Source organism: Colossoma macropomum, unplaced genomic scaffold (genome assembly GCF_904425465.1).
Source record: "Colossoma macropomum unplaced genomic scaffold, Colossoma_macropomum, whole genome shotgun sequence".
Classification (NCBI taxonomy): Eukaryota; Metazoa; Chordata; class Actinopteri; order Characiformes; family Serrasalmidae; genus Colossoma; species Colossoma macropomum.
The window spans coordinates 938,113-995,000 of record NW_023494784.1 but is presented as its reverse complement, the minus strand read 5'-3'; the positions used below and the strand labels follow the sequence as shown (position 1 = coordinate 995,000).

General features: G+C 42.0%; 3 protein-coding genes across 12 annotated transcripts in view; 1 reads left to right on the top strand and 2 right to left on the bottom strand.

Annotated features, from left to right (window-relative positions):
- The window catches only part of si:dkey-230p4.1 (trichohyalin), a 31,243-nt gene extending 15,160 nt beyond the window's left edge, over positions 1–16,083 (top strand). For 2 of the 3 annotated variants that reach the window (XM_036575352.1, XM_036575365.1), the window contains 11 exons: positions 600–746; positions 1,141–1,250; positions 1,970–2,111; positions 2,779–2,972; positions 4,794–4,921; positions 5,512–9,673; positions 10,881–11,586; positions 11,808–11,969; positions 13,229–13,288; positions 14,902–14,973; positions 15,554–16,083. In XM_036575352.1, the coding sequence (XP_036431245.1) occupies positions 600–746; positions 1,141–1,250; positions 1,970–2,111; positions 2,779–2,972; positions 4,794–4,921; positions 5,512–9,673; positions 10,881–11,586; positions 11,808–11,969; positions 13,229–13,288; positions 14,902–14,973; positions 15,554–15,781 (6,111 nt within the window). In that variant the 3' untranslated portion in view covers positions 15,782–16,083. The remainder of the gene's footprint in view (positions 1–599; positions 747–1,140; positions 1,251–1,969; positions 2,112–2,778; positions 2,973–4,793; positions 4,922–5,511; positions 9,674–10,880; positions 11,587–11,807; positions 11,970–13,228; positions 13,289–14,901; positions 14,974–15,553) is intronic. The other variant, XM_036575360.1, reaches the window with a different exon arrangement.
- Positions 16,084–21,634: 5,551 nt separating this feature from the next.
- LOC118811130 (zinc finger protein 239-like) lies at positions 21,635–25,254 on the bottom strand. 2 transcript variants are annotated; one of them, XM_036575331.1, is made up of 3 exons: positions 25,165–25,243; positions 23,066–23,201; positions 21,635–22,934 (listed from the first exon to the last, which is right to left on the bottom strand). In XM_036575331.1, exon 3 carries the CDS (start codon positions 22,804–22,806, stop codon positions 21,727–21,729), a length of 1,080 nt encoding a protein of 359 aa, XP_036431224.1. In that variant the 5' UTR covers positions 22,807–22,934; positions 23,066–23,201; positions 25,165–25,243; the 3' UTR covers positions 21,635–21,726. The 2 variants fall into 2 exon arrangements, with proteins under 2 accessions (XP_036431224.1, XP_036431223.1); XM_036575330.1 differs by lacking the exon at positions 23,066–23,201 and having other exon boundaries at positions 25,165–25,254.
- A 2,600-nt stretch (positions 25,255–27,854) lies between these two features.
- Positions 27,855–55,493, bottom strand: LOC118811087 (gastrula zinc finger protein XlCGF26.1-like). 7 transcript variants are annotated; one of them, XR_005007462.1, is made up of 6 exons: positions 43,060–43,146; positions 39,649–41,150; positions 38,213–38,355; positions 33,889–33,925; positions 32,205–32,387; positions 27,855–28,108 (listed from the first exon to the last, which is right to left on the bottom strand). XR_005007462.1 is itself a non-coding variant. In XM_036575329.1 (5 exons), the coding sequence occupies exons 2-5, from the start codon at positions 53,256–53,258 to the stop codon at positions 39,290–39,292; spliced, it is 3,303 nt and encodes a 1,100-aa protein (XP_036431222.1). In that variant the 5' UTR covers positions 53,259–53,371; positions 55,414–55,493; the 3' UTR covers positions 38,757–39,289. The 7 variants fall into 7 exon arrangements, 4 of the variants coding, with proteins under 4 accessions (XP_036431215.1, XP_036431222.1, XP_036431192.1 ...); XR_005007461.1 differs by lacking the exon at positions 33,889–33,925 and having other exon boundaries at positions 32,205–32,392; XM_036575329.1 differs by lacking the exons at positions 27,855–28,108; positions 32,205–32,387; positions 33,889–33,925; positions 38,213–38,355; positions 43,060–43,146 and adding exons at positions 45,770–46,357; positions 51,994–53,371; positions 55,414–55,493 and having other exon boundaries at positions 38,757–40,521; positions 40,630–40,847.
- Positions 55,494–56,888: the final 1,395 nt, after the last annotated feature.

Below are 56,888 nucleotides of genomic sequence, written 5' to 3'. Positions count from 1 at the left end.
CTGCACCATTTAATGTGGAACGCGACAGTTCGAATGAGAAGCTGCCGAATGAGAAACTGACTTCAGTTCTCGGGCGTCTTGATGCTCCTCATGAACAGAGAGGATGAGTGTGTCTGACGTCTGATCTGCTGATCAGACTGTTTGATCGCGTCTGTGCTGACGGCGCAGAAACAGCGTCTATAATCGCTGTTCCTCATTTTCATCACCATTAAAACGACTAATACATGTTAGACTGTGACTCTTTATGCCTGAAGGTGCCATTTGTGGGTGAAAATGATCTGATCGAGTTTGTAGCTCCATCACCCCCAAAAGCTCCTGGTCTCTAGAACCGCTGTGGACTGCAGTTCTGCTTGAGCTTTTAAACATTTGGGAACCCTTTAGAACAGTCAGAACAGGTTCTGTGGTGTTTCTCCTCATCATAACTGCTGGGAATGAAAATTAAATGTTCACGATAAGCAGCTGTTCATTTTTCGTCCTTATGTTGTTTATTTGTTATTTGTTTGTCTCTCTCTCTCTCTCTCTCTCTCTCTCTCTCGCTCACTCACTCTCTCGCTCTCTCACTCTCTCTCTCTCTCTCTCTCTCTCTCTCTCTCTCTCAGGCTCGTCAGTCTCTGGTGTCTCTCTCCTCTGCTCACACTCTGCTGAAGAGAGAGGCTGCAGATGTTAGAGATGCTCTGGAGAAGATGTCCTCCTTAAATGAAGCTCTGGTTCTAGATAAGAGAGAGCTCAACACCCGCATACTGCAGGTTTGATCTTGCGATCTTCTGTCATCCATATAAAGATCCAGTAAAATCTCTTCAACAGAAAGTGTTGCGTTTCTATTTCTGTTCAGTACTGAAAACTATTTAAACTATAAAAACTAATACTGAAGGAGAAGCTGCTGAAAAGTCCTGCCATGGTAATAAAAAGGCCACGCCCCTTTTCTCTCCAAAGACACTGTGAAGAAGATGAGTGTTGAAGATAAATATACCCAGTTTATCAACTCAGAGCTGCTTTACGATACACTAAAGCTTTAAAGGGAGTTTAATCAGCACACTGTGAAGTAACAGTGAAGATCAGACGTCTGATGTGTCTGTCTGTCTGTGTTTGTGTCTGATGTGTCTGTATTTGTGTCTGTGTCTGTATTTGTCTGTGTTCCAGCTGGAGGAGGAGGCGTCTGAAGCTCAGATCCAGCTACAGACGTTGGGGTCGGAGGTGGCGGCACTGCAGAGGGAGCTGAAGGCCGTTACCACGGAAACGGCAGAGTTAAGGTCAGACACCTGTCTGCAGTCCAAAGCTGATCATGAACACCTGAAAAACAGTACAATACAGAGTTTCTTAGCCGTCAGTGGGCTGTGAAGCGCCCTCTGGTGGTCCGCAGGCCTGTGCTCAGGGGGGTCCAGTAGTTCGTAGTGGACCAGTAACGGCATATTAAGTCATAAAAATATGAGTGAAATTATTAACATAATAACAAGAAGTTCACAAATAATAAAAATACAGACATTAACAGAGACGTGCACATAAACATCGAATGAGGCTAATCATCAAAAATCAGACAATCACGTTACACACACAAGGAATCAGTGCTGCTGAGTCACACGTATGACAGACACACTGAACAGACCAGACAAACACAGACTGATAACAAGGATTAAACTCAAATAACAGACAGAATAATGCAGAGTCAGCGTGAAAGGAGCTGAAGAGACGTGTGGGTTTCTGAGCATGTGCAGAGCTGAATGTCTGTATGTATGCAAGTCTGATATAATCTAAAAATGATTATTTCTGAACTGTCGCTTAAACGTGTGTGTGTGTGTGTCTGTCTGTGTGTGTCTGTCTGTGTGTGTGTGTGTGTGTCTGTGTGTGTGTGTGTGTGTGTCTGTGTGTGTGTGTCTGTGTGTGTGTGTGTGTGTGTGTGTGTGTGTGTGTGTGTCTGTGTGTGTGTGTGTGTGTGTGTGTGTGTCTGTGTGTGTGTGTATGTGTGTTTCAGGGCTGGCAGGGAGGCGGAGCTGGACGTCCTTCAGCAGCTCCGAGACAGAGAGAGAGAACTGCAGAGAGACATTGAGACTCTGAGAGAGGAGAGAGAGAGAGAGACCTCCGCTCTGACTGAGGAGAGAGAGAGGAATGATCAGGTACAGAGGAGGCAGGGTGTTTGGGGGGCGGGGGGGGTGCTGTGTTTAGGGACTGACTGACATGAAAACCGTCACTAATACTAATTTTACATTCGGTCATAAAGTAACGAGATTTCAATTATTTCATTCTTTATGCTTTATGTGTGTCTGTATGTATGTATGTATGTCAGAATCAGAATCAGGCTTTATTGGCCAGGTATGCTTACGCATACAAGGAATTTGGTTCTGGTTAGAGGAGCTCACAGTGCACAGTATCAGACATTTACATGTAATGAATAAAATAAAATAAATATAAAATATAACAAAATAAAATAAATAAAACATGCATTCCTACCATCACTCACTCAAACACACACACACACGTGTGTATACATACACACACATATATATATATATATATATGCTGCTGTCGGAAGAAAACCTCGTATGGTTTTGTACTTTTTTACAGAATTTAAAAAAAAATTCTAGCCAGCTAACCTTTACAATGTGCCATTTCATGATGAACGACCACCAGAAATGCTCCATTTAAGCATAAAGAATATTGTGACTAATTGTGATGTAATGTTTCACGATAATGGTAAATATTGTCCTATTGCCCTGTATGTACGTGTATTTGTGTGTGTGTGTGTGTGTGTGTGTGTGTGTGTGTGTGTGTGTGTGGGGTCAGCTGAGTGGTCAGTACAGGGCGGTGTGTGATGAGCTGTGTAAAGCTGAGGCGGAGCTGGGGCGAGCGGTGGAGCGAGAGAGGAGAGCACAGAGAGAGAGAGAGGAGGTGGAGAGAGAGAGAGATCAGCTGGAGGAGAGGGTGAGCGCTGTGGAGAGAGAGAAGGAGGAGATACAGCAGCACACAGAGGAGCTCAGGTACACCTACCTGTCTGTCTCTCGGTTTGTCTGTCTGTCTGTCTGTGTTATTCATATCTGGGAGACTCTGTAATACCTGCAAGCTCTTAAAGGGGAATTCCACCACTTTTTCAAAATTCCCCCATAACTCAGTGTGTGAGATGTAAACAGAGAGATTCAGAGTGGTTTGGTGTGAAATGGTTCAGATGTCTTTACAGTGGTGGTGATAGGAACCAGGGGTCGCCATGACTACAACACAGATATAGACATTTTATTTACTATCCAGAACCACCAGTGAACCTACACGAGTCTTCTGAGTTTATATGGAATGTTGATGATGGAAAATAGTGGAAAATCTGAAATAATAAGTTTTCTTTGGGGACTATTTTGCCTCACAGCGCCCTGCATGTATCCCTCCACCATGAATGGAGTTTAAGTTCTCCAAACTATCATAAAACAGTGTCTCAGTCATCAGGCAGTGAATTCATAACCATTTCATGTAGGAACTTTCTGTGAGGGAGCTTTTAGAGGTGGACGTCTGGTTCCTATCACCACCACTGTGAACAGTTCTTTTTGTGCCTCAGATCATCCAGCATTAATGGTGCAATTCACCGTTAGAAAGCTTGAAATCTCAGGATTCGATTCCCTCAAACCATTTTATCATCTGTTACTCACAGCAGTGACGATCGTCTCATTTGCATCATAAGCACTGAAAGATCAAACGCTAGCAGATCTGTGTGTCGTCACCTTCAGAGCCTCTACGCCACCACAGAAACACCATCATCCAGAACATCTTCCACTGACAGTCAGACACTCTATGATCCCCTCTTTCAATTGGATTGTGATTGGTTCCTCGGCGCCTCACAGTTGGAAAAATATGGCGCTTTGAAATCTGATTAATCTTTTTGAATCACCCTGTATTATATCCTTTCAAATGAGACCAGGTCAGGACTGTAGCCCAGAGTATGTGGGAACAGCGCTGCTTTGCTTTGCGTATGCCATTTCAGGCAAAAATGGGGCCACAGTTAACAGGTTAAATAATTAGCTAAATTGGGTGGAGTTCCCCTTTAAACAGGGGTGTCTGAATGGGGTGATGGGACACACGTCAAAACAACTAACAAAGAACTAGTTACTAAAACTGCTTAATAAGTTTTAAATTAAATGAACCTGAAAACAAAAGAAACAGATGTAAGTAAAGCTACCATAACTTGCTACGTTAAGAAGAGGAGAACAGCTAACCAACACTAAAGTCCCTCATCAACAGCTTTCCCACGTTCACACACTTAACAATGGCAGTGAAGTGAAGCAGAGCGGAGTGGAGAGTACCGCATACATGCGCTCAATAATCCAATCTTAATCGGATTTCTGCAGTTATCTGATTATTCAAATAGTCATGTAAACACCATACTCCGATCTAGAAATCCGATTAAGAAATCTGATAAAGAGGTTTCTCAGTGCAGGTAAACTCTCACTCTGATTTCTATCGGATTTCTCAGTCTGCGCGAGATCAGACAGCGGATCTCGCGAGACGCAGCAAAACACTGTTGGAGTGGAGCTGAAACCAAACACGAAATAAATGATTTAAATATTCTTCATCTTCAGATGATTCCAGTTCATATTTTCAGGTGAAGCCGTGTGATGTTTAAAAATAGCTGCTTTGAGAAAGTTTGAGTTTTACATTACAGTTGTTGTCATTGTTGTTGCTAATGTTGTTAATAATGCTGTTGATGTTGAAGCTGATGTTAATATTGTTGTTAATGATGTTGATGGTATTGTTAATATTGTTTATTATATTGTTGATGATGATGCTGGCGATGATGATGATGATGATGATGTCTGTAGGGATGTGAGGGCGAGTCTGCAGCAGCAGCTGGGTGCTCTTCAGGATGGTGTCTCCGTTGTGGAGGTTCAGCGCTCACAGCTCCAGCTGCAGGTCCACACGCTGCTGCAGGCCAAAGACGTTCTTCAGGGTGAGAACCCACCCTTTAAAGCCAGAACATCCCCCCCAGGTTCCCTTCTTATTCCAGATGCAGTCAGTCAGCCAGGATGTGTTTGGAGTCTGAAGATTGCTTCTGTAGTTTTAGCACTGCAGCTACGAGGCTAACGTGGCTAACGAGTAATGGAAGCTTATACTTACCAATTAGCGGTTAGTCAACATTGTCTATTGTCCGGTACAACTGACCATAACATTTCACAGTTTGGCCCGAGGCGCCAGAATCTAACTGCTGCACCATTTAAGGTGGAGTGGAAATTTAGAGGAAGAATCAAAATCCACTGACACATTTGAGTCCAGTGTGAGATGATGTAGGCAGTGAGCACCATGCTAATTGGTGTATGTAAGCTTCCATTACTTATTAGCTACATTAGCCTTGTAGCTGCAGTGCTAAAGCTAAAGAAGCAAACTTCGGGACACCGAACACGTCTCGGCTGATGAACTGGGAAAACTGCAGGGAAAACTGGGAAAATGATGGGAAAACTTTGTTTGCTGATCTATTGCTTTAATTACTCCAGTGCTTCAGTGGGTGTGCCGTGATTAAGTGATGTTCTCTGATGTGTGTAGGTGAGGTTGAGTGCGTTCGGGCGGAGCTGGAGCGAGAGTCAGCGCTGAGGGAGGAGGAGAGAGAGCGAGCAAGGGAGGAGAGGAGGAGGAGTGAGACAGAGAGGGAGGAGAGCGAGGCGGAGGTGAAGAAGCTGCAGAGAGAAGCTGAACAGTTCAGGATGAAGGAGGCCGAGCAGGAGAGAGAGAGGGAGACGTGGCAGAGGGAGAGAGAGGAGCTGAGCGCCGAGCTGGGGCTGAAGGACGGAGAGATGGAGGCCCTGAAGAACAGGATGGAGGGATTGATGAAGGAAAACAAAGAGCTGTCTGAGCTGATGGACAAAAAGACGACAGAGACGGAGCAACTACAGATCAGACACGGCTCGGAGCAGAGAGCGGCCGAGACAAGGCAGCAGGAAGCGAGGGATGAGATGGAGAGATGGAGGGAGAGAGTGGAGGAGGTCCAGAGAGAGAACCAGAGGCTCCTAGAACGAGTGGAGCAAGAGAGCGAAAACCTGAAAACGAGTGAAATGGAGAAGGCTGAGATGGCTGATCTTCTCAGAGAGAGGGAAGGAGAGATAGAAAAGAAAGAGAAGGAGTTGGATGAGTACATGAACACTGTCGAACTGCAGAATGGAATGATAGAAAGAGTGAAAGCTCAGCTGAAAGAGAGAGAAAAAGAGAGAGAGATGCTAGAGAGACGAGTGGCCGCTCTGGAGGAGCTGAAGGTGGCAGAGAAAGAAGAAAGACGGAGTGAGATGGAAATAAACAAAAGAGAGCTGAGAGAGAAGGACACAGAGCTGGAGGAGCTGAAAGAACGAGTGGAAGAAGTGATGAAGGAGAAGAAACGCGTCTCCAGGCTTCTGGAGGAACGAGAGGAGCAGACGGAGAACCTGCAGAAGAACTGGACGAGACAAAAGGAAGATTTGGAACTCGCGGCCAGAGAAGCGAGGGATGAGAACCGGAGGCTCCTAGAACGAGTGGAGCAAGAGAGCGAAAACCTGAAAACGAGTGAAATGGAGAAGGCTGAGATGGCTGATCTCCTCAGAGAGAGGGAAGGAGAGATAGAAAAGAAAGAGAAGGAGATAGACGAGTACATAAACACAGTGAAACTGCAGAATGGAGTGATAGAAAGAGTGAGAGCTCAGCTGAAAGATAGAGAGAAAGAGAGAGAGATGCTGGAGAGAAGAGTGGCCACTCTGGAGGAGCTGAAGGAGGAAGAACGGTGGAAAGAAAGGGAGACGAAAGAGAGAGAGCTGAGAGAGAAGGACACAGAGCTGGAGGAGCTGAAAGAACGAGTGGAAGAAGTGATGAAGGAGAAAAAACGCGTCTCCAGGCTTCTGGAGGAGCGAGAGGAGCAGACGGAGAACCTGCAGAAGAACTGGACGAGAGAAAAGGAAGATCTGGAACTTGTGGCCAGAGAAGCGAGGGATGAGATGGAGAGATGGAAGCAGAGAGTGGAGGAGGTCCAGGGAGAGAACCGGAGGCTCCTAGAACGAGTGGAGCGAGAGAGTGAAAACCTGAAAACAAGCAAAATGGAGAAAGCAGAGATGGCTGATCTTCTCAAAGAGAAGGAAGAAGAGATAGAAAAGAAAGATAAAGAGTTAGATGAGTACATGAGCACAGTGAAACTGCAGAATGGAGTGATAGAAAGAGTGAGAGCTCAGGTGAAGGATGGAGAGAAAGAGAGAGAGATGCTGGAGAGACGATTGGCCGCTCTGGAGGAGCTGAAGGAGACAGAGGAAGAAGAAAGACGGAGAGAGAGGGAGACGAAAGAGAGAGAGCTGAGAGAGAAGGACACAGAGCTGGAGGAGCTGAAAGAACGAGTGGAAGTAGTGATGAAGGAGAAGAAACGCGTCTCCAGGCTTCTGGAGGAACGAGAGGAGCAGACGGAGAACCTGCAGAAGAACTGGACGAGAGAAAAGGAAGATCTGGAACTCGCAGCCAGAGAAGCGAGGGATGAGAACCGGAGGCTCCTAGAACGAGTGGAGCAAGAGAGCGAAAACGTGAAAACGAGTGAAATGGAGAAGGCTGAGATGGCTGATCTCCTCAGAGAGAGGGAAGGAGAGATAGAAAAGAAAGAGAAGGAGATAGACGAGTACATGAGCACAGTGAAACTGCAGAATGGAGTGATAGAAAGAGTGAGAGCTCAGCTGAAAGATGGAGAGAAAGAGAGAGAGATGCTGGAGAGAAGAGTGGCCACTCTGGAGGAGCTGAAGGAGGAAGAACGGCGGAAAGAGAGGGAGACGAAAGAGAGAGAGCTGAGAGAGAAGGACACAGAGCTGGAGGAGCTGAAAGAACGAGTGGAAGAAGTGATGAAGGAGAAGAAACGCGTCTCCAGGCTGCTGGAGGAACGAGAGGAGCAGACGGAGAACCTGCAGAAGAACTGGACGAGAGAAAAGGAAGATCTGGAACTCACGGCCAGAGAAGCGAGGGATGAGATGGAGCGGTGGAAGAGGAGAGCAGGTGAGATGGAGAGAGAGAAGGAGGGAGCGAACCGAATGCTGCTGGAGAGAGTGGAGAGAGAGAGGGATGAGCTCAGAGCGGTGGAAGGAGAAAGGGATGAGCTGACGAAGCTTCTGGGCGAGAGAGAGGAGGAGGTAGAGAAGAAAGAGGAGAAGAATGAAGAGCTGCGGTCTACAGTCCGGTCATTAGAGGGAGAGATGGAGGGATTAGAGAGGGACGTGAAGGAGAAGGCGAGATTAGAAGAAAGAGTGATGGTGTTGGAGGAGGAAAACACACGGTTGAAGGAGAGAGAGAAAGAGAGGATTACAGAGTGGAGCAGGATGGAGGAAGACCAGAAAGAAGGAGACAACAGAATGAAAAGAGAGGTAAAGAGGAGGGATGGAGAGATAGAGGAGCTCAGGAGCAGGATGGATGGAATAATGGAGGAGAAGAACAAGGCAGTGGATAGACTGCGCGCTGAATTAGAGGAATTTAGGATGAGGATCAAGGAGAAAGAGGAGAAATGGAAGAAGCTGGTGGAGAAGATGGATGAGGAGACGATGAGAGTGGAGGAGAGGAGGAAAAGAGGGGATGTGGAGAGGAAGGAGAGAGAGGAAAAGCTGAAAGGAGAGATTAAACTGAAGGAGGAGAAGCTGAAGGAGATGAAGGTGAGGATTTTGGAGCTGGAGCGAGAGAACGAAGAAACAAAAAGAAAAGTGAAAGAAGGAGAAGAAGAGCTCCACAAACAGAGCAGAGCTGTGAGAGAGAGGGATAAGGAGACACTCCGACTGAAAGAAACGATGGAGAGAAAAGAGAAGGAAGAGAAGGAGAAGATGCAGAAGAAGCAGGACGAGGCGAAGAATCTGATGGAGAAACTTCAGGAGAACCTGAGGAATGCAGAGTCTGAGCTGGAGAACGAGAGAACTCTGCGCAGAGAGAAGGAAAAAGAGCTCTCAGGCTGTAAACACAGACTCCACCTCGAGAAGACCAGAGGAGATGGAGGAGAAGATAAAGTGCGAGAGGTGGAGGAGAAGAGCGAGAGGCTGATGGAGGAAGTGGAAGCGCTGAGAGAAGAACTGGACCAACGTTCTAGAGAGTTAGCGAGACAGTCGCGCCTGCTGAGGGAGAGCGACGGAGAACTCAGGAGGCTGAAAATGAGAGTGGAGGACGGAGAAGAAGAGAAGGAACGAGTGAAGACGTCTCTGAGCCAGATGGACGGAGAGGTGAAGCAGCTGGAGGTTCAGCTGAGAGAACGGAGAGCGCAAGAAAAGAATGTGAGGTCTAGACTAGAGGAACTTCAGCGAGAACATGACCACCTGGAGGAGGAAGTAAAGAGGAAAGAGCGAGAGATCGGCGCTCTGAGGGAGGAGAACCTGAGAGAGAAGGAGAGGATGGGTTCGTGTCTGAAACAGAAAGAGGAGGAGGTGAAGGAGGCTAGGGAGAAGAAGGAGGAGATGGCCAAAAAGGTGGAAACCCTGAGGCAGGAGGTGACGTCGCTGTCTGAGAACCAGCAGGTGGAGAAAGTGAGGGTGAAGGAGCGAGAAGAGGAGAATAAGAAGATAAGAGAAGGTCTGAAGGCTGGACTGCAGGAGATGGTCATTCTGAAGGAGCTCCTGGAGGAGAGCCACCGCGAAGGAGAACGTCTGAGGAACGTTCTGAAGGAGAAGAAGGAAGAACTGATGAGAGGAAGAGAGGAGGACTCAAGGGCAGCTCGTCAGGAGGCAGAAGATCTAAAGCTCAGGTGAGACGAGGAAGAGAATCTCATAATTCACATATTTTCAGCCTCTGGGTGATTTTTGATGTTATCTAAATGTTCTTGGTTCTATAGAGCTACACAAGTTGGTTTGGTTCAGATTGATAAAGGTTCCCTAGTAGAACCTTTTCAGTTCCTGTCACGCCACCCTCTAACAAAATAAACCCTAAACCATCAAATTTATTTCTAATGTACACATTTAAAAAAGGTGGTTCTTCAAAGGTCAATCAAAGAACCATCTGCATGCTTAAATGGTTCTTTGCCTGGTGAAATTGTTCTTCAGATTGATGGAGAACAAGCTGTATATAGTTCTATATTGCACCAAAAACGGTTCTGCTACTGTTAGCTTGACATTGATCATTTATAATAATAGCAGAACGCTTTTTGCGCCATATAGAACCATATACAACACGTTCTCCATCAATCTGAAGAACTATTTCACCATGCAGAGAACCCTTTAAGCAAGAAAAACAATATCTACCATGAACACTCAAAGAACCCTTTGCATGATTAAGTGGTTCTTTGCATCAAGAAAGTGTTCTTCAGATTGATGGAGGATGTGCTGTAGATGGAACCTTTTTGAAAAGAGTTCTATATAGCACCCAAAAGCGTTCTTCTATCATATACAATAATAGGCAATGTAACAATAGAAGAACCCTTTTGAGTGCTATATAGAACCCTTTTCAAAAAGGTTCTACATAGAACTGTCTTCAGCACATTCCTAAGAACCCTTTCATGATGCAAAGAACCACTTAATCATGCAAAGTGTTCTTTGATGATTCATGGTTCTTTATAGAACTATTTTCTTTACTGAAGAACCCTTGAAGAACCATCTTTAAGAGTGTAGGTTTAATCTGCAGTTTTCAAATATGACCAATTCTGGATATTTACTTTGCATCATAAAATTATTTTTCAGATTGATCAAAACTTTTTTTGAAGAGGGTTCTGTATAACACCAAAGAGGGTTCTGCTATTGTTGTAATTATGAAAGAACCATTTTTTAAGCTATAAAGAACCCTTTTCAAAAACACATTCTCCATCAATCTGAGAAACCATTTCACCATGCAAAGAAGCACTTAATCATACGAAGGGTTCTTTGAGTGTTCATGGTTCTATATGGAACCATTTTCTTTACTGAAGAACCCTTGAAGAACCATCTTTTTAAGTGTGCCTTACCCTCCTCCCTCACCCTCAGGGTTCACAGCCTGGAGAAGGAGAATCAGGACCTTCGGGAGAAGCTGCAGCTGCGAGAGTCTGAACTGAAGGAGGAGAAGAAGAACAGTGGAGAACAACAGAGGAGGAACTTTGAAGAACATCTGAACTATTTAGAGTCAATATTAAAGCAGAAAGATGGCGAGTCAGTCAGAGAACGAGGCAGAATAAACAAACTGGAGGAACGGAGGATCGATCTGAGCCAGGCGGTGGAGGAGAAGACCAGAGATGTGGAGGAGCTGAGGATCAGAGGGGAGGAGAGGAACCAGCAGCTGAGAGACCTGGAGGAGAAGATGGAGCTGCTGAAGAAGGAGGAGAAGGAAAGGCAGAGTGATCTGGAGGAGAAGGAGAGAGGAGTTAAACTCCTCAGTGAGGAGGTGAGAGAGAGGGAGAAGGAGGTAGAAGAGATGAAGGAGAAGAGAACAGAGGAGAACGAGGGGACGAGTGAAGCGCCGGAGGAACAGGGAGCAGAGGAACCGGCCCTGCAGGGTGAGGACTGGGAGCGGGTGGAGAACCGGCTGAGAGACAGAGAGTTAGAGGTGTTTTCTCTGAGAGAGAGAGTGGAGGAGCTCGGAAGAGACAGGGAGAGGATGAGGAGCGCTCTGGAGAACACGGAGGAGAAACTGATTGAGTATAAGGAGAGATTACAGCAGGTGGAGAAGGAGAAACACGGCAGGACGCAGAGCGAGGTGAGGACGCGTTAACATCAGGTCCCTTATTCTATTTTCTTTTTTTCAAATTAAGAAAATAATCAATCAGGATTATCTGCATCATTTTAGTAGATAATGTGGGTTAATTCTATTTGTTTTAAGTTAATTTTAATTTGTTTTGTACAATTTTATTATATATTTTATTATTTTTTGAAGTCGTGTATCAGTGAGGGGTAATCAGTGCTGTGTGTGTGTGTTAGGTCTGTGAGGAGGAGAGTGTGGAGAGAGTCACAGCCCTGCAGAGAGCCGTCGCTCAGCTGGAGCTCCAGCAGAGGGCGCTGCAGCAGAGAAACGGCCGTCAGGAGCAGCGCATAGAGAGGCTGAAGACTGAGAGACAGCAGCTCCGCCTCACTCTGCAGCAGGTACACCGCCTTCCTGCACACCTGACCTCACTGCAGTCCAGCTCAGATATCAGTACAATTACAGTCACAAAGCAGCTTTACAGAATAAACAGGTCCCCATGAGCATCGCCAAGAAAAACGTCCTCAGGTCCTCACCAGACAAACGATAACACAACAATCTCTAACAATGATGACTGTTAGAGCCGATCGGAGAAACACTGAGAAACAGATCAGTGAGAGTCAGTCAGTGTTCCAGTGAGAACCAGTCCCTGCTGTTAGAGAACCACAGAGAACCATGAAGGTCAGAGACTGTTAGAGCCTGTAATGATGATGTGTTAGTGTGGATAAGAGCAGAGCTCAGTGTGCAGTGAGGCAGGAGAAGCAGTGACTGTGGTTAAACCTGGCAGAGTGTTTTACTACTTTACTGTAGAGTAACAGCGAGAGTTCAGCTCTCAGAGGAGGACAGATGTGTTACATCAGTGCATGGTGAGTGTTTGATGGACAGTGTTTGATGGACAGTGTTTGATGGTGAGTGTTTGATGGACAGTGTTTGATGGTGAGTGTTTGATGTGTTTGATGATGTGTTTAATGAGTGATGGTGAGTGATTGTGAGTGTTGGTCAGTGTTTGATTGTGAGTGTTTAATGATGAGTGTATAAGTGTTTGATCAGTGTTTGATGACTGATGATGACCGAGTGTTTGATGGTCAGTGTTTAATAAGTGATGATGAGTGTTTGATGAAGAGTGTTTGATAGTGAGTGCTTGAATGCTTGAAGAGTGCTTGATGAGTGTGTAATTATCAGTGTTTGGTCAGTGTGTAATGATCAGTGTTTGATGGTCAGTGGTTCGTGGTCTGTCTGATGGTCAGTAATCAATGATGAGTGTTTGATGGTCAGTGTTTGATGAGTGTTTGATGGTCAGTGTGTGATGGTAAGTGTTTGATGGCTAGTATGTGATGGTCAGTGTTTGAGTGATGAGTGTTTGATGGTCAGTGTTTGATGAGTGTTTGATGGTCAGTGTTTGATGATGAGTGTTTGATGGTCAGTGTTTGATGAGTGATGATGAGTGTTTGATGGTCAGTGTTTGATGATGAGTGTTTGATGGTCAGTGTTTGATGATGAGTGTTTGATGGTCAGTGTTTGATGAGTGATGATGAGTGTTTGATGGTCAGTGTTTGATGATGAGTGTTTGATGGTCAGTGTGTGGTGATCATTGTTTGATGGTGAGTGTGTGGTGGTCAGTATTTAGTGATCAGTGTTCAGTGTGTTTGGTTTCCATCAGGTGGAGCTGGAGAGGAACAAACTGAAACGGCAGCTCTCTCAGTGCGACTCTGGAACCCAGGTATGAACTCGCTTCACTGCAGAACATGTTCTGTGTCCATGAAGCTTATTATAGTGCTAGAATCAACACAACCCGAGCTCCACTGAGTTTACTTTACAATCCAGCTGAGAAAGCTTTACATATTAAACAGGTTTTAACTAATTAGTCTGATGTTCCTTGTCCTGAATTCCAGCCACAATGTCATTGTGGTGTTTGAGGCACCTCATGATTCCAGCTCTGAGTGTTGAGACATGATTCTAAAACAGTTCTTCAGCCTATGTAACAGTTTTTTTCCTCGTATCTTCACATGGAGCGTTAGCTTATGGGTCTGAGTGTAGAACACAGCACTTCGCATGTATTTCTTTTGTTTCATAATAATCTTCTAAAAAAACTACAGCTTAAAAAAGGAAACTACATTTTTAAATCTGTATCTTCAGGTCAGATTGTTTACAGTCCAGCCTGTGTTTTCCTATTGTTACAATCTTGACATAACAATAGTAGAACCCTTTTTGGTGCTATATAGAACCATCCACAGCACATTCTCCATCAATCTGAAGAACCATTTCAACTTGCAGAGACCATTTAAGCATGCAAAGGGTTCTTTGAGTGTTCATGGTTCTATATAGAGCCACTGTCTTTACTAAAGAACCCTTGAAGTACCATCTTTAAGAGTTTAAGAGTGAAGCGTTTTAAATTCAGAGCTGTGTCTGTTGATTTGGAGACGATCACTGTTTTATTACTGAACTATGATAATGACACTATCAGTGTTTGATGATGTTAATAAAGACAATCATTTTATTTCATTCATTTTAATTTATTTCAATTATTTAGTTTTATTTTAAAAGTCAGATATACTAAGAACACCTGAGTGAATGTAGAACTCTGCTGAACTGGCCTTAATTAAACAATAAAACCGTAACTATTTGCTTATTAAAAACGTTGCTTTTGCTGATTTGTGAGGTGGCTTGTTGCTAATGGCCTGTTAAGACCTGTTTGAGGGGAAGGCCGTAACAGACAATGAGAGTGGGCTCTCTCCCCGGACCTGCTGCCAGACCAGACACTGGATACCACTTAAACAGAAAACTGCAGGTTTATTTACCTTAAAGGCTCAACAGCAAGTTGGGATTGTGAGTTCAGGGATGAGCCTGAGACACAATAACAAACAAAACAGCTAAAGGGTTTAAAATAGGAGAGAAGGTGTCTAAAACGAAAGTCACTCGTCTCCTAGTTTCCCAAATTCACAGTCCAGTAAAGCGTCACGAATTTAACATTCAAAGCAAAGTGAAGCAGAGTGGAGTGGAGAGTGCTGCACTGGACAGGTGTTCTTCCAGGTCAGGTCAGAGGTGAGAGAGCCCTGAACGTAGCTTGGTGACCTCTTGTGTGCAGCAGGGCGCCCTGCGTGGCCAATCACAGACCTACACATAAAGAAACACACAAGAGAGAAAACACACAAAATGGCCACAGACACACACACAGAGAAGTTACTCTGACCGAGGATTGTAACATGGCCACCTGCTCATGTTCTGACCTGTCCGAGTCAGACTGTGTTTACTCCTGTCGAGCGGAGACTCTGCTGTGGAGTTCGAGCGTCAGCTGATTTGCTGAGTCGATGTTTGTGGTGGTTCTCTCTGCAGGACGGGATCATCTTGACTGAAGCTGATGAGCTGAACAGGCTGAGAGAACAGGCCAGTGACCAGACACAGCAGGTGAGGAGATAACAGAGAAAACAGGCTATTAGTTAAAGGGGAATTCCACCAATTTTTTCCAAAATTCCCCCATGATAACTGATAATGATAATTATAACTGGTTAAGACTCTGTTTACGTCTTCACCAGTTAATTATGTAGAACTTTTGAAAAATTAGTGGAATTCCACTTTAACTTGTACTCATGGATCACACACTATTTAATTAGTATCTCAAGATAATGACATTGATTTAGAATCTCAATAATATTTTTAAAGATTTTTCAAAAATATTTAAATTTCATTACATTTAATGAAAATAAGTAATAGATAATTATTATTAGATAAAAAGTTATTATTTTTACATAGTCAACATTTTGAGAAAATAAGTAATGATTTGAAGATATTAAGTCAGGTTCTTGATTGAATTTCCCGTTCCACCTTGATTGGAGGTGAGTAGTAGTTTTTTGAGCTGCTACTTTTGTTCTTCTGCTGAAGTCTTTTGTACAGGTGCTCTAACGTTCTCTGTAGTCGTTATCTGACCGGGGTTTAGGATGTTCTGGACGGCCGTGAGGACAGTGATTCTGTCTCTGTGAACCTGCAGGTTGAACATCTGCGTCTGCTGCTGGCGCTGGATCATCAGGAGCGCGCAGAGTTTATTGACCGCTCGGTGAGGAACAGTGAGAGCCTGCAGTCTCTGAGAGAGGACCTGAGCCGGTCTCTCGCTGTCGTGTCTCAGCAGCTCGTTCCACCGGTTCTGCAGTCTGAAACTGAGAGACTGGACCGCAGTATCAAAGAGGAGGAGCACCGTCTTTCTCTCAGCCAGAACTAAAGAGAGAAAATGACCCTCAACATTTTGCACTGAGAGTGACGTAGCCATTGGTTCCTGATTGTAGCAGCTCCAGATGGAGTCTCAAAGCTTCAGTGTTCATTATATGTATATAAGACAGAAGAATGTTTCTCCATAACTTACATACTGTATTACCCAAAGACAAATCTGTGTATTTATTTTTTTATATTTATATTTATTTTTAATATGTGAAACTATGATGCTGCTCATTTATTTCTGTATTTACACCATTACTGAAAGGTAAAGTGACCACGGAATAAAAGTGTCAGCTGATTATATCTGTATTATATTGTACTGTACTATATTATATATATCTGTATTTATTCCGGTGCTGAATTGTGACTTAAACACCTAGGCCTTTATATAATACATATCAAAACTTGGTCAAAAATGAGGAAAAACAATTCTAATGATAATGCTAAATTGTGCTAGCACCCTTATAGGATTCTAGCATGTTAGCACTAAGGTAACAGCAGTGCACAAGAACATTTTTTTGGCCATTCTATGTTAAATACAGACGTTCTGTATGTTTTATTGTTCAGCTTGTAAAAGACATTAACATATCTAAGTTTGTATGTATGAGTTTTACAGTAAAGAGTTCTGACATAGAGCGGCCGCCACTGTTTTACATTCCTAACAACTACCCGGAACACTGCTTAGACTACAGCTAACATTGTCAGTGAAATATCTAGATCCTCCAGAAGGTCATAGTTTGTTTTTTTCTTCACAAAATTGGTCCCATTGTAAATCAGAGCATGATTGGTTGGTTCCTCTGTCACTTCCTAATTATTTTGGTAGTTAATCTAACATGTAAGGCCTTCAGTCCAGCTCCTGAAGTCCTAACCAATGGGGGAGCAGCTCAGCTGTATCTACATAGATACCACAGTGAGAACAATCCTGATTGGATCACTTTCTGTTGGGCATTTCAAGATTTTAACCCTCTTTGGTAGAGCCAAAACCTAATACAATAAGAGTACTACTACAATACTTTCAGCTTTCACAGAAATCATTAGACGTTCTCTGAAGTTCTGGGTCGATCAAATGATTCTCCACCGTTCCATTCTGAATACAATAATGGCCTTGTATGTTAAAGTATTTTCAAATACTTCCTGCAGTTCAGCAGTTTAATGTGTTTCTTCTTGACCTTTGAATTTGACCTAGAATGTCAGGTAACCATCTGCATGTTACTGAACTGCTAGTTTGTACACAGTTAAAGAAAGATCTTTAGGTTCCTTTGAAGCAGTGTTATGGAGCAATGGCCTTTTCAATTAATGTCCAATTAAAGTCTTTTCTAATGTTTTGACATTGTACAGACGTCTGTCATAACTACAACAAAGCACATTTTTATGGTAAATTACTTTTATTTGTGTTTTCTGAATGATGCTCTCATTTTAAATTTTTTAAAATAATACAGGAAAATATTGTTCCTACAGTCCCGATCTTACTGTAGGTGTCATCAGATAATCTTCAGTTGTGCACCTGTATTCGTGTATAGAAAGGAGGCTTTTACCAACTGGGGGACAAAACTGAGCTAATCGATGCCCTCAAAGCAGGCGAAGGCTATAAAAAGATTTCAAAGTGCTTCAAGCTCAGAATTTCCCTTCAGACAGGTGTGATTTATCGAGGAGGATCAGGTGAGCTCCTGCTTGTTTGGAATAAAAAGCTGCAGCCACAGGGACCCTTTGTCCCATTGACTCTTTGTGGATAAAATGTCACTAAGAAATGGCAGATATGGGGAACTGTGGAAGTCAAGATCTGGAAGACAAGAAAAACTCAGATAGAGCTGCTTGTATGCTGGACAGAAAGGCAAAGCGAAACTCCAATATATGAGTAAAGAACCCGCAGGAAGGTTCAGCTGATACAGGAGTGGTGGTGCACTGATCTGCTGTGCAGCACTGCTTACACAAACATGATCTACATGGAAGAGTCATCAGAAGGAACACTTGTGTGTCTGCTCATCACAAAATTTAGTGAGCTTCTATACAGGTTAAACCGTTTGTGTAAACCTATAAAATCATTATGTAAATCTAGTTTTGTCATGAGCTTTTGCCTCACTTTTAGCATATTTGTGTCTTCTTAAAATACCTGAAAACCTGAAGCTCCACCCACAGTCAGAGGTGTAATACAGTTTCTCTCCTTTATGAACACACTGGTGTTGTGCAAGATGAATCCGTCAGTTAAAACTCGTCCCGCACTCTGAGCAGTCATATATTTACACACTGGCGTGAAAGTACTGGTGTGCTTTGAGGGTGCCTTTATCACTGAAACGTCTTCCACAGTACAAACAAACGCAGTTCTAAAGGGGTGGCTGGCAGAAATCTCCCTATAATCTGACTGGCCACCCCAGATGCCACCTCAAAATTTCTGCCAGGTCATTGGCTTCCACCTCGCTGTGGGGCTGATGTTTGCACCTTTAAAAGAAGAGTTGTTTGCTGCCAACAGAACAACTCTCCACTCCCGCGCCAGCACGTTCATCGCATGCCCTCCTCCCCGCACATTCTCATTAGCGGGTTTTCCATCCACTGGTTGTTTTGCAAATTTTGAAAATGCACAAAAAAAACTTGAATGGAAAAAGCCTACAAAAAGAGTTCTATGCTAGGACAAGGTGGAAAAGCTAGAATAACGCCAAAAGCTAGAATAAAGCCAAAATTAAAAAAAGGTTTTTCGAATAAACCATGACGTATCAAGCCATAAGTGAGAAATAATTGGCCCTACAGATGGTCCGTTTGTGGTGCACAGCTTTTCAAAGGTTGCTTCGACATTATGAAATGCCTGATCCAAAACTGGTTTAAAAAATCGCTCTGCACAATATGCTCCAAGAACTGTCTGGTGTGTTTGTGTTCCCAGATGTGAGGTGGACATTGTCGGGGTGGCACAGAGATTTCAGCCCTCATTTGGTGGGCCATTTTGCTCGTCCTGCCTGTCATCTCTGAGCTGCAAACAATCATAAAAGATGGCGAATGGGTGTAAACATGATTCAACGTAAAGAAAAACCAAGTTAAATCTTCCCATGCTCTTTTCAATGCAGCCTACTGGTAGTCTACATCAACTAAAGTTCCTTGCATAACTGTAGTGGAGGGAAACACAAATTAATTCACTTTTTTTCCTGCCGAAATTTCATAAACGTGCATAACATTTATGAAACGTTTAAATGGAAACCCAGCTTGGCGTAACAACCAGATCATGCACATTGACAAAGTTTCAGTTTCTGTTTGATGGACACTAGAAGCAGGAGAACATTTGCAGCAGGATATCATTTCTGGTGGAGAGAAAGAAAGAGAAGACGTATTTATAGCCTTATAACTTAGTATCCTATTAATGGAAACAATGTTAGTTAAAAAAAATACATTGGCAGAAGTAATACAGAAACAAAAGCTCCAATTCAACATTTTCTGATACAATATAAAAGCTAAACTTACACAACTGAAAGATCTACAAAAAGCCAAACAGAACACAATGGCAGTCTTTCGGTCAACACAACATTTCTTTGTCTGTTTACTCTTGTTCTCTTTTCCATGCACACATGCAAACTATCCCATTCCATTCTTCTGGCCATCAGACAGTGGTAAGTAAGTGGTAAGTATGACTTTCAGCATCACTGTGTAGTTTCAGAGTGTATCCTGACCTTCAATGATCCTGACAGTGCATCACTGTCTGGAATCACTGAGAACATTCTGACCTGTAGCATCACTGTTTGGTATCAAATAGAACATCCTGACCTGGAGCATTACTGTCCGGAATCGCTGAGAACACCCTAACCTGTAGCATTACTGTTTTGAATATTAAATATCCTGACTTGTAGCATCTCAGTCTGGAATCACTGAGAACATCCTGACCTGTAGCATCACCACCCTGACCTGTAGCATCACTGTTTGCTATCAAATAGAACATCCTAACCTGTAGCATTACTGTTTCGAATCATATTAAATATCATGACATGTAGCATCACTGTCTAGAATCGTACAGAGCAGGAGTGGTCAACCTTGGACCTGGAGAGCTACCTTCCAGCAGAGTTTAGTTACAACCTGTATTCAATAAGCTGCCCTTCCTCTTAGTTAACTCTTAATAAATCTGATCCAGCTAATCAGGGACTTTATGAGGTTGATTAGCTGAAGCAGGTGTGGCAAATTGCAGTTGGAACTAGAGTCAGCTCAAAGGTAGCTCTCCATGACCAGTGTAAGAGACCACTGATGGAGAACATCTAAAGTATCAATGTTTGGAATCACCAGAAACATCTTGATCCATAGCATCACTGTCTAGAATCACAGAGAACATCCTGACCTGCAGCATCACTGTCAGGAATCATATAGGACATCCTGATTGTAGCATCACTGTATGACATCACAGAGAACATCCTGACCTGCAGTGTCACTGTATGAAATCACAGAGAACATCCTGACCTGCAGCGTCACAGTATGAAATCACAGAGAGCATCCTGACCTCCAGCGTCACTGTCTGGAATCATACAGGACATCCTGACCGGTAGCGTCACTGTATGAAATCACAAAGAACATCCTGACCTGCAGTGTCACTGTCTGAAATCACAAACATCCAGACCTGTAGCATCATTGTATGAAATCACACAGGACATCCTGACCTGTAGCGTCACAGTATGAAATCACAGAGAACATCCTGACCTGTAGCATCACTGTATGAAATCACAAACATCCTGACCTGTAGCGTCACAGTATGAAATCACAGAGAACATCCTGACCTGTAGCGTCACTGTATGAAATCACAAAGAACATCCAGACCTGTAGCGTCACTGTATGAAATCACAAACAACACCCAGACCTGTAGCATCACTGTATGAAATCATATAGGACATCCTGACCTGTAGCATTACTGTATGAAATCACACAGGACATCTTGACCTGTAGCATTACTGTATGAAATCACACAGGACATCTTGACCTGTAGCATCACTGTATGAAATCATATAGGACATCTTGACCTGTAGCATTACTGTATGAAATCACACAGGACATCCTGACCTGTAGCATTACTGTATGAAATCACAGAGAACATCCTGACCTGGAAAAATATTCTTGTAAATTTCTTTGAAAATATAAAAGTGAGTTTCCTGAAAAGAATGGAAGCTGTAATACAGACCGTTTGTAGACATGCTAAATATTGAAAAACATTTAGTTTTAGGGTATGGTTTCTGTGCAACTTCCTGTTAAATATTTATTCTGCTGTTTTTCCTGGGTCCTCCAGACTCTGATGATTTCTTCCTGCGGCCAGTCAGACTGCTGAACAAACCTGCCTGGGAATCATTTACATCCTTCATACTATCGTTCACTTTCAACTGTTTCCTCTTGTACCGTTTCCAATCAATTAACATGTGAGACATTGTATTTTACACAAGTTCAACTAGTTTAATCCTTTATGCAAATCAGCCAATGTATGCTTACAATTTTAAATGTGTTGCTACAGAGTAAAATCTATGATTATGACATGACGTGTAATGGTACTAATTTCTTCAAAGATATAGCTGAGAATGATTCCTTTAACTAGAAACAAAGTTCAGTACATTAAAGATGAGGTCCTCTCAGGTTTATGTCCATCTCAGTCATGCTCAATCAGAAGGCCTCAAACAGTCTCAAAAAATGTCACGAAAAGGAACCTTTTCTAGTTCCATAACTTGGGGCAGTGTAGTCATGTCTCCAAGGATAGTTTGGAGATGAGCATGAACAAGTCCTTATCTCAGTCAGAACAACCTTCTTAGCAAATCTGTGTTAAAAAAAAAAAGAAGGAAACACAGCACACATATATTGCACAGATAAAAATGTAGCATATTCTTGAACAAGCAATAGATGCATGTGTTTCAAGATACATGTAACAATTACAGTCTACCTTCCTTAGAAGTTATTTAAATCCCACACATATACAGGTTATATCACTTGTGTGAAGCAAACAGAAATACCTCAATGAAAATCATGTGTTCCGATACAAAAAACTTCCACATCTCCCAGAATGTCTTGAATTTTCACATCTTTCTGAAAACATTTGTGCGTCTTTAAGGTGTTTGAGTGCCTGAAGCTCCGCCCACACTCCGAGCAGTGATACGGTTTCTCTCCTGTGTGAATGCGCTGGTGTCTTCGGAGATGACATGGTTTAGTGAATTTTTTCCCACACTCTGAGCAGCGATACGGTTTTTCACCTGTGTGAATGCGCTGGTGTGTTTTAAGATGACACATTTTAGTAAATCTTTTCCCACAGTCTGAGCAGTGATATGGTTTCTCTCCTGTATGGATACGCTGGTGGATTTTAAGAGTACTCCACTGAGCAAAACTCTTTCCACAGCCTGAACAATAATACGGTTTTTCTCCTGTGTGAATGCGCTGGTGTTGTTGGAAACTAGTCAGTCGACTAAAACTCTTTCCACACTCTGAGCAGTGATGTGGCTTCTCTCCTGTGTGAATCTGCTGGTGTTTTCTGAAAGTAGATCTGTCGCGAAAATGTTTTCCACACTCTGGGCAGTAATACGGCTTTTCTCCTGTGTGAATCCGCATGTGTGATCTGAAAGTAGATCTGTCACGAAAACTTCTTCCACACGTTGAGCAGTTATACGGTTTCTCTCCTGTGTGAATGCGCTGATGGTTTCGGAGACAGTCTGTTTTTCTAAAACGTTGCCCACACTCTAAGCAGTGATACGGTTTTTCTTCTGTGTGGATGCGCTGGTGTCTTCTGAAAGTACCTCTGTCACCAAAACTCATTCCGCAGTCCAAACAGCAATATGGCCTCTCTCCTGTGTGGATGCGCTGGTGTGTTCTGAAAGTAGATCTGTCACGAAAACTGTTTCCACAAGTTGAGCAATAGTATGGTTTCTCTCCTGTGTGAATGCGCTGGTGTATTTTGAGATTAACCTTTTGAGTAAAACTCTTCCCACACTCTGAGCAGTGGTGAGTCTTCCCCTCACCAGTAGTTTTCTGAGTGTGGAGAATATTAGTGGATATTTGCTGAACACTGGAGCTTGGTTTGGATTCCACATTTTCACGCTTCATTTTTCCTGAATTCAGTCCGACATCTTACTGCTGGTTCAAAAAATTGTGTTTGTGGAGGTAAACTTAACGTGTAAAGGAAAGCGGACACCAGGAGCAGAAGAAGACTTGTAACAGGACATCATTCATTTCTGGAAAAGAAAAAGAAAAAATATTTAAAACAATTAATTCAGCCATGTTATGGGCATCAACTTCTGTGGATAAAACAATCAAACATAAAAACAGTGTTCTGCTTCCCAAATAAACTCTGTCTCTTTCTCACTCATCATCTAAGCCGCTTATCCTCCTGGGTCGCAGGGGTGCTGGAGCCTACCCCAGTGCTCACTGGGCGGAAGACAGGAAACACTCTGTCCAGTCCACATTGTTGCCTTTCCATCACAGGGCAGACAGACTCACACCTAGGGGCAATTTGATTCAAACACGTGCAGTCTGAGCTGAAGAGGAAACACCATAAGGGGAAAAGAAAGATGTAGTGGGAGAACAGGCTGCAGCAGAACAATGAGAAGGAGAACCAGGTAAGGAGAGAGGTGGGAAAAACTACACACAGGCAATGTGGTGGAGTCTGCCGGAATTCACCCAAGGGTGCTCAAGACCTGTGCTAGCTCTTTGGGGTTCTACAGAACCTGTTTTCTCTCTTCCTAAGACTGGAAAAAGTGCCTCTGAAAGAGTCCATTTATACCCCTTGTGTTGAATACAGGATGCCTAAGCACCCGGTAGGATTACAGACCTGTCCCACTGAAGTCGAGAATTTGAGAATCTGGTCAGTTCTTCACTTGTCTGTCTATCAGACACAAATAGTTGTGAATTGTGATCGAACTTACACTATATGGCCAAAGGTATGTGGACACCCCTCCAAATGACTGAGTTCAGGTGTTTCAGCCACACCCATTGCTAACAGGTGTATAAAATCAAGCTCACAGCCATGCAGTCTCCATAGACAAACACTGGCAGTAGAATGGGTTAAACTGAAGGATGCCAACTTAACCACATCAGTTTGTGAATTTTCTGCCCTGCTTGATCTGCCCCAGTCAACTGTAAGTGCTACTGCTGTGAAATCAAGCATCTAGGAACAACAACAGATCATAAAAAAATGATGTTCTTAATGAAATGGTTTAATTATATGTTTGCAATTTGAATGATAAACATACCTTCCACAGGTCAATAAATAACCACATTCTTAAAAAAGCCTGGAATATGCTGCCTCTGGTAAAACTAGTCTGGAAAAAGTCCAGAACATACCCCTCTTAAAAATATCCAGAATATGCTCCTCTGGTAAAACTAACACAACTCAAACAGGGCTTAAGAATGCTAATCAACTATTAAATACAAGAAACGCTGAACATTTACATTAACAATGGTTCCCAATCTAAATGCTGTTATCAGCCTTTCTTAAAACAGGACTGCTGTTCATGTATTTACATTAATCTATGAATAAATTAAATAATCACTTGTATCATTAGAACACAGGAGCTTTATGGGTACAGGTGGCTACGTTAAAGCCAGTTCTGATGTTTCAACTTTATTTTATTATTTTACAATAAATCATATCAAGCTTCATCACTTTAAAAGAGCGATCAATCCAAAAGGATCCAATGGACTTCAGTTCCTGTGCTGACAGATGCTGAATGTTCTAGACGTTCCAGTGCAGTTCTATGAGTTACTCAGAATTTAAGAAGTTTTTGAGTTGCTTGATCTGCTACTTTTGTCCCTATACTCTGGCTGTTCTTTTTTGGAAAGGTACTTTTTTCTACTTTCTGCTTCCACTGAAGTAACATTACATTACTGGAGTATGGATTTAAGGTAATCTACACACCTGGAGAAATATGTTTACTCGTATTTAGGCAGACTTACTGGAGATCTTTTATATTAAACAACAATCTTATTTCCCCAAACCAATTATTACAAACTACTTATGTATACTATCAGGCACTGCCTGCTGCTTACAACAGTGTTTTGCTGGAGAGTGGGAAATCAAGGACCACCAGGTGATCAGTTTCCTTAACAACTCCCACCCTCGACCCTGCCCCTCTCTAAAGCCCCCATTTCACTCACCACAGGCACCAAAGCTACTACTACGCTAGACAGAAACATTAATTAACAAAATAAAACTCAATTAACAGAGTTTTCCAATACAAAGCATAAACAGAATATTCTGCATCTGCCAATTTTCAACCAAGCTCTGCTAATGTATCTGTAAGATAATGTATCAGTAAGTCCTCCTGTTCAGTGAAGTCTGGATTAAAGCTGCTCCTGAGCTGGTCTCCATATTTTCACCCTGCTGTTCAGAAAGTGAACATCTCTCCCAGCGTTAGTGAGCTGGTGCAGTAAAAGCCAATGTAGAGCTGTTAAACTGAGTTGTACCTCGATGAGAGCAGCTCCTGTTCGGCTCCTCCAACAACACTGTAGCAGCGCGGAGGCGTGGACTGCTGACCAGAGCGGAGCTCCTGCTTCTCTGCTTTACTGGGGTTGGAGAAGCTCACTCAGACAATTAGCGCCCCCACCTGGCCTGCAGGGGAACCAAACTGGAAACACATGATCACAGAACCTGATGGTGCTGTTTATTTGTATTTTTGATTTATTTAAATTTTGCTTCACTTTAAAAATGGCAAAAGTGCTTTCCAAGGTACTGTTGCTAAAGAAAAACAGTGTGTTACGATTGGCTTCAAGTCACGTGTTCCTCAGCCAATTAACTGGTCAGGTATTACTTTTCTTTTTCATTTTTTGTGTAAATTTTACTTCATAGGTGAAGAGAAAATGTAAATAATGTGTAAATAAAGCTAATGCAAAAATGATTGGTATGTACACATTACCATAGCAACGGTAGAACACTTAAGTAGTTCGGTAGTTCCACAGTGGTTAAAACAGAAATTCTAACAGCCTAGATAGCAGCATACATTGATCTGCTGGCTTGATAAGGTGCCCCCGGCCCCTGACTGTGGCCACTGCTGGTCCACCTTTGGACCACCCAGATTACTGTCCTGCACACAAGCTCTAACTACTTTTTTGCGATCATCCCAAACAGATTTTAAATTCGCCTTTCAAAAAAATAATAAATTAGACAAATATTACAAACAACTGAGAGAAAACTAGAACTGATATAAAATGATTTTATAGATGTTATTGCTGACACTGAGCTAGATTAAAGTTATTTACTAAATTACACAGTATAACTAAAGAAAGGAAGGAAGGAAAATCAGTAAATTGGACTGTGAGTGGAAACTGTGATGATAGGTGGAATTTTGTCTATTACTCTGCTTAAACACTGGTGGGCCACCCAGAAAACGCTGAACAATACATTTTCTACCAATCTGAAGAATGACTGCACCATGCAAAGAGCAATTTAAGCATTTAATGGTTCTATTTAGATCATTAAAACAACTGACTTTGCTAAACAACCCATATTAGGAACACAAATGTTACTATTTTTTCACTATTTCTTTTTTAATAGAAATATAAAACATGCTTGTTAAAAGAAAGCATAACAATTAACTTTTTCATTTTAAGATTTATACATCAAATCTGAAAAATCTATGACTTATTAGGCTTATTAGGTACTTTTCTCAAAAAAAGAGGTTCTCTCTGGCTTCTGAAACCGCATACCTTAAACAGAAGGGGGTGCTGTTCACACAAGGACACCTTCATTATTTTGCTCTCATTTGAAGTTGTTTCCCGTCAGAACAATTGTATGAATTACTGACACAGAGTAACAGAGACTAGAATGGAGGAGTTTATTTCCATCTGAATCATAGATCACTAAACTGATCGCTGCCGATTCCTACTGGTTAGCTACCCTACTTCACTGTACAGACACAACTGAGCCTCATCACCGTATTGCTGGACGATATGATGCATAACAATAATGTATAAAAAAAGAAGCGAATGACAAACGTGGGGCAGCACCAGTACAGTGGTATAAAAAAGGTGAAAAAATGACAATGATAGAAATCATTAAGGTCAAAGAAAACCAGGACCTCTTTTTCTTAAGTCTGGTCTAAACTTCAACATTTCAAAGCAAAATTATGCAGTGGTTTGAATTTCTATGGAGTTGTGTGCACTGCTTGCTGAAGTCAACTCTACATCATTCATTACCCCTGACTGGTTGGTCCTGATCACCTCCTCGTTTGTTCTGAGACCTCCCACTGACCGTGATTAGTCCTAATTGCCTCCTTGTTTGTTCTGAGACCTCCCTCTGACTGTGGCTGATCCTAATCAGTGCCTTGTTCATTTTGGGACCTTCAAGTGCCACTGGTCCACTGCACAAAGGAGGCTTCGAGCAGTGGTGGGATTTATGGAGAGTTCTTTTTCGATATTCCATGGTAGTTTGCTTTTATTTAGTTCTTTTGTCATATGAAGTATATGTATAAACAACTATCTTCATTAGAAGCTATCTATACCACATATGTGCATGTTATACCACGGACAAAGATCCAATAAACAAAAACCTCCATCATAAACATGTGTTCTGGTTCAACAAACTTGCTTCATGAACTTCCACATCTCTCTGAGGACATTTATGCGTCTTTAAAGTGTTTGAATGCCTGAAGCTCCGTCCGCACTCTGAGCAGTAATACGGTTTCTCTCCAGTGTGAATGCGTTGGTGTATTTGCAGATGACATGGATTAGCGAATCTCTTTCCACAGTCTGAGCAGTGAAAAGGTTTCTCTCCTGTGTGAATGCGCCGGTGTATCTGGAGATGATTCTGTTTCACAAAGCCCTTCCCACACTCTGAGCAGTGATGTGGCTTCTCACCTGTGTGGATGCGCCGGTGAATTCTGAGAGTACTATGTCTAGCAAAACACTTCCCACACTCCGAACAATGATACGGCTTCTCTCCGGTGTGAATGCGCTGGTGTTGTAGAAAACTGTTCTGACGAGTAAATCTCTTCCCGCACTCTGAGCACTGATACGGCCTCTCTCCTGTGTGGATGCGCTGGTGTGTTCTGAAAGTAGACCTGTCACGAAAACGGCTTCCACAGGTTGAACAATAGTATGGTTTCTCTCCTGTGTGAATGCGCTGGTGCACTTTGAGATTAACTTTTTGAGTAAAACTCTTCCCACACTCTGAGCAGTGGTGAGTTTTCTCCTTGCCAGAAGTTTTACACCTTTGTCTGCAAGTGTGGAGAGTACTAGAGGATGTTTGCTGAACACTGAAACTTGGTTTGGATGCCATATTTTCACATTTCATTTTTCCTGTTTGATGTAAAACCGTTGGATGAATCTCCTGATGTGTGGAGGTAAATTTAAAGTGTGCAGGAAAGTGGACACCAGGAGCAGGAGAAGACTTTCAACAGAACGTCATTCATTTCTAAAAGAGAAAAAGAAATATTCAAAACTCAAAGTGAATGAAGATCATAGAGGATTACATGAGGCAGAAAATATTCAGCTCATTTCAATGAGAAAAAAAAGACAAGGATAAACAATTTTGGTAAAACAAACCAAAAACAAAACTTAAACTCAGGGACAGGCACTATCACTTCTCCCACCACAAAAACTGTGGTTGCTTCAAAATGTGAAAATCTCAGTAGTTGACCCAACAGTTTACCTGCATGAGACCTAGTACAGTAACCAGAAAATTACCAGGATGGCTCATGAGTGAACAAAAGCCAATACATTACTGGGAAATGCAGAACACCTAGATTACAACCATCAAAGTGGAACTTTTCTGTGACAATTTAGTTTAACAGTGGAGTTTTTTAGATTTGTTGTGAGTGAAAACTTTATAGGAATGTATTTCGAACATGATTCTAGAGAGACGTGGCAAAAATCTACCCTTTGTGCATGGCTTCTGCGCAAAAGTGATGCAACATGACCAGCAATCCTCCTGAAAAAAAAATTAGAATCTTTAGGATTAAAACCTGATGGTTTTGCTTTCTAATAAGAATTGGCTTAATGGTTACCATAAGAGACCACCAATTTCCTGTAGGACACCTTTTAGGAAAATATCAAATGCATCTGGAATCAGCTGCAGAACACCTGTTAAACCATTAGAGTCCTTTACACTGTGATATCAACCCATCAGGATAATACTAAATGCCATTAATGACTACTGGACACTTCCATGAACCAACAGCAGGGACAGCAAAACATATGAGCAACACGTTAGATTTTATGGTCCAGTTATCATTATTATTTCCACAGGAGAGCACCTGATTCAAAAATGTAAGAGCTGTTGGTCAATCATGCTGAAGATGTCATGTCATATTTAACAGGAATTTCAGGGAAGGTGTAAACAAGTGCATCCTGCTGAGATACTTTTTAAGGGCCACACATGTAAATGATCCAAAGTGGCCTGGCAATGTACTGGGTTTTAATGTGAAAAGAGCCTATGGCAGTGGTTCTAAACCCTGGTTCTGGAGTTCCCCCTGCCCTGTGTATTTTATTGTTTTCCCTGCTCCCAACACAACAATCTAACTCATCAACTAATTAACAAGCCCCTCCTGAGCTGAAATATGTGCAGGACAGGGGGTTCTCTGGGACCAGGGTTCGGAACCTGTGGCTAATGGCATCCATGGCTGCACACAAGCCTAAGATCCCCAGGCACAATGCTAAGCAGTGGCTAGAGAGTGTACAGCTATTAGACTCAGAGTAAACACAATCTCTAAAGAGATGAGTACTGGAGGAGATACCAGGACTTGCTTTGTGAATCAAACTGAACGACACAGAGGGACTCAGTCACTGTATTGTAGACATCAACTTTGGTGTGGACAATATCATCCCCACAAACACTGTTTCTCAAACAAACCGTGGATCACAAAGGATCAGAGGGTCCTGCTAGTTAAGAACGAGAGAGCCTTCAGGTCAGGAGATAAGGAAGAAACCATGCAAGTGAAGCCTGAGCCAAAAAAGAAACTCTGTGGGAATAGAGATTTACAGGGAGCTGGAGAGCATCCTGCAGCAGAAGGACATGAAAGAGGTGTGGAGTAGAATGAGGACTGTCTCTGGCTACAAACAGACAGGGGAACCAAAGGAAGATGGGATCATTTTCCCCACACTTTACTGTTTCAGGGGACCAGGTGAGGAAAGTACTGGAAAAACTTTAAACAGACAAGGCTGTGGCGTCTGAAAAAAACCCATTTTAAACTTTTACTTTTACCTGGGAACATATTAGTAACTGACACAGGAAGAAGTGTGAAGGCAAGCTGGAGTCAAAAACTTGGCAAAGTTGTCATGGCAATTTCCCTGCATGGTACCAAGTACAATATTAGTAGAAAATTTAATATTAGAGAAATTAGTAGGAGAGTTCATGTGTGACATTATTCAGAAGTGAAGGAGTTGTTGCCTACTGACTCCTGAGAACGTCACTTGTGTTTTCATAGCATGTATGAACAGGGATGGGATGTAACGGGAAGTATTGGGAACATGTATTCAGAATACAGAACTTAAATATCTGTATTCAGTCCAAGTTACATTTTGTAAACACAGTATTCAGAACACAAGTAATTTTCAAATTTTTAAATGTGATCAGTTATTAATCTCAGTGTTACTGAGCTCTGCTAAAGCCTGAGTAGACTGATAAATCAGTGTGATCGTTTATTAATCTCAGCGTTACTGAGCTCTGCTAAAGCCTGAGCAGACTGATAAATCAATGTGATCAGTTATTAATCTCAAAGTCACTGAGCTCCGCTAAAGCCTGAGTAGACTGATAAATCAATGTGATCAGTTATTAATCTCAGCGTTACTGAGCTCTGCTAAAGCCTGAGTAGACTGATAAATCAATGTGATCGGTTATTAATCTCAGTGTTACTGAGCTCTGCTAAAGCCTGAGTAGACTGATAAATCAATGTGATGATCAGTTATTAATCTCAGCGTTACTGAGCTCTGCTAAAGCCTGAGTAGACTGATAAATCAATGTGATCAGTTATTAATCTCAGTGTTACTGAGCTCTGCTAAAGCCTGAGTAGACTGATAAATCAGTGTGATCGTTTATTAATCTCAGCGTTACTGAGCTCTGCTAAAGCCTGAGCAGACTGATAAATCAATGTGATCAGTTATTAATCTCAAAGTCACTGAGCTCCGCTAAAGCCTGAGTAGACTGATAAATCAATGTGATCAGTTATTAATCTCAGCGTTACTGAGCTCTGCTAAAGCCTGAGTAGACTGATAAATCAATGTGATCGGTTATTAATCTCAGTGTTACTGAGCTCTGCTAAAGCCTGAGTAGACTGATAAATCAATGTGATGATCAGTTATTAATCTCAGCGTTACTGAGCTCTGCTAAAGCCTGAGTAGACTGATAAATCAATGTGATCAGTTATTAATCTCAGTGTTACTGAGCTCTGCTAAAGCCTGAGTAGACTGATAAATCAATGTGATCAGTTATTAATCTCAGCGTTACTGAGCTCTGCTAAAGCCTGAGTAGACTGATAAATCAATGTGATCAGTTATTAATCTCAGTGTTACTGAGCTCTGCTAAAGCCTGAGTGGACTGATAAATCAATGTGATCAGTTATTAATCTCAAAGTCACTGAGCTCCGCTAAAGCCTGAGTAGACTGATAAATCAATGTGATCAGTTATTAATTTCATTGTTACTTAGTTCTTTTGAGAAATGATCAAACAAATTATCCCCTCAATAGTGGACGTGTTCGAGTAATAAGTTTAGCAAACTGCATCCTGGTAAAATAACATTTAAGGGCTGCAAAGCCTAAACATTACTGTGTAGATCACAGATTCACTGAATATATCAGCAGAGCCGACCAGGATATGGACCCTCAGAGCTGCCAGATCAATCAAAAGCAAGGAAAGAACACAGCTTTTATATTGGTTTTATAACATCTGCTCATTGTAGAGTTGAGCAATATGAAGGTATTTTTATCGATATCATGAAACATTTTACTATAGTGATAAACAGTATGCTTTTCTGAGCACAGGGGGGATATCATCAGTTCTTGTAAAGCACTGGCCAAATACATGTTTCATTACAAACTGAGACTATTTATATGTGGCATTACTGGTGCATTGTGTCTCCAAGTCAAAACATACGTAATATGCACAGTGAAAATATTGTGATATGATATTTTTGCCATATTGCCAACCCCATGCTTCTCCATAATGGAACATAGAAGGATTTCTCTGTAGAATTAGACTGGCTAGCTAAGTTTCTCAGAAGCAAAGCAGGACTTCTTCACCTAATCTCCTCTGGGTAAAAGCACTGACAATCAAAATAAATGTCTACCGTAAAAATCGTGTATGAAGCATAAACAAAAATCTATGCATTTGCTAAATTTCAACCAAGCTCTGATAATGTATCAGTAAGTCCTCCTGTTCAGTGAAGTCTGGATTAAAGCTGCTCCTGAGCTGGTCTCCATATTTTCACCCTGCTGTTCAGAAAGTGAACCTCTCTCCCAGCGTTAGTGAGCTGGTGCAGTAAAAGCCAATGTAGAGCTGTTAAACTGAGTTGTACCTCGACGAGAGCAGCTCCTGTTCGGCTCCTCCAACAACACTGTAGCAGCGCGGAGGCGTGGACTGCTGACCAGAGCGGAGCTCCTGCTTCTCCGCTTTACTGGGGTTGGAGAAGCTCACTGATACAATTAGCGCCCCCACCTGGACTGCAGGGGGACCACACTGGTACAATTAGCGCCCCCACCTAGACTGCAGGAAAACCACACTAATTAAATAGTTCTTCAGATTGATGGAGAATGTGTTGTATATGTTTCTATACAGAACCTTTTTGAAAATGGTTCTATATAGCACCAAAAAGGGTTCTCCTATTGTAGCCTGACACTGTAACCAAAGCGGAACCATTTTTGGTGCTATATAGAACCATTTTCAAAAAGGTTCTATACAGAAACATACACAACACATTCTTCATGATTATGAAGAACCATTTCACCATGCAGAACCATGCAGATTGTTCTTTAAGTGTTCATGGTTCTACATCAAACCACTGTCTTTACTAAAAAACCCTTGAAGAACCATCTTTTATAAAGGTATACCATAAAGTGAGCCAACTCAATAATCCAGGCTTTGTTCAACAAGCCTGGCTAATTTTTGCCAATTTCGGGTGTACATAAGAATTATGATCTTTAATCTATTTTTAAAATAAAGTACATAGGTAAAAAAGCCAAATGTAAACAAGTATGAATGTAATTCTGAATAATTAAAAATATACAAAAAAAATACAAAAATGTTAAGTAGTTAAATTGTTACTAGTTTGTGTTATGTGTAATTAGATATATCAGCCAGAAACTCAGTAACTGCATAAAGGTGATTTAAATCAGAAGTTAGTCCCCTGTGACTCCAGACCTAGGCTCTGTCCAGTCAAGTCATGGAAAAAAGCAGAGTTGCAAGTATTTTATTTATTCATTTAATTAATTTTTGTATTTAGTTTATGTTCTAAATTGCATCTTCAAAATTGAGTTAAATTGTTTATAAAATGATTGGGTATAAATACAACAATAAAAACAATATTTTACTTCAAAGCAACTACTGTAGCTTTGAACAAGTTCATTATTAGATGATGTACTTTTTTTAGGTTAGACTGTGCCACATTTCATTTTTGATTGTGTACAAATGTCTGTAGTTCTTAAACAGTTAATGCAGTATTTTTGTTAAAAACCTTGAACTAAAGCTGCAAGTCTACACTTCAATCTTAGGTGTTTCATTTCAAATCCACTGCGGTGGTGTGCAGAGGCAAAACTACAAAAGTTCCTAGTGTGTTATGCCAGCAAAAAGCTATCTGAAAGGGAGACGCTGCTGTACAACAATGTTTTGTGATCATTTAGGAGATCAGAGAGTTTGTCAATTATCTCTGCAGCACAGAGTTTACCCTACAGATCCCCAATCTACCTCAATCAAGCAAAAGTTTCTTAATGAAAGGATTATGAGGTGAGCCCAAGAACAGAAACATTAAAATATTGGTTTCAACATTTTTTATTCCATTTCAGAGCCCTGGGCCCCACTAACTTATATTTGAATGAAGCAGTTGCACAAAAACATGTTTAAATTTTGTATTTTTGCAAATACACACAATGAGCCTCATTGTCTAATATCTTCCTTAATGTGTTCTTAAATATGTTCTTGAGAAAGGTCCTAAGAAAAAGTCTACGCCAGATTCATGATGTGTTCTTAAAGAGAACTGTTCTCACCTTTGTGCTCTTGATTGTGTGTAGATTCTGTTCTTACCTAAGAACAAATCCCACATAAGAAAACGTTGGTGAATGTCAGAGTCTTTGTCAAAAGTGTGCAAGTTTTAAGAATTTTGTTCTTAAGGACGGTTGGAGAATGAGGCCCAACTGTATATGTTCAGTAAACAAAGAGAAGGTCTCGGCATATTTCTGCTTGCAGACCTCTAAAAACCTTCACACACCAAAAAATATTCATTTGTGTGGTTAATTCAGGTAATAAATTAATTTGAGCATATGAATAACTGACAAGATCTAAGTGTCGTTCACACATTCATGTCATTTATTTGCGCTGTGTTTAGTGTTTGACAACTTTAATGGTCTCAATCAATCCACCAAAGTCACTTTTATTCTAGTTCCAAACTCTCAGGCTCTGTCATTATGGCAGCATCCCCATTCCTGAATTAAACTTCCTTTTCATATCTGCTTTCCTTGATTTTGCCTTATCTGTAGCCAAGGAGATAGGAACAATGATGAACATGACCTCTATCTTACAGTGCAAAAATAATCAATACAATAGATTTTATTTGAATCATATTCACACACAAAACACGTTACACCACTGATGTAAATCAAATATCACGTGTTCTGATACAACAAACTTGTGTCATGAACTTTCACATCTCTTGGAGCACATTAGTGTGACTTCAAAGTGTTTGAGTGCCTGAAGTTCCGTCCACAGTCTGAACAGTAATACGGTTTCTCTCCAGTGTGAATGCGCTGGTGGGTTTTGAGATAACTCAGGTGGTTAAAATTCCTCCCGCAGACTGAGCACTGATACGGTTTCTCTCCAGTGTGAATCGCTGGTGTATTCAAAAAGGACTGAAACTCTTCCCACACTCAGAACAGTCAAACAGCTTCTTTCCTGTATGAATACGCTGGTGTGTTTGGAGATGATTCACACACTGATACGGTTTCTCTCCTGTGTGAATCGCTGGTGTATTCTGAGAATACTCTGTCGAGTAAAACAAGGCTGGCAGCATTGTGGACAGCCCCTTCCACCCTCTCATGGACTCTTCACCCTTCCTGCCTCTGGCAGAATGTACCAGAGCAGAGTTCCACCACCTCCAGATTCCACAACAGCTTCTTCCCCGAGGCAGCCAGATCACTGAATGCACTGATGCCCCCCAACATCCAACCTTTCCAACATCCATGTGGACTAATCCAGACATTTTTCAACATCCATCTGGACTAGTCTAGATTCTCTCCAACATCTACCTGCACTAATCTATACCCTCTCCAACATCCACTTGGACCAGTCTAGACCCTCTCCAACACCCACTTGTACTAATCTATACCCTCTGCAACATCCATCTGGACTAATCTAGACCTTTTCCAACATCTACCTGTACTAATCTATACCCTCTCCAAAACATCCACTTAGACCAGTCTAGACCCTCTCCAACATCTACCTGTACTAATCTATACCCTCTCCAAAACATCCACTTAGACCAGTCTAGACCCTCTCCAACATCCACCTGGACTAATCTATACCCTCGCCAAACATGCACCTGGACTAATCTAGACCCTTTCCAACATCCATCAGGACTAATCTAGACCCTTTCCAACATCTACCTGGACTAATCTATACCCTCTCCAAAGCATCTACTTAAACCAGTCTAGACCCTCTCCAACATCCACCTGGACTAATCTAGACCCTCTCTAAAACATGCACCTGGACTTATCTAAACCATCTCCAACAACCATCAGGACTAGTCTAGACCCTTTTCAACACCCACCTGTACTAATCTAGACTCTTTCCAACATTCACCTTCCGGTTCCGGTTGAGAGTATGTCCTGCGTATTTGTTGCTGGCACTTCTTGATTATTTACGTGTTTTGTACCCTCCCCCATCTCTGGTCTTCTTGGCTGGCCTCCTTTTGCTTTGTGATCCTTTTGCACTCAGTTTTTATAAGTTTTTGCTCTCCTTGCCTCTTTGTCGGTTGCTCTGTGTTTGTGCTTCCAACTTTACCTCCCTTTCTGCAGTGAGCTCTCTTCTCATGGTTCTGCACCTTTGGCTGCTTCTTTGTGAGTCTTTACTCATTTCTCAAGTTCCTGGCTGCAAATTTTAGATTTGTATAGGTGCTTTACGCATCCTTGCCGTACTTCGGCTGGTTGGTGTTTGGCTCAGCGGGTTGGCTAATGTAGCATAGTTAAAATGATTCTCAACAGAGCTTTATAAAGACGTATGAACATTTTGACTGGATTGTTGTCCTGTTCTTGCTACTGAATAAAGGTGCCATGGTCACTACTGGAGATCTGCTGTTTTTCCTACTCCTTTTCTGCCATGGTGTAACTGTAGCTGGTTTACTGGTTTGTCACTGCAGGACTATGGCTTTTTGCTACATTCCAGTACAACTGTGCAGTTTTTCCTCTCATTATCGCCTGGACTCCTCTACGTACGTGTTATGCCAGTCGCTTTTTCTCCATCTCAATATGTTGTTACCTTATGACTATAGTTATCTAGCTAAGCCCAGGTCCCAGGAAAAAGGTGGTGATCTGGCTGTTGTCTTTAATAGTACACTCAAAATTAACCTCTCTGAGATTCATGAAATTACTTCTTTTGAATTTATGGCCCTGAAATTGGTTGATTGGTCCTCACTCTGTTCGTAATATCAAGACCACTGGTTCTCAGACTTTTTCTGGTCTTCTGCAGTTTTCTCCCCTCTTCTCTATTTTTCAATTCTCTTGCCCTGGTGATACTCTCTAATATCTCTGATATGATATCTCTGTTTAATGGCACCATTTCTGATGTACTTGACCAGCTGGCCCCTCTGAATACTTGACTGGCCCTTTCTAGTCTTTCCTCCTCTTGGTTTACCCCTGAACTCTGTGCTATGAAAACCACACGCAGGCATTTATAAGAAAACTTCTCTCACTGTTCACACATTAGCATCCTAAAAAGTGTCTCTCAGTTATCTCTGACCCCATCTGCCATGTCATTAACATGTCTCTTGCTTCAGGTTATGTCCCTACTGCCCTTAAAACTTCTGCTGTCACTCCCATTCTTAAGAAACCGGGTCTGGATGCAGCCACCCTTGAACACTATCGCCCAATTTCAAATCTGTCCTTTTTAGCCAAACTGTTAGAAAGGGTTGTAGCATCTCGATTGCTGTTTTTTTAATTTTTTTGATAAATAATGATCTTTTTGAACCTTACCAATCTGGCTTTCATACAATGTATAGCACTGAGACAGCACTTCTATGGGTTCTTAATTATTTTCTCCTGTTTATTGATTCTGGTGCTATCAATATTCTGCTCCTCTTAGATCCAAGTGCTGCATTTGACACCGTTAATGATGCCATACTAATCTCCCACTTTTCAGCTATTGACATTTCTGATGCTGCCCTCGTCTAGTTCAGATCCTATTTATCTAATAGACACCACTTTTTTGCCCTTGGTAAGCATAACTTTGCTATCAGTGCTGTAATTGTGAGATTAGTGCAGGTGGATGTTGTACAGGGTATAGATTAATGCAGTTAGATGTTGGAGAGGGTCTAGACTAGTCCAGGTGGATGTGTTGTAGAGGGTCTAGACTAGTCCAGATGAATGTTTTGGAGAGGGTCTAGATTAGTCCTGGATGTTATACAAGGTGTCCCCCAGGGATCAGTGCTTGGCCCTCTACTCTTTATCGTCTATATTTTACCCCTTGGTCAGATCATCCGATGTCAGTGTCTTAATTTTCACTGTTAAATTTACTCTGGTCACTATTGGAAGCAGATCCACCAGGATTAATCTAGATCCACCACAGACTGATCACACACCATCACTGCACACCTGCAAATTCTTCAAACTATTTGAAGCTGCTATGTGTAAACAGGCTCAGTAACTCGTATCATGTCCTAAACCAGATGAACAAGTAGGCACGACCTCAATAAAGATCTACACTCTAGGTTCTTCACAGGTTCTTTAATAAAGACAATGGTTCTATTTAGTTAAAGAACCATTTATATGCTTAAATCATTTTTGCATGGTGAAATTGTTCTTTAGATTGATGAAGAATGTGTTGTATATAGTTCTATATAACACCAAAAAGGATTCTTCTATTGTTACATCCTAAGTGTTACATTATAACCCTTTTTGGTGCTATACAGAACCCTATACACAGCAGTATATCTGGTCAATTCTGCTTAGATGCAAGTTGTACTCTTCAGTGAAGTCTGGATTAAAGCTGCTCCTGAGCTGGTCTCCATATTTTCACCCTGCTGTTCAGAAAGTGAACATCTCTCCCAGCGTTAGTGAGCTGGTGCAGTAAAAGCCAATGTAGAGCTGTTAAACTGAGTTGTACCTCGATGAGAGCAGCTCCTGTTTGGCTCCTCCAACAACACTGTAGAAGATGAACTGAGACGTAGACTGCCGACCAGAGTTGAGCTTGTGCTTCTCCGCTTTACTGGGGTTGGAGAAGCTCACTGATACAATTAGCGCCCCCACCTGGATTGCACGGGAACCACAAGGGGAAATTTTCAACAATTTGTGCCCAGAGAGCAAGCATATATTGATCCACTGTCTTGATAAGATACTGACTGTATGCCACTGCTGGTCCACCCTCTGACAACCCTGAACAGATCACTGTCCTGAATACAAAGTCTACTTTGTTTCCTCAAACATATTTTAAATGCACACAACCATTTATTTTGGAAAATAAAGCAAGACAAATACTACAAACACCTAATAAATTATTGACTAGGCCTAATATAAAATTACTTTGTTCAAAATGTTGTTAACACTGTGCTAGATTATTTATTATTTACTAAACTAATTCATAAAGGATAACGAAAGAAGGAAATAAAGGAGAAATAAGTAAATAGGACGGTGAATATCATTGTATATCATGTATTTGCAAACCACTGCTGTGTTTTTATTTGCATTTTATCTGCAAAAGGGTTTATGAATATGTATATCATACATACAGTCAATGGTTCCATCTTCTCTCTGATCGTAGTCTCTCACTCTTACATTACTTCTTGTGTCAAGGGTAGTAGGACAGTAATTTCCATGTTGCAATTGCTGTTGTTAGTTTGCTGTTTGTTAAAGTATCCAAAAACTATGCTGGACAGTGGCATCAACCACCCAATCTCTAGACTCCAGTGACAGTGGCCTGAGAGGTCATGAATGCACTTGATCAAAACTGAAATTTTGAATATTATGCTACTATTATGAATATCTTCACACATATGCATACATACATACTTACCAGTCATTAAAGATAATAATTATATCATATTTTTCTTACAACATTAATAGTTACCCTCCTTAGAAACTATTCACAGCTGCTTACATACAAATATACATGCATACATAAATACATAGTCATGTAAACTTAAGAAACTGCTGAAAAAAACATTTTTTGTTGTATAACACAATTTCACATGTCGTGGCTTCTCCCCTCCTTCATAGTGCACTTATGATGCTTTAAAGAAACGGAATGCCTGAAGCTCCGTCCACAGTCTGAACAGTAAAATGGTTTCTCTCCTGTGTGAATGCGCTCGTGTAGTTGAAGGTAACTTTTTACGTTAAATATTTTTCCACACTCTGAGCACCGATACAGTTTCTCTCCTGTGTGGATGTGCTGGTGTTTTCGGAGATCATCTGGATTACGGAAGCTCTTCCCACACTCTGAGCACTGATACGGTTTGTCTCCTGTGTGAATTTGCTGGTGTCTTTGGAGATTACTCTGTGAAGTAAACCTCTTCCCACAGTCTGAACAAAGATATGGTTTCTCACCTGTGTGAATGCGCTGGTGCGTCTGGAGATGATTCGGTTGATTAAAGCTCTTCCCGCACTCTGAGCACCGATACGGTTTCTCTGCTGTGTGGATGCGCTGGTGTCTTTGGAGACTACCATGTGTAGTAAAGCTCTTCCCACAGTCTGAACAGTGATAGGGTTTCTCTCCCGTGTGAATGCGCTGGTGGGCTTGGAGATAATTCAGTTTACTAAAACTCCTCCCACACTCTGAGCAGTGATATGGTTTCTCTCCAGTGTGAATGCGCTGGTGTTGTTGGAGATCATTCTTCACAGTAAAGCTCTTTCCACAGTCTGAGCACTGATACGGTTTCTCTCCTGTGTGAATGCGCTGATGTGCTTTGAAATGATACTGTTGATTAAATCTCTTTCCACACTCTGAACACTGATATGGTTTCTCTCCTGTGTGAATGCGCTGATGTATTCTGAGAGTATCTCCATGACGAAAGCTCTTCCCGCAGTCTGAACAGTGATACGGTTTCTCTCCTGTGTGAATGCGCTGGTGTGTTTGGAGATTACTCAGTTTAGTAAAACTCCTCCCGCACTCTGAACAGTGATACGGTTTCTCTCCAGTGTGAACGCGCTGATGTAGTTGGAGAGAACTCTTTAAAGTAAATATCTTCCCGCACTCTGAGCAGTGATACGGTTTCTCACCTGTGTGGATGCGCTGGTGTGCTTTGAGATGACTCTGCTGAGTAAATCTCTTTCCACACTCTGGGCAATGATAAGGCTTGTCTCCTGTGTGGATGCGCTGGTGCTTTCGGAGAGTATCTGCATTACAAAAGCTCTTTCCACACTCTGAGCAATGAAAAGGTTTCTCTCCTGTGTGAATGCGCTGGTGTTTTTGGAGAGTAACTTCATTATGAAAACTCATCCCACAGTCTAAACAGCAATACAGTTTCTCTTCTGCGTGAACAAGCTGGTGTTTTAGGAGAGTATCTCCATAACGAAAGCTCTCCCCACACTCTGAGCAGACATACGGTTTCTCTCCTGTATGAATGCGCTGGTGTCTTTGGAGACTACCATTAGTATTAAAGCTCCTTCCACAATCTGAACAATGAAACGGTTTCTCTCCAGTGTGAATGCGCTGGTGGGTTTTGAGATGACTCAGGTGATTAAAACTCTTTTCACAGTCAGAGCACTGAAACAGTTTCTCTCCAGTGTGAATGCGCTGGTGTATTCTGAGAATACTCTGATAAGTAAAACTCTTCCCACAGTCCAGGCAGTGGTGATTTCTCTTCTTGCCTGCATTTTTCTCAGTTTGTCTGTGAGATGTCTTAGCGTGGACAGTACCAGAGGATGTTTTCTGAGAGCTGGAGCTTCTTTTGGACACCATACTCTCACATTTAATTTCACTGGACTTCAACAGTCTTACGTGTTAGCGTTGGGGGGAATTCTCTTGTTGTGTTGGTGGAGGTAAATTTAAAGATGTGTAGGAAAGTGGACACCAGAAGCAGGAGCAGACTTGCATCAGGACTTCACTTCTAGAAAAGAAAAAAAAATAAAACTTTTTGTTTAAACATATGATAGTAGTGCTGAATTCTGACTCTCATTCGTGTGAACGCCTGTCCCTACAGTAACATGGATGCTACCAATTATGTTCAGAATTTCTGTTATTTTTATTCATGAACAACTGTGATTCTTCAATTTTCTAACTAAAAATATATGTTTTTGGATAGCAACAACAGAAATAAAGAATATAAGCTAGCATTCATATACCTGCAGTATGCACACTAAGGGGATTCAGATTCTGCAGACCAGTCTGAATTTAACACAACAGCTGCTGTCTAAGGCAGGGGCTGGGTGGAGAACTAAGAGAAAGAAAATGACCAAATGGCCCTCCAGGACCATAGATTGCTACCGCTGATCTAAAGTGTCTGCTCACAATTTGATTGTTCAATGAAGCATTTCTTTAATCTATCAGCCACCAACCAACAACCCTCACCCAAACATTACCAGGGCTAAGAGTTCCTAGAAACTTCCTTTTGTGGAAATGAGAGGTTGGACGAGAGGGCCTGGCTCGCAATCTCCATTCTCGTTCATCCCAAAGGTGTTTGATGGGGTTGAGGTCAGGGTTCTGTAAGGGCCAGTCAACTTCTTCCACACCAAACTCACCCAGCCATGCCTTTATGGAGGTTGCTTTGTGCACTGAGGGTTGGTACATTGGTAGGGGTATGGGGATAGGAACCATGGAACCAACAGAAACTTTCAATGGCCTCTATGATTTTTTTCAGCAGGAGTAACAGAAGACCCTCTGTGTTATATGAATAACAGGCTGGGTCATAAGTGTTACCCGACAGAATGGTCAATTGACCCAGTACTGGGTTCATTTTATCTCTTTTCTTTAGAACATTGTCTGGCTTTTTTTGTTTGTTTTATATGTAATATGTTGTTTTTTTTTAACATCAAATTATTCCTCATTAATGACACTGTTCAATAATAGAGAAGACCCACAACAAAACATATACATTTTACACTCCAAAACAGCAGTTCATCAAAAGTAGTGTATCACACACTGAGAGAATAGAGATGATAGAAAGTCTAGCCTAATCAAGTTTGTTTAACTAACGTCAGTCAGCTATATAACTCAGTGGCCAGGCTAAAGTTAACTCCCTACATCAAATTATACAGATAATGTTAATGTCCACTTAAAAATGACCCAATATTCAGCTATAAATTTAGAGAAATATCATATAAAGAGCTACAGCTGTCAGTGAGCCTCCAGTAAGAGAGTGTCAACAAACATAGCAGGCTAACATGGCTAACGTTAGCATCAGTAAATCCTATCAGTCTCACACCACAACCAGAAAAATACAGTTTATAATAACAGATTTTCCTCATGTTTACTGTTTTCACGTAACAGTAAACAGTAAAACGTTCACATTAGGAGGTTTACTGATTCCTGTTAGCCTGGCCTACATCACCTCATCAGGGGGTAAGAATACTGAGCTACTGAACTCACATTAAAAACACAAGAAAACCTTGTAAACACGGTTCCTGCGCTATGCTAATGATTCTCGAACACCAGCGCTGTTATGGTGTGTAAATTAACCTTTAGCAGGTTGTTACTGTGACATCAATCAGGGCAAAAACTCCTCGGCTAAGATTTGGCCTTCCGGTTTTTAGCCGGGAAAGTAAAGAGCAGAGGATGTTTAAAACATAAGGGATGTTTTAATCCAGTTAACAGCTCCACAAAACATCTGCTTACATGTGTATTTTGGTCAGTAGGTGATCCTGCAGAGTTCCATGTGTGGCTGCTGAATATATTAAACACAGCCAGTTGTTGACAAGCCTCCGAAAAAATGATTCGTCTAGGGTTCTTGATTAAAAGCAATAGTTCTTAGAACCAAAAACACTAGACAGCCAATGTAGAGCTGTTAAACAGAGTAGTACCTCAATAAGAGCAGCTCCTGTTCGTCTCCTCCAACAACACTGGAGCAGCGCGGAGCTTCTGCTTCTCCGCTTTACCTGGGGTTGCAGAGGCGCCCTGATACAACAGGCGCCCCCACCTGGACTGCAGGGGAACCACACTGTTACAATTAGCGGCCCCACCTGGACGGCAGGGGAACCACACTTAGGTGAACCATCAGGCATTTTGGGCCCCATCACCACAGGCCTCACAAACCCTGAAAACATAACACTGTGCAGAGACGCACGCAACATTCTGTATACAGTGCAATTTACTATGTGATGCAAGCCTGATACCCTCAATAAGAAATGAGCTGAAGGCCATCTTTTGCAGGTTAAATGTAATTTTAATGGTAAAATCTTTGAATTGAAAATTGTCTTAACATAAATGAATAGTAATAAAAGAAATTCCCTTGGACATTCTGCATTAATGACAACTGACATGTCATTCAGCACAATACTGCTTACCTCTTTCTTCAGTTGGGAGACAAGGCTGGTTCATTGGTAGGGGTATGGAGAGAGAAAGTAGGGTTGGTACTTGGTAGGGGTGTGGAGAGGGGGAGACAGGTCTGGTTCATTGGTAGGGGTATGGAAAGTGGGAGTAGGGTTGGTACATTGGTAGGGTGATGGGGATGGGGAGACGGGTCTGGTTCATTGGTAGGGGTATGGGGATGGGGAGACGGGTCTGGTTCATTGGTAGGGGTATGGGGATGGGGAGACAGGGCTGGTTCAATGGTAGGGGTATGGGGATGGGGAGTAGGGTGGGTACATTGGTAGTGGTATTGGGATGGGGAGACAGGTCTGGTTCATTGGTAGGGGTATGGGGATGGGGAGTAGGGTGGGTACATTGGTAGCGGGATGGGGAGACAGGACTGGTTCATTGGTAGGGGTATGGGGAGGGGAGATGGGTCTGATTCATTGGTAGGGGTATTGGGATGGGGAGACACGGCTGGTTCATTGGTAGGGGTATGGAGAGGGGGAGTAGGGTTGGTTCATTGGTAGGGGTACAGGGATGGGGAGACAGGACTGGTTCATTGGTAGAGGTATGGAGAGGGGGAGACTGGTCTTATTCATTGGTGGGGTATGGAGAGAGGGAGTAGGGTTGGTACATTGGTAGAGGTATGGGGATGGGGAGACAGGGCTGGTCCATTGGTAGGGGTATGGGGAGGGGGAGACAGGTCTGATTCATTGGTAGGGGTATTGGGATGGGGAGACAGAGCTGGTTCATTGGTAGGGCTATGGGGATGGGGAGACAGGTCTGATTGATTGGTAGGGGTACCAAGTACCATTCATGCCTGGTTTGGAAGCAAGACTGTACCATTTCATGTATATGGGGAGTAATGCAGAGGCTCTCTGGATGTTTAGTTTTTGACAAAAACAAGAAAGGAAAAAGAAGCCATTAGTTATATATGTACATTGTAAATAGTATATTCTATTAATGATGAAAGGTTAATAATTTAATATTGAAAACATTTTAAGATTTCTTTAGAGCCCGTCAGTCCCAGGCCCTGCTTTCATTTAAGACAGAAAGATGAATGGTTAAACAGAATGATGGCTAAATTAAGGCCCAATCCCAGTTCACCCCTTGCCCCTACCACTTAACCCTTAGCCCTCTGTTTTGTGCGTTCACGTCTAGGTTTAGGGTGTCCCAATTTTTGTTGAGACAGAGGGGTAGGGCGAAGTGTTTGGGCTACATGGCCCTCCAAATGGAGGTTTTTCAGAGACTCCAAAAAGAGAGTTATGAGAAAAATAAACATTGTTTTATCTTAGTTTAATGCCGTTTCAGTGTGTTATGGTCATTTTCTTCATAACAAGCATAAAAGAATCGCTAATAACATGCTAATGTCTCAGTAGCTAGCTAGCTACCTTACCCGTTCCACCTTAAACAGGTCAGCAGTATTGACGCCTGAAGCGCCAGAATGTAACTGCTGCACCATTTAAGGTGGAACAGGAAAATTTGAACAAGAAGCTGGTGAATATCTGACTTCAGCTTCATATCACTGAAGAATTAGGGGGGGTGATAATAAATAATTGTCCCCCTCTTTGAAGGCATACGATGCCCTAAATGTAACTAAAGCCCAGCAGTGAGGAGCTGAACTTTTCCCTTTTCCTTGCTATCACTGAAGACGGGCCGGGTTGCCTACAGAGCAGCACTAGTAGCTGTTAATGAAGCAATGTTTTTTGTTGTTTTTTTTGGAGTGTTGTCCCATTTCATAGGGCAAAATTTCAACCATTAGGGTGACACTCTAAAACAACGGGTGGGGTTAAAAAGAAGAAATGGGATTGGGCCTAAATGTTTTAACATCTTTTCTATTCTTTTTTGGAGTAAATATAGAGCATAAACCGAGCCACTCCAATTTCTGTCATTTATACTGAGATTACTTATCCTAGGAGAATCACTCATAAACATTGCAGACGTCCTGAAGTAAACTGGTATTACCCCACCTGCCCATGGAAAACTAATCCTGTCCCAATAAGGCTTAAGAGAGGAAAAAAGATGGTATCAGTTTGGTTTGGGGAACGCAGACACTTAAGGTTATGGTATCGGTATCGAACATGAAAAAGCGGTATTGGTCCACTCCTGATACATACATATACATTCAACTGAGCTTAAACTGCTAAAGAAAATTATGGTTTTATAACACAAATTCATGTGCTGTGACTGTTTTTCTCCTTCATAGTGCACTTATGATGCTTTAAAGAAATGGAATGCCTGAAGCTCCACCCACAGTCTGAGCAGTAATACGGTTTCTCTCCGGTGTGGATGCGCTGGTGTATTTGGAGATGACCCATTTGATTAAAACTCCTCCCGCACTCTGAGCAGCGATGAGGTTTTTCTCCGGTGTGAATGCGCTGGTGTAGCTGGAGATAACTCCTTAAAGTAAAGCTCTTCCCGCAGTCTGAGCACTGATACGGCTTCTCTCCGGTGTGGATGCGCTGATGTGCTTTGAAATGACTCTGCTGATTAAAACTCTTCCCACAGTCTGAGCAGTGAAAGGGCTTCTCTCCTGTGTGGATGCGCTGGTGTATTCGGAGAGTGTCTCCAGTACAAAAGCTTCTGCCGCAGTCTGAACAGCAATACGGTTTCTCCTCTTTGTGAATGCGTTGGTGTCTCAGGAGACTACTGTGTGTAGTAAAATTCTTTCCACACTCTGAGCAGGGATACGGTTTCTCTCCAGTGTGAATGCGCTGGTGTGTTTGGAGATGATTCTGTCGATTAAAGCTCTTCCCACAGTCTAAGCACTGATACGGTTTCTCTCCAGTGTGAATGCGCTGGTGTATTCTGAGAATACTCCGCTGAGTAAAACTCCTCCCACAGTCCAGGCAGTGGTGATTTCTCTCCTTGCCTGCATTTTTCTCAGTTTGTTTGTGAGATGTCTTAGTGTGGAGAGAACCAGAGAATGTTTTCTGAGTCCTAGCGCTTCTTTTGGACACCATACTCTCACACTTTATTTCACCTCACTTCAACAGTTTGACATGAAGGAAAGTGGACACCAGCAGCAGGAGAGACGTGCAACTGGACAGCACTTCTGGAAAAGAAAAAACAAATTACTTTTAAGTTCAGTGGAACAACATTAATCAGGACTGTGCCTCATGCACATAATGTTCAGCAGTTACATAAAATGGCCAATTCTGAATTAAACAGAAAAACAAACCAAAAATAAAGCTTTAATGGTTCTCAGGCCGTTTTGAACAGCTGTAGGGATGAATTCTGACTCCCCTTCACTTGAACAACAGTCAGTCCGTGTACATCACTGTTGTCAATTACGTTCAGAATATCGGTTATTTTTATATATAAGTAACTGTGATTCTTTAATTTTCTAGCTAGAGATTTATGTTCATGGATAGCAATAACAGAAATAGGGAATATAAGCCAACATTCATATAACTGTTCCCTCCATAACCCTCCAGGACCGCAGTTTGCCACCCCTGGTCTGCTCACAATTTGATTGTTCAGTGAAGCATTCCTTAATCCGGGGGGTGTCCAATCTTATCCACAAAAGACTGGTGTGGCTGCAGGTTTTCACTCCAAACTAGCTGGTGCACGCCTGATTCTACTTGTTTGATCAGTTGGTTTCAGTCTTCAAACTGCTGACCAGGTGATCCACTGACCAACAACCCTCATCCAGGAACTATTTCCCATTACCAGGGCGAATAATCACTAGAAACTTCCTTTATTATCTGCTTTCCTCGGTTTTGCTTGCAACAGTCCCATATAGATATATCAGCAGAGCTCACTAGTATGGCTACCAGATCAAGCAAAATCAAAGAAACCAGTCCATTCAACTGTTCAGACAGTCAAGCTCTTGGGAAGAAAAAAAACTGGCTAGCTTGGCTACCAGAAATGTTCTAAGGAAGAACACATACAACTCTAAATTTTTATGTGAACCTTCTATTTTATCAATATATCTGCCCATATATTGACACTGTTTATACCTGTTAGCACTGCTCAACTTCATAATGTAGCAGAGAAACATTTCTCTTAGGGATCAACTTGGCATGGTTTGCCCAGAAGTAAAGTAGTAATTCTCCTCCAAACCTCCACAAGACAGAAGCACTGAAAACCAAAGTACAGTCAATTAACAGGGGTGTCTGAAATATATATTGTAAAGAAAACTGACAAATGCTGTACATTTAGCACCTCTGGGTTATATGAATAACCCCACAGACTGGGTCATTAGAGTTACCCTAATATATGGTCACTTTGTTCCATCACTGAGTTACTGTCTGACTTCTTTTGTTTGTTTATAATTTTATGCTATGCATTATTTATTTTCCCTTCACCATACTATTATTGGCACACACTAAATGAAGTTTATAGTTTACTTTTGTTTTCCATCATTATCGAGTGTTTATTTCTCGTTATTGTGACGAAGTGAAGAGTAAAGAATGTTTACAAGATGAGTGATGTTTTTATCCAGTTAGTCTCTCCACGTTACATCTGTTTACATCTGCATTTTGGCCTGTAGATGATTTTATCCTGCAGTGGCTGATGAATAACTGAAATACAGACAGCTGTTGAGTTGCTGACAAGCGCCCAGCTGTACACATAAAGATGGTTCTTCAAGGGTTCTTTAAGCAATGGTTCTATTTAGACCATGAATGCTCAAAGAACCATTCGCATGCTTAAACGGTTCTTTGCATGATGAATTCTTTCTTCAGATTGATAGAGAATTTGTAAAAAGGGTTGTGCTTTTAACAGAAGAATCCTATTTGGTGCTACATAGAACTATTTTCAAAAATGTTTCTAAATACAGCCATACACACTCCATCAATCTGACATTTCACCATGCAAATAACCATTTAAACATGTAAATGGTTCTATATAGAGCCATTGCCTTTACTAAAGAACCCCTGAAAACCGTCTTTTTAAGAGTGTGGCTCATCTAAAAACCGCATTAGTAAACACAACACTGAGGTTCAGCTCATCTGCGCTCCTCATAAACACTGTATTTCTGACAGCACTTTAATGCAGCATTAAACCCCCCACAGGCTCAGTCCAGCGTTTGGGTAGAAAACAAGCTCTGATAATGTATCTGTAAGTCCTCCAGTTCAGTGAAGTCTGGATTAAAGCTGCTCCTGAGCTGGTCTCCATATTTTCACCCTGCTGTTCAGAAAGTGAACATCTCTCCCAGCGTTAGTGAGCTGGTGCAGTAAAAGCCAATGTAGAGCTGTTAAACTGAGTTGTACCTCGACGAGAGCAGCTCCTGTTCGGCTCCTCCAACAACACTGTAGCAGCTCGGAGGCGTGGACTGCTGACCAGAGCGGAGCTCCTGCTTCTCCGCTTTACTGGGGTTGGAGAAGATCACTCAGACAATTAGCGCCCCCACCTGGACTGCAGGGGGACCACACCGACACAATTAGCGCCCCCACCTTTGCCACTGCTGGTCCCCCCTCGGACCACCCAGATTACTGTCCTGCATACAAGCTTTAACTTGTTTTTAATCTCCCCAAACAGATTTTGAATGCTCAGCGACCTTTATTTTAGGAAATTAACTTAGACAAACATTATAATATATAAAATGGTTTTATAGAAAATGTTGTTGCTGACACTGTGTAACAAAGTGTAACTAAAGAAAGGAAGGAAGGAAAAATCAGTAAATTGGACTGTGAGTGGAAACTGAGTGATGATAAGTGGAATTTTGTCTAATACTCTGCTTAACCAACGGTCGGCCGCCCAGAAAACGCTGAGCAAAACGCCAGTGGACCACCAGCTTTGCCATCAGTGGGCCAACAGTGGACTACTATCCTCTTACTATCAGGGTAAATAAAGTTGCAACGCAAAAAAAAAAAAACAGTTACAGATCACACTAGAATTAGCCCACCCACCAAAATGACCATTACATTTCATTCTATGATTAAAATTGATACACGCACTGTGGATGATTATTAAATAATCTCATATATATATATATATATATATATATATATATATATATATATATATATATGTATATATATATACCATGTTTTATTTCTTTCATAGAGCAGAATGTGAGCTTTTCCCACAGGTCCATTTCTCTCTAAAATTATCAACCAGCAATCAAATGTTTGCAATCAAATGTTTGCAGTGAGGTCGGTTTAGCAGTGCTCTCACCATCAGCTCACTGTGTTCACCAGCACTGCTACCAGTTTAGCCTTAAACTGGTGTTAAATCTGAACCAGTGATAGACTGTGTGGGAAAAAAAACACAACAGTTAACCGTGAAAAAGATTCAGTGTTTTTGCTCGATGTTCCTCCTCATTTCTCGACTGTCCAATCAGCGCACTGCATGAGTTAGAACGAACCAATTACAGTGAAGGAGACGGAAAACATGAGAAGGGTCTGGCTGCCGTTCAGGATCTACCGTGTTCTGTGGTTGCTATGGCAACGCGAACGTCCATTCCGTGCCCTGCTCGCGGTACTGCTAGCCAATCGCAGCGCAGGAGACGGGAATACAGAACCGAGCTGAGATCCACGCACAGCATTCGGAGTATGTTACTCAACAGTTTTAGGTACAACAAGCTACTCATATTTTTCCTTGTTTCTTTGCTGAATATTTCTGCTCACTCCTGTAAAATCCTGCTGTTCCTTTCAAAGAGAATTCCACACACAAACCATTTTCCAAAATGTGCTCATCTGCATTTTTAAAATTAAGCTTTATTTAATAAAAGTCAGTGCAAAATCATCAGTGACAGAACACAAGATGTGAATATTTCATACAATAAGTGCATTTTACCCACAACGCAGTTCAAAAAACATCTTAAGAAGGAAACATATTTCTTTACACTTCATATCCAATAAAGTCCGAGGACGTTTTCTTGTTTGTCCAAAGTCTTTATTGTTTTAATTCACAGATAACTGGTTTAAAAACACTTTCTGAAGGTATCTGCTGTAAGTTCAACAGCTCAACAGCTGAACAGTCAGTCTGGGATAAACAGTCAACAGAATAAAAGTCTCTGTTGATGTAAGAAAGTTACACTCTGAACACGGCACCTTTATAATTCTTCTACAATCAGACTGAACAATAATCTGATTATCACGCTACCAAACTTTTAATGTCTCATGGCTCGTTATCAGTTTAGTCCGTATACAGCATAAGCGTGAAAGAATTTTGCATAAATCAGCATTTTTGTCATAGTGCAAATGCAGTAAAACACCCCAAAAATGCGTACAGTTGTGATGTGAAAAATGGTGTCTGAATATTTCCCATTTTTGTGTTGTTTATTTGCTTTGCATTCGGTCTGTAAGAGCCTTAACATTCTCCGCAAAGTCTCTTCATCCCAGATCTAAAATCTCTAGTTGTGCTATTTTATCTCCAAGCATTGTTTGGAGATGAGCATGAATGAGTTCTTATCTCAATCAGAACAACCTTCTCGAGGAATATTCACCTAAAGCCTTGGTTTCACTACACGACTTTTAAAGTCCTAACAGATTATAACGGACTGGGCGTCTCACACTATCACACTGGTTTTTGCAGATTTTTTGGGCAACTGAAATATTGGGGATCCACACTAAATGATTAGGGATCACACACTACATTTTCAGCTGCTGGACCAAACAGAGTTCACAGAACTCACTGAACTCATGCGTTCTTCTGTTACTAGGAGACACAAATAAACGAACATGGAGCTGCTGCTGCTGTTTTCTCTGCCGTTCGTGCTACAAACAAAGTAAAGAAGCAACAGGTAAACAAAATTTGTTTAAGTGAGAATCACTGATTTAAAAATGTGATCAGTGGGTAGTTTTAAATATACATAAACTCGATTGTGCCTTAAACTCAAATCAATAAAAAGCTTCGCTCCACACGTGAGAGACTTTTCGCCATTTTTATTTGTTTACTTGCTGTATTTTCTTCTTTTTTACTCTTAGTTTTCACTGGCTGTTGCAGGAATTAGTTCAGATTGAGTCATTGGTTAGTTTACACTAGATTACGCTCAGAGTCAGGGTGAAAAAATTAAACGTTTGATAAACTTGGACTGGTCTGAAACGCGATCTGCGCCCCTCGCACGGCACGACACGACACGACTCGACTCGACTCGACTCGACTCGACTCTCTCTCTCTCTCTCTCTCTCTCTCTCTCTCTCTCTCTCTCTCTCTCTCCCTCCAACTGTCGACCCCGACTGACCCAAAAACCTGCAGACTAGAGCCGACCAGCTCAGACTCGGCCAGACTGAGAATCAGGGCTAAAATCAGGGTAAAGGTCATGTAGTGTAACCCCGGCTTAAGTAACCGTGTCTTCAGAAAATAAAAGAGAAACACAACTGCAAATAGATTTGAAAGTCTTGATTAAACAATAGATGCATGTGCTTCTATATAAACAACATTACAACGACAAATAATTACTGTAAAAACAAACAAATAAGAAACATCATGCGTTTTGATACAACAAACTTGTGTCTTGAACTTCCACATCTCTCGGAGGACACCTGTGTGACTTTAAAGTGCGTGAATACCTGAAGCTCCGCCCACACTGAGAGCACTGATACGGTTTCTCTCCTGTGTGGATGCGCTGGTGTCTTTGGAAACTACCATGCGTGGTAAAGCTCTTCCCACAGTCTGAGCAGTAATACGGTTTCTCTCTGGTGTGAACGCACTGGTGTGTTTCAAGATGACACTGTGTAACAAATTTGGCTCCACACTCTGAGCAGCGGTACGGTTTCTCTCCCCTGTGAATGTGGCCGTGTCTTCGGAGATTGCTGCTTTCGTTAAAACTCTTACCACAGTGCGAACAACGAAAGGGTTTCTCTCCAGTGTGAATGCGCTGGTGGGTTCTGAGATGACTCAGGTGGTTGAAACTCTTTCCGCAGTCTGAGCACTGATACGGTTTCTCTCCTGTGTGAATGCGCTGGTGTATTTGGAAAGGACTCAGGTGAGTAAATCTCTTCCCACACTCTGAGCAGTGAAACGGTTTCTCTTGGTTTCTATGGATGTACTGGTGTCTTTCGAGATTACATGCATCATTAAAGCTCCGCCCACAGTCTGAGCAGTGAAACGGTTTTTCTCCTGTGTGAATGCGCTGGTGTCTCTGGAGACTACCATTGGTAGTAAAGCCCTTTCCACAGTCCGAGCACTGAAAGGATTTTTGCCCTGTGTGAAGGCGCTGATGCATTCGGAAAGGACTCAGGTGACTAAATCTCTTCCCGCAGTCTGAGCAGTGAAAGGGCTTCTCTCCTGTGTGGATGTACTGGTGTTCTTGTAAATGTCTATGTCGAGTAAAGCTCCTTCCGCACTCTGAGCAGTAATACGGTTTCTCTCCTGTGTGGGTCCGCTGGTGTCGTTGAAGATTACATGCATCATTAAAACGTTTCCCGCATTCAAAGCAGTGATACGGTTTCTCTCCTGTATGAATGCGCTGGTGTCTTTGGAGACTACCAAGTGTAGTAAAGCTCTTCCCACAGTCTGAACAGTGAAACGGTTTCTCTCCTGTGTGAATACGTTGGTGTGTTTGGAGATGATTCAGTTGGTTAAAACTTGCTCCACACTCTGAGCAATGAAATGGTTTCTCTTCTGTGTGAATGCGCTGGTGTATTCTGAGAATACTCTGCTGAGTAAAACTCTTCCCACAGTCCAGGCAGTGGTGATTCCTCTCCTTGCCTGTATTCTTCTCTCTTTGCCTGTGAGATGTCTTGGTGTGGAGAGAACTAGAAGATGTCTTCTGAGAGCTAGAGCTTCTTTTGGACACCATACTATCACACTTCATTTCATCTGACGTATTACTGTTGGGGGGAATTCTCTCGATGTGTTTGTGGAGGTCAATTTAAAGGCATGCAGGAAAATGCACACGAGGAGAAGACTTGCAGCAGGACAGTATTTCTGGAAAAGAAAAAGAAAATTATTATTTTTAAAAACCAATGTGAAACAACATTATTCAAGACTGTACTTAATGCACACATTGGGCCTCACTCTCCAATCATTCTTAAGAATAAATTTCTTCTTAATCCCACTTATGCAGTTTTCATGAAGATTCTAACGTTCATCAATGTTCTCTTATGTGGAATTTGTTCTTAGATAAGAACAGAATCTACACACACTCAGGACCACAAAGATGAGAACAGTTCTGCCCTTTAAGAACACATCATGAATCTGACTTTTTCTTTCTCAAGAACAAACTTAGAGACATATTGATGAATAAGGCTCAATGTTCAGTTGGTTTTATATAAAATAACCAATTGAACAGACAAAAGGTAAAACAAACCAAAAACAAAGTTTTAATGGTTCTCAGTTTTGAAACAGGTATAGGGCTGAATTCTGACTCCCCCACATGTGCAGACCACAGGTACATGGACGCCACTGATTAAGTTCAGAATTTCTGTTATTTTTATTCTCGAACAGCCGTTATTCTTGAATTTACAAACTATATACACTGATGTGCCACAAGTCATGGCATAGCAGTGTGTAAACTGGTTATGAAGTGGTGTTGCCTCAGGGGACAGCTTAGGAACACCCACACCTGTTATAGCTGTGAGATGTTATCTTGTGAGTGAGGTTGAACACTGGCCAGAGTGCTCATGACAAGGTGACGTGAATTATCAGAGCTTGAACGAGGCAATATAGTGGGTGCCAGATGGATGGGACATTCCATTTCTGATTGTGCGGGCATTTAACATTCCTTGATCCACAGAGTCACTTGTGTACCAGGAATACATCATAGAAGGCATTACCACCTACAGTGGACAGCACGGTGGCTGCCCACAGGTGTTTAATGATCGTGACCGGCAGTGTCTGGCTAGAATTGTCCGACAGGCAAGTGACCCTGGCAGAAATTACATTCACATTCAGTGCAGAAGGCCCCACCCGCATACCCCACAGTTCAGTGCAGCATTCTTTAGCTGCACTGACCTGTCTATTTTATCAACTCCACTTACTATATAGGTGCACTCTGTAGTTCTACAGTTACAGACTGTAGTCCATCTGTTTCTCTGATACTTTGTTAGCCCCCTTTTACCCTGTTCTTCAGTGGTCAGGACCCCCATGGACCCTCACAGAGCAGGTACTATTTGGGTGGTGGATCGTTCTCAGCACTGCAGTAACACTGACGTGGTGGTGGTGTGTTAGTGTGTGTTGTGCTGGTCTGAGTGGATCAGACACAGCAGTGCTGCTGGAGTTTTAAAAACTTCAGTGTCACTGCTGGACTGAGAATAGTCCACCAACCAAAAATATCCAGCCAACAGCGTCCTGTGGGCAGCGTCCTGTGACCACTGATGAAGGGCTAGAGGATGACCAACACAAACTGTGCAGCAGCAGATGAGCTATCGTCTCTGACTTTACATCTACAAGGTGGTCTGACAAGGTAGGAGTGTCTAATAGAGTGGACAGTGAGTGGACACCGTGTTTAAATACTCCAGCAGCACTGCTGTGTCTGATCCACTCATTCCAGCGCAACACACACTAACACACCACCACCACATCAGTGTTACCGCATGTATATAATTTCTTATCCCAAAATTATTGCTCAGTAATGACAAACTGTTCACTAATAAAAACAAAAAACTAATCAGAAAAAAACAAGCATAAAATGGTTCTATACAGAACTCATGGTTCAAAACAGAACCCCCTCCTTCACTAAAAAAAAACCTGAAGAACCATCTTCTGGCTGTGTGTGAGTTCGAATACAACACTGAGGTTCAGCTCATCTGCGCTCTCGTAAATATTTATGACAGCACTTTAATGCAGCATTAGATGTATCTGTAAGATAACGTATCAGTAAGTCCTCCAGTTCAGTGAAGTCTGGATTAAAGCTGCTCCTGAGCTGGTCTCCATATTTTCACCCTGCTGTTCAGAAAGTGAACATCTCTCCCAGCGTTAGTGAGCTGGTGCAGTAAAAGCCAATGTAGAGCTGTTAAACTGAGTTGTACCTCGATGAGAGCAGCTCCTGTTCGGCTCCTCCAACAACACTGTAGCAGCTCGGAGGCGTGGACTGCTGACCAGAGCGGAGCTCCTGCTTCTCCGCTTTACTGGGGTTGGAGAAGCTCACTGACGTAATTAGTGCCCCCACCTGGACTGCAGGGGAACCACACTGATACAATTAGCGCCCCCACCTGGACTAAAGGGGGAACCACACCGATACAGTTACTGACCAGTTTGTAAATAAGGCTATTATTGTAAATAGGAAAAAAATAAGTGTGTTATGATTGGGTAGCTCAGAGGTGTCCAATTTTATCCAGAGCCGCTGCGACTGCGAGTTTTCATTTCAAGCAGAAGCTCACCTGACCTGTTAAATCAGTTGATCTCAGTCTTTACTGATCCTGCTTTGTTAGAATGAAAATCTGCAGCCACACCAGCCCACTGTGGATAAGACGCCCCCTAGTTCTCACCATTGTCACAACAGAAAGTCTTACAAGCGAACCTTACAGTAAACATTATATTTTAAACTTATATAACTGATACATTTACAAAATTTTCGTAGATCTTCCATACCAGTTTAACAGAGCACTCACCATCGGTTCAGCCACACTGGTAACAGATTAGCCTTTAATGGGTTAAATAAACAATTCTGGACTGTCCTGCTGAAAAATGACCATTAGAACCATTAGGGTTAAAACTTGATAATTTTGCTTCCCAATGGAAATTGGCTTAATGGTTACCATTAGATACAACATTTTTCCTGTAGGACACCTTTAGATCCCATTAGGAAACCATCAAGTGCATTTAGAATCAGTCCCAGAACACCTGTTAAACCATTAGAGTCCTTTACACAGTGATATCAACCCATCAGGAAAAACACAGAAAACCGGTAGTGACTATTGGACACCACCAGGAGCCAGCAGAACCTTTTAATGATTTCTATGATTTTGTACAGCAGGGTGGTGAAAGACTGTGTGGAAAAAATGTAATGTTCATAGTTTACACTGTAAGTTGACGTGTTATTCTGTGTCGGGTTGTGTGGCGGTTCATGTGGGTCTAGTGTCTACCGCGGAGGGGAGCTGTGTGGCTTGAAATGACCGGGCTGCTATACCTGCTGCTTGAATAGAGCTGAGTGGCAGGTCTCCCCTGCTGCCTGTTCAATAAAAGAGTATGTGTCTGCATGCGCAATGTTTCCCTCTGGCTCTTCTCCGCATAGATGCTACAGTATTGTGGCACTAGTGTAGGAGAAAAAGACACTGGAAACATAACGCTTCAAATGAATGCTCTTTTATTGAACTGGAGGGTTGCTCACTGAATGACCAGGATAACAGACAGGTCATCAATAGCATACAACTTGATGGTAGACACCAATACAGCATCACTATATCTCAACCAACACAGAAAACCACGAACAATGTGTGAGCTCATTTTTAACATCTTTTCTTAATGTGAGTCCGGTACCCTCGTGGTGCTCCGTATGTGGCCA

What these genes read in the sequence shown, in the direction of transcription:
- LOC118811130 (XM_036575330.1), bottom strand. Translation starts at nt 22,806, where the DNA reads ATGAAGCGTGAAAATGTGGAATCCAAACCAAGCTCCAGTGTTCAGCAA.
- LOC118811087 (XM_036575329.1), bottom strand. Translation starts at nt 53,258, where the DNA reads ATGAAGTGTGATAGTATGGTGTCCAAAAGAAGCTCTAGCTCTCAGAAG. An exon ending in AGGTATTCACGCACTTTAAA is followed by an intron (nt 46,358 to 51,993) that starts GTCACACAGGTG and finishes GAGTATTCTCAG; the next exon opens with AATACACCAGCGCATTCACA. An exon ending in ACCGTATGTCTGCTCAGAGT is followed by an intron (nt 40,522 to 40,629) that starts GTGGGGAGAGCT and finishes TTCATAATGAAG; the next exon opens with TTACTCTCCAAAAACACCAG.